Consider the following 72,089-nt stretch of genomic DNA (forward strand, 5'->3'; position numbering starts at 1 on the left):
ATGGGACTTTGCATGCTTCCAAGGTAAATGGATACAGGCTGAAGAAGTATTATGCACGTTTGATGGTGATTGTGTAGGATGCAGTATCTGAAGATGTGATTTCAGATGAAGGGCAGTTTTTGGATATGGATTTAGGTCTCGAAATGTTTTTTACTGCTGATCATGAATGATTCAGCAGGCTGGGGGTTGGGCAAAGTATGTCAGGCAAAATTCTGTAAAGATGTTTTGAGTCCGTGTACATATGGGATGCATGGTGTGCAATAAAACTTTGCCCTGAATGCCCTGGCAAATGTACAGACTGAATGGCTTTGGAGTGAGTTAGTGCATGCATTTTTCTTTGGAGCAGCTGCTGGAGACTTGAAGTTTTTATTGTATGAGCTTTCTATTTGTCAAGAGGGTGTTTTGGATGTGTGCAAATAAGAGGTGGAAGAGCATGAGGATGTCAATGATAGGGTTTTGATGAACCTCTGGTGGAAGTAAATGTACATATGCTGGTTTATGTGGAGAGAGCCCAATTCAGACTGTAAATATTGAAATCTACAAGGGACGCCAGCAAAATATTAATTGCTCTTATGCTTGAGTTTGGAGGGTCTTTCAGGTTTGGAATGGCTGTGTCTTGGTAATGATAATGCTGATGATTATGACCGTAGGTAGCTCTTGTGGTTTTGGAAGGTTATGGGCGCGGCATGTTCACCCGGAAAGCAAGGTAATAAAGAAGATAAATGTGGCCATTCTTAAGGCTTTGAAGCTTTAAGAAATAAATAAAAAATATATAATACACGTGGCCAATAAAAAAATGACCACATGGAAGTCTCTTTGGGCCGCCAGCTCGACGTCTAGAAGATTGGAGAGAGGGAGAAGGGTGGCCGCTGGTGAGAAGAGACAAAAAAAAGAGAAAGCAGTTGGCGAGGAGGTGTGAGGAGAGGACGGAGCCGCCTTGTGAAAAAGGAAGAGCCTGACTGGGGGGACTCTAAAGACCACGGTGTGGGAAAACGAGAGAAGACAGTGTGGCGACTGGAGACATCGATGCCAGGTTTGGCTCAAGCGGGTAGCTGCTCTGCAGGCGTGCAGAGAAGGGAGCCAGGGGTGCAGCTGCAAGCATATGTGAGGAGGCCGCCTTGTGGTGGTAACACGAAGAAGGCAAGGGGAGCCGTCTGGGTACAAGGGCTAGTCGTTAGCAACAGTGGAAGTGGAGAGCGAGGGGAAGCGTGGAGCACGGTCGCTTAGACAGAGAGATGGGGGGAGAAAAAGCCTGGGTGAGAGCTTTGGGTGGCTAGTGATAGCTACCGCGAGTAGCAAAAGGTGGCGGCCTCGTTAAAGAATAGGCTTGGGGTTGTGTGACTGGCGACTTGCAGAGGAGTCAGAGGAGTAACTTTGTGATTTTTTTTGCTTGGGCCGACCTAAGGTGGCTGCCATCTAAGAGAGGAGAGCTGGCAAAGTAGGTTGGAGAGGAAGCTGGCTAATTGCTGCAGCCAAGGGAATTGTGAAAAGGTGGCCGTCTTGTTTCAAGGCCTCTGGTGTGAGACCAAGAGAAGCTTTGGGCAGTGTGTGTGAGTTGTTTGCTGTGAGTGTGTGATAAAAGGAGAGTGCGAGGAAGAGTGGGTTGAAGCTTGTCAATTGATAAAATCTATGATGATGGATGACCCCTTGTAAATGGACAAATAGGGTTTGTGTTGATGATATGTGAGTGGCTTAGCCTTGCTAACAGATAAAAGGTCTTGATAATGAGATATGTGAGCCTTTGAAGCTGTCTTTTCTTTGAATCCGTGTGGTGTTTTGAGAAATTTCTGTTTCCAGCATTGTGCTGGTGGTGTCCCTTATGTTTGTTGTCTTCCGAAGCTGCTGGGTAGGTAGCTATAGAGGCATTTCTTCTTTTTCCAGCCTCCCGACAACTACGTTAGAGTACAAATATCTTGGTGGACTCGCCCGTGCTTTCCGGTAGGGGGAAGTTTTTTCGGGTTCGGTTTTTTAAGAACCAAGAGATTAGTCTCTTGTCCGGATATCCGTGGGCGAGGCCCTGAGTGAGGGATCCTGCACCGTGCAAGAAGTGCTACTTCTGGTGCTAGCACCCCCGAATCCGTTGCACGGAGGGGGCACGGATCTTTCAGCTGGTATCAGAGCGAATTGGCTAAAGTGGATCAACCGAGAAGCCAGAAATGTCAAAAAATTTATGAAGTACCAATAAAAGGTTGTAATTGTGTGATAAAATTCATACAAATTGATATTCAGAATGAAAATTCATAAAATTGAAAGTGGGTCTCCATATGAAGTACTACAATTGTATGGAAATCCTTGACTTGATTGAGGCCTAGACATGATGGTATTTACCTTATAATTCAAAGGACCGTGACTACCCGTATATACTGAGGGTATAACTACAGCTCCTTACTGCTGGTAGTATATACGAGTAAATCTAAGACCTTGAAATTATAAGCAAAAATGCTATCCAGATGATGAATTCGAATTTGGTTGATATGATTTTAAAATTCTGGTTGAGAACTGATGAGTTGATTTGAATTCTGATTGAAAAAAGATGATTCCTGAATTTTGGTTGAAAAGTGATCAGTTAAACAAAGCCATAATGAGGATGAATGGGACCAGTCCGTGTGATGATGTTCGTAATTGGAATGATGATAATGACTTCAGCAAATCACTACAAGATTAGTGGATTGTGCTGAGAGATTGCTACTGTTAACACTTGACCTAGTGGATCCAGTTAAGGGATGACAAATTAAAAACTTGCATAACTAAAACTTCCATGGAGGAATGTTCAGATGAAATTTTTGGTCTGATGGATCATTATTGTGTTAAGAATATGAATGATATGTTCAGAATGAATTGTAATCTGATAATGAGTTCTATATAAGGGATCTTTATCCCCCATGATTCTGTGGAGAGCTGACCAATCTAAAGAACCCCAGAATCAGTTGGATCTAAAGTCGGATTTGAATTGTAAATAAAAGGATGTAACAAGAATTTTTGTATTGATATGATCATGGATCGAGGTCGTCGTGGTAGGAATGATAACCCCCCAACTCGATGAGGAAGAGCTCGACTTGGATGTTCGTAAAACTCTTCATAGATCGTAGCCTAGACCTTTCAAGGGTGAAGGGGAAAACTTGGGCGAGACTGTGGAGAAGTGGATCAAAGCAATGGAAGCGTACGTCGATGTCACCGGGTACAATGAGAAGAGAAAAATGGCTCTTGCAAGGATGAAGATAGTAGAAATAGCCAGAGTAGCATGGAGAAACCACTCCGAGACAAATCATGTGGATCAAAACACCCAGACATGGAATGATCTCAAAATTTACCTAAGTAAGAGATTATGTCCTCCCGGCTTTTTGGAAACAAAGATGAACGAATTCTTAGAGTTAACCCAGGGGAGCAGAACTATTGAAGTATATCACCAAGCGTTCGCTCTCCTCCTCAAATACTCGCCACCGTTGGATGAAGAACAGCTGATGGCCAGGTTCATTTGGGGACTAAACGAACCTTTGAATATCCTAGTGAAGAATTCCAAGCCAGTTTCCATGGCCGAAGCAGTGCGAATAGTGAAGGATTTCGCCAGGGCCTTTGATGTCAAGGTCCCACGCCGAAGCGAGCACCATCACCTTTCAAAATGTTTTTAGCTCCAGAAGGTGATTCCAACCTTCCATCGTCTAAGAGATATAAGGGTCAAGCCCAGGATATGGGAAGTTCTAGAATGGAAGAAATGTCCTTTTCTCGGAACTCAATCCCTTGGAATTCAACTTCAGAAGTTTCACCCTTGAACAAGGGAGTGAAATGTTATAACTGTCAAGGATTTGGACATCGCAGTATGGATTGCCCAACTCCTTTTGGAATAAGGTTTTCAGGATGGGAAAATCAGGGATCAAGGTTCCAGACTCCAGCTCCTTCGTTCCAAAGAAATCAGGTTTCTTTCTGCCAAAATCAGAGAAATCCCAGCTGAACAAGTCCTAGCCTTATCAGAATCATGGCTAAGGAAATATTTTGCCTGAGCCTCTAACGCTGACTGGTACTGTGGGGAGGCATGTGGAGTTCCCTACAACATTGTTTTCGCTTCAAAACACTCTCGCAACCTGTTTTGTGTTTTGATGCAAAAACAAAGTTGTAGGGAGGCTCGACATGCCTCCCCACCATGAATAGCCAACCATAGAAATCACCACAAAAATAAATATTCATGCCTCCCCACCATGAATAGACAATCATAGAAATCACCACAAAAATAAACCCTAATTAGACTAAGCCTAGCAAAATTCAACTCATACTTATCACTTGGGCAAGTCCACTTAACTATCCTAAAATTATACATGAAGAATTGCCAATACTTTAGGAAAATTCATGGGGGGATTTATCCCCATATGTTTTGTACAATTCTTGCCAATTAAAATAAATCATACTCCATTCACCACACAAACAAATGGATAATTTCATAAAGCATGTAAGATAAAATTATCATCACCTATATAACCTACTTAATTTAGGATTATTAATTCCTAATTACCACATCTTAATTTATATTATACAATCAACATAATCAATAGCAAGTCATTATAAAAGATCAACTCTAATAAAAAAATTACAATAAACAAATTTCATATAAGCAATCACCAATTGTAATAAATATCAAAGGTAAAAACTAATTACAACTAGGAGTACACAAACTCAAATATTCATATAGAGCTAGATTTCTCTTGCACGTATAATTCACAATCCGCTTTGAGGCTGGATGGTAGAGTCTATATCCCTTGCTTTCTAAACTGTACCCCACAGATATGCATTAAATTCCCTTATCATCAAGCTTACTACATTGTTGCTCAAGCACAAGAGCATAAGCAAGACAACCAAAAACACGCAAATGAGCCACAGAAGACTTAGCTTGCACCGCCGTTGCTGCACAGCCTAAATTTGCACTGTTCTGGCATAGCTTCCCCAGTCCTCCTGGAGCAATTCTGAAGCATTGGATGACAAACAATGTAATTTTACACATGATTAAAGCTATTTTTATCTTATAAACTATTGTTTCTCACAATTAGTGTACTCAACTTTATTATAAATGCATCAGAAATGATACTGAGTGGCTAGGGGAGTAGTGCCAGAACAGTGCGAATTTTGAGCCTGCATTGTCGCCCCGCAGAGCCTAAATTCGCACTAATTCTGGCATAGCTTCCCCAGTCCTCCCAGGAGCAATTCTGATGCATAGAATGATAAACATTGTATTTTTACACATGATTAAAGGTGTTTTTATCTTATAAACTACTGTTTCTCACAATTAGTGTGCTCAACTTCATTATAAATGCATTAGAAATTATCCTAAGTGGCTAGGAGAGAAGTGCTATAACAGTGCAAATTTTGAGCCTACATCACCGTTGTTGCAGAGGCCAAATTTGCATTGTTCTGGCACAATTTCCTCAGTCCTCTAGGAGCATTTCTGATGCCTTGGGTGACAAACTGGCACATGATAGACACTCCATGTTAAACAAACATGATGACACCGAGACATTGTAAGAGAAACTTTAAATTTTAATTATCAGAAGGTTACAAATGAAAGCCAGATAGGCTTGTTACAAAGGGGGGTTTGAAACAAAAAAGTTTCTTCAAAAAGAAGTTTAACATCTAAGATCTTAAGATCGTGTCTCGCTCACCTCGAATGCACTGAGCTAGTTGCATGTCCTTGGCAGATATGGTAATCCTCTTTGCATGTATTGCAAGGAGGTTGGTGTCTTCAAAAATCCCAACAAGGTAAGCCTCGGAGGCTTCTTGCAATGCTTCAAGGGCAATCCCCTGCACACCGAACTTTGTTCTATATCATTGGAGAATCTCCTTCACTGTGTGCGAGCGAAAGGGGCTCTTCTTATCACAGCAACTCAGTGTTCCTCTGATAAAACTTGATTTCTTGATTTATTGTGATGCTTGCAATTGAGATTGGAGAATATGGGTTTGCCAAGCTCCACTTGTAGTCAATCTTTTGCAGTATCCTAACAAGCCAAGCTCTCCTTCACCAACAAATTGCATAAAAGATGATAAATTACGGAAAGGAGGGTTTGTTCTTAATGGAGGGTCAATTGGATAGAGATGCCCATCAACCCAAAGATCTACATTTTTCTCCTTAGCTATCCTACAAGCTTGGACAGATTGTGCATCAGTAGGATGGGTTTTTTTAGAGCTGCCATACTCTTCGGGAATACGAATGTCAACCTTCCGTTTTCTAGCTTCACAAGGGGCTACACACACAGCTTGCAAAGGCTCCATAGCTAAGCAGAGGAAGAAGCTAAAGCAGAGAGATCCTCATGAGGGAGGGAGGGAGAGAGAGAGAGAGTGTGTGTGTGTGTGTGAGTGAGAGAGGCTGTTAAAACTTTGCTGTTGTTGGAAGTTTAACACAAATCCATTTTTCTAAGTAGAAAATGATATTTTTGATATACAAATATACTAACATGGAGTTTTTCATCACAATAAATTACATTTATGAGAAAAATTAAAAAATATTAATTTTTGGGATCCCACAATTTCGAGATCTCATGGATGTAGTGGTTCCTGACAGTTAGTTATGTTAATGGGGTTGTGGGGACCTGACAGTTAGTTATGGATGTACTGGCTCTTGACAGGCTTCTGACGTGACCCTTGAATTACAAGCTTTTTGGAGGGAAAAAATTATTTTCATCATACATATTTGTTGGGTGGTGTTTTTTCCACCTCAAAATGTAAAAAATAAAAAATAAAAAATATTCACTTTTTGGGGCGACCTAAATACGAGAATGTTTTGCCTGATGTGGAAGGGAGATATGGTGGGAGTTAATGAGAAAGGAGATTTCAAACTCACAAGAAAGTTTCAATTTGTAGAGAGTGAAGATAAAAAATTCATACATATTGGTTGGGTGGTGTTTTTTCCACCTCAAAATGTAAAAAAAATAAAAAAATAAAAATTTCACTTTTTGGGGCCCACCTAAATACGAGAATGTTTTGCTGATGTGGAAGGGAGATATGGTGGGAGTTAATGAGAAAGGAGATTTCAAACTGACAAGAAAGATTCAATTTGTAGAGAGTGAAGATAAAAAAATCAAAAAGTAAGAGAGAAAGTATGAGAAAAGTCAAAAAGTAAGAGAGAGAGTATGAGAATATTCCCTTTAAAAAGTGAAACTAGGGGGGTATGGCTGATGTGGCAAGGCAAAAAATAGGGGTCATCATAACCTTTGTCTCCCTTAAGCCCTGCTTTTTAAGCTCTAATCCCTTAAAATTAAGAATCCTTTAGGAGGCCCTTTTTGGGTCCAAAAAATTCCTAATGAATACTGAGTACTTGCAGTGTGTTGAAAGATTTTGCATTTAGTAGACAATCATGGCTGGCACAGTAGTGATGTATTCAACATGTTGTCTGAGGACAAACTTGATGGGACTAACTACCCATTGTGGTCCTATATGATGAGGCATGTACTGGTTGCTAAAGGCCTTTGGAGTGGTAGTGAAACTCATCGTGTTTCACAACTACCAGTGCAACCAGGTGCTGCAAGTACATCTGAAGTAGAATCTGATACAGATGTGGATCATCCACATGCACCACCAATACCTCCCACTGTTGCTCAAACGAGATGGGATGGAAGAGATGCACAAGCACATGCATTGCTTGCACTTTCTGTGAAGCGAAGCATTATTCCTCATATTATTTGGTCATGTAAGACTTCAAAACAGGCATGGGATACACTTGCTGCATTATACCAGGTGTGCAATGAAGCACGTGTTGCATATCTATACAAACAGTTGGAGTCTGAGCACATGAATGAGATAGACTCAATGAATAGCTTCTTGACCAAGATCAAAGATTTTAAGAAGCAGCTCACTAGTGTGGATGAGATATATCCTGATAGTACATTGGTGCCCATAGTTCTCAATGCATTGCCAAATTCTTATCAGCGTTTTGCCTCTACCCTTAGACTCATGATGAAGGGAAATCCAAATGCCCTTACATTTGATGAGCTAGTTTCAGTACTCTTGCAAGAAGAGCAGGCTAGGCAAAACAGATCTGTTATGCGAGTTGGTGACCAAGCTTTTGTTGCCAGTTAGAAAGGAAAAGGTAAAGCTTCTTCGCATGGTGGCTATAAGCCAAAATCAGAATCCTCAGGTAAGGATGCAGAGAAAGAAGGTGATAAGCCTAAAAAGAAGGGCAAGTGTCACTATTGGGAAAAAGAAAGAATCGAGCATGGCTATGGCTGATGCATTTGCACCAAGTGTAGAGAAGAAGGAATCTACAAGTTTTGCTCAAGATGATTGGACATGTGGTTTGTACATTGTAGTTATGACCCTTCTGTTCATGATGTATGCATGTCAGTCGGCAGAATCAAATGCTTGGTACATTACTTCTTCACAAAAAAATTTGTTCTCATCTTTGGAATCTATCATCCCAAAAGTGCAGGAACCGTCACATGTGCAAATGGTTCCTCATATCCTGTCAAAGGAGTTGGTAGAGTTGTGCTCATTGCTACAAATGGGGGCACACTTACTCTTTCTAAAGTTTTATATATGCGAGGCATCAGAAGAACTTGCCGTCAGTTTCAGCCTTAGCCTTGTCAGGCTTGATGGTGAAATTTGTGGATGATAGATGTACAGTTCAAGATAGAAATGATGGTTATTTTATCATTGCCTCAGGTACCTTGTTTCATGGCCTATACAAGATGGATATATTTGAAAAGTTACATCATGATGCTTGCCTAGTCTCTCTACGACTCGTGCTATGAGTGATGTAGAATTATGGCATACACGATTTGGCCATCTGAATTATGGCAGTTTGTTACGCCTTCAAAGGCATGATATGGTGTCTGAGGAGTTGCCAACTCTTGAGAACCCTGGGTGTATTCTTGGTAAAATGCATCACGCATCATTTTCAAAGGATGGATCTGTGAGAGCTATTAAGAAATTACAGCTTATCCATAGTGACGTATGTGGTCCTATACCATCTATTAGGGGATATCTCTACTTCATCACTTTTATTGATGATTACTCCAGAGATATAGCTGGGTGTATCCATTAAAGCAGAAGTTAGAGGTTTTTATGTGCTTTAGGCACTTTGTATCCATCCCTGAAAATGCATGTGAATGTAAAGTTGGCACCCTTCATTCAGATCAAGGGGGGGAGTATATGTCCAAGGAATTTCATGCATATATGGCTGAAAAAGGCATAAGCCATCAATGTACAGTGCCATACACACCTCAACAAAATGGTGTGGCTGAGAGGAAGAACAGGTCTCTCATGGGGAGATGGCACGATGTATGGTGAAAGCCCAAGATTTACCTCATGGTTTTTTGTTAGAGGCAACTATGTGTTGAACAAATTCTCTACCAAGGCCTTGTAGTCTAAAACTCCTTATGAAGCTTGGCATAGCAGGAAGGCTCAAAATTCACACTGTTCTGGCACTGCTCCCCCAGCCACTCAGGATCATTTTTTAGTACATTTACAATGAAGTTGAGTACATTTATAATGAAGTTGAGTACATTAATTATAAAAAATAGTAATTTACAAGATAAAAATACCTTTAATCATGTGTAAAAGTACATTATTTATCATCCAATGCATCAGAATTGCTCCTAGAGAGCTGGGGAAGCTATGCCAGAAAAGTGTGAATTTGGGCTCTACAACAACAGCGGTGCAGGCTCAAAATTCGCACTGTTCTGGCACTGCACCACCCCAGCCACTCAGAATCATTTCTGATGCATTTATATTGAAGTTGAGTACATTGATTATGAAAAACAGTAATTTACAAGATAAAAATACCTTTAATCATGTGTAAAAATATATTATTTGCATCTAATGCATCAGAATTTCTCCTGAAGGATTGAGGAAGCTGTGCCAAAACAGTGCGAATTTGGGCTCTACATCAGCGGTGCAGGCTCAAAATTCACACTGTTCTGGCACTACTCCCCTAGGCTCCCAGGGTCATTTCTAATGCATTCACAAAAACATTGATAGTACAGACTAGAAAAAACAATGATATACTTGATGAAAATAAGTTTGCAAAAACTGTATTGTATTCATAATAAGAAGTGATACATCATCTTTACAAAAGCTTTCTTACAATATTGAGCTTTCTTCTCTTGTTATTGGGCAAAGTGTGCTCAAGGAGTGATTGGGCTATTTCTTGAGGATCCTCTATGCCTATGCTTTTGGCTATACCTATACGAGCAAGAAGCTTACCCCTAAATCCAGAACCAAAAACATCGAAGGCAAGGGATTTTTTTGATCAGAACTATACATTTGGTGCTCTATGCCATCATAGAGGCTACACATAGCACCTTAGAGAGGGCTTTCAAAAAGAAGAGAGGTCATTAACCTCCCAACCCTCTCCTAGGAATCCTTGAATGAGGTCAGACCGTACCTCCTTACAAATATACATTGTTTTTGTTTGGTGCATTGGCATGGAATTGAACATGTGCACAAAAACATATAAAGGACAAAACCAAAACATAATTAGAGGGAAAAATATCTACAGAGAGAGACATAAGAAAATGGAGGATCATAAGAAAATTTGAAACAAAAAATCCAATATTAGCATGTTGTTAAAGCTGTGTTTATGTTACACTGACAATTTGAAGGAAACCTTGGTCGTTAGCCTTGAATGTACAGGTCTCCAAGGGTATACACATGTTGCACTATGGCAATCAGTCCTTCCTTCTTAGTATGCTTGAAGCCTTGTAGTCGCCCCTTCCAATGATGTAGCATATTCCCCAATTGACCCACTCGATGTGGTCCCTTAGAGCTTGGTTGCATATAGACCCAAGCCCCAACCCTGAATCTTGTTGGAGCCCAAACTCCATTCTCATCTCTTGTGTTATGCAGCACAAGCTCTTCCACCTTCTCCCTAGGTCTTCTCACATTACTGGAAGAGGCCATGGTAGTAAGAAAAGAGAATAACGGAAAAGAAAAGCTTGTTTTACAACAGAGGAGAGAAAGTTCAGGGTTTTCAGTGCAGCAATGAGAGTTTGAGAATAGGCTTCCTGAACCTAGAGTAAACTAAAGAGGGATAGAGTTTCTGCAGCAATGGAGAGGGAGGGAGCTTGAGAGAGAGAGAGAGGGAGATTGAGAGGGAGGGAGCTTGAGAAAGGAGGGAGAGCTTGAGAGGGATGGAGTTTCTGCACAGCAATGGAGAGCTTAGAAAAGGAAGAAAGAGGGAGAGGGAGCTTGAGACTGAGGGAGCTTGACAAGGAGGGAGAGCTTGAGAGGTATGGAGTTTCTACAGTAATGGAGAGCTTAGAAGAGGAAGAAAGAGGTTCAAAATGAGCTTTCCAAACCTAGAGTATGTTGGGGGGAAGTTTGAGAGGGAAAACACACTTTTGGAAAAAAATTAAAAAAAATTAAATTTTTAGGGTTTTTAATCTACGCGATTCTAGGTGGGGGGACCTCTAAGTTTAGGCCCACGAGAGGTAGGGGGACAAGAGTAGTAATTAGGCCCCATTAGCAAACCAAAGCCTAGGCTCCCTAGGGTCAAAGAAGTAAAAAATGTGCACCCAGCTCTCTTCCTATTGGTCCATTCCTAATCAAAAGTTAATCCAAGAGGCCCTCTTTGGGTCCAAAAAATTCCTAATGTCATTGAATGTAACCCTGGATGGCTGCCAAACTGACTGAATCACTTGCAAAGTGTATGAAAAAAAACACACAGTAGAATATAGAGTGTTACTCGCGAAAGTATTGTGGTCGATGTTGTTGAAGACACTATAGATGCTGCTGCACACCAAATCTTTACCATTGCACAGCCCAAACACCCAAAATCGAGCAGCACCAATCCAAAATGACACCTCTCCAAAACGTCTGCAGAAACCTTACGGTGCCCAAAACATGCTCGAATCGCGTTGTGCGGACCCCGAAAATTTTCGTATACAACATAGTACATTATATACCTTCTTCTCCTAAGAGGGTATCTCAACTGGAGATAAAAAAATAGGGTCATTGAGGAGGGAGGCAGACTACTAGATCAAGTGTCAAGGAAGCTAGCTCTAATATCAATGGTTAAAATTAGGGTTAGGGTTGCAACAATGCACACACACAAGATAGAGAAGCTTGAGAGCACACAAACTCACTAGATTAGAATTAACAAATGTATGCCAGATACAAAAGATAAGTACACACCCCAAAATGAGTAGATAAGAGGGTGTACATACACATAGGGAAAAAAACCTCCTAGTGAGGGAAAAAGTGTCCCGGTGGTCCTAAGTGTGTTCACACACATCACTACCATATAATGCTACATGGATGAGCCATGGTTTTTCTCTTTCTCTCTCTCGTCATAAATGTAACCACATGAGGAGTGAGAGAGATTAGGTGCAATGAATGGAAGATCACAACTTTTTTAAGTGGCACCCTAGGTGTATTACTTTTAAATTTCTACGTCATCTTTAGTACAACTTCAATCATTAAGATAGCTCTAATGAGATGCAGCAATTTCTATAAATTTTATGATAAAAAGATTTGTGATCGCATAATTTTTAACATAATTAAAACATCAATATATATAAGTTGCTTTTATGGTTTATCCAAGAGGAGTTCAAGTGTTTGTGTGAACTATGGGTGTGTATGTGCATGCAAACGTGCATGCATATGTGCTTTTGTGCGCATGCACCCACACATGCATGTGTATATACATATCTACATGCATGCATGCATACATGCATGCATGCATGCATACATACATATGCGTACACATATGTAAAGCATGTGCACATTCAATTCAAGTTGTTGAAAATATAAAGAATTGGGAGGGACTATGTAAAATGCATTCATATAGTAATTAAAAAAGTTACACACATGGAGCATGTGCACGTATATAAGTAAAATGTAGCATGTGCACATATATATGTAAAATGCATTCATAGAGCAATAAAAAAAGTTGCGCACGAATATGTACATAGTGCATGTGTACATATATATGTAAAATGCACATGAATACGTACATACATAGTGCATGTGCACATTCAATTCTTGTTATTGTAAATAACTGGTAATTGTAAATAAACAAGTGAGACTTACAAAAAAGTACTTAGATGGAAATTAAAAAATGCACTTACATAGCAATTAAAAAATGCACTTACATAGCAATCAAACAAGTATTTTAAGAACAAAAGTGGACATTGCGGTGTAATGACACTAATGTGATAGTTATGGATATTCTTCCAAGACATCAACAAGCAAAAGTGTATGTACTTTTACATCTCAGTAAATGAGTTAGTTCTATTCAATATTTTATTGAATTCAAAATACATTTACCCAAAAAAAGTCAAATTTTAAATTTCAAAATGGATGATAACAGTTCAAAAAATAAACTAATATCATCTCACTAGTTTGGGATTCAAAATTTACATTAAAATTCTTACAAGTGAGGAGTTAAGTATTTTACTTCTAGCAAGATTGAATTTTTTATAGCATGTCTATAACTTAACTAGAGCCTTAGCATGGTCATTTACCAAGAACAATCAAGCAGATGATCTTTCCTATCCACCTCCGTGCTAGTCTCTAAGGTAATTGGAATAGGTATCTGTTTACTCATGTCAACAAAAAGACATTAATATCAAGTGTTTCTCTTGTTTGCCACCTACTCATATTCCTCTCATCCACTGGCTCTACTTATTCCACTCAAATCTTTAGAATAGTCAATATGATGTAAGCCATAAAGTTATGTCCTTTGCCAACTTGTGAGCACATCAATAAAATATCTAAACCTCGTTTTATTAATTTAAGACACAATTTTTTTATCAATTCTAGGTCCTTTTTCACATCTACACTGCTTGAGAAGCCCAATTGCCCAAAATGTAAATCTATGGGGGTTGAAATTCGGCATTGACTTTAAGTTCAATAGGCAAAAAAAAACTTACATTTTTGTTAGAAACTTGGTATTTGTACTATTTTTTTAGTCCATGTATTTTCTCCTTTTTTGGTACTAAATCTTAATTGCCTTTTAGCATTACCTTTTTTTTTTAAAGTTTGGTGAGAATCACCGGTTTTACATACACTAGTCACACACCCAACTCCGGTTACACGGACGCACAACCCGTAGCCTGAGAACGGATCGAACCCGCACCAATGATTGGGACTTGGTCTGCTTTAACCGCTCCATTCGCAGCATGAACTCTTTTTTTTTAGTACGAAATCTTGATTTCGTTTTAGCATTACCTTTATTTTGGGTAGTTAGAGGGGGGGGGGGGGGGGAAACCTCTTTTTTTTTTTGGAGCAGTGGGATAGCTATATGTAAACGGATGCCTTTTATGATGTCTAGTAGTGGACAAGAAGCAACTGGTCCCATGGACAAAAGAGGCGCGAAGGCGACAAGGGGGGTGCATTGACTGGAGTGCCAGCTGCTGGCATCCATTGATATGCGCTGATCTGGCAGGCATCCCGTTGCACGACGTCGTCGTGATTCCTATCAAGGCCTTGGGGGCGGTACATACGGGTGGGTCATGGTACAGCACGGCTCCGGCCTCTTTTGTAGGCAATTAGATTTTCCCCATACACTCCACGATGTAGTCGTTCATATTCACACGGTTGCCAAATTTTAATACTTTAAAGAAAGTCATATGACCCCCCATGTGAGGATCATGCCTCTTTTTTTTTTGGGTGCTCATCCAAAAATAAAGGTAAATTGTGAAAAAACCGGCATTATTTCTACTAAACGGTTGCCTTTCATATTACCCCCCACGGTTGCCTTTCCACCACCAGGATCATGCCCGTTTTCGCGTAAAAAAAAATAAAGGTAAGTTGTGAAAAAAAGGGCATTATTTCTACTAAATGCATCACTTTGAAGGGTGACGTAGCCCGTCAAAAATCAGTACTTGTGACCCCCTCATAGCTAGCTTTGTGGCTCTAAGGGCCACCCTTGGGAAATTTATATGACCCTTAGAGCCATCTCTTTGGCCTTTCCATATGTTCTTATCCTTGGTGCCACGTCCAATGGGAGCTAATGAAGGTGGATGCAATATGGCCATCACAAAAATCACATGTTCTTGCACTAATATCGATGTTGGCAGCTCACTTGCAATGAAAGTGACCATGTCTCTAGAAATCAGTCAATGATGCAATCAAAGCCTTCAATGTTCTATATGATGTCACTTCAATGAAAGCCACACTCATGAATCCATTGCCTTCAATCAACAAAAAGGCAAGCTAAGTGACCATACTCCACATGCTCTCAAAGATATCATTTCATATCAAAACATCCCACATTTCACACTTTTTCTCGGAGGTGACATAATCACAAACATGCCTCATAAAGTAACTTTATGCCCCAAAAAAAAAGGCTTCATTATAAGATGAATCTTAGAAATTGACATATAAACTTCTCCCCAATCACCAAATTGTGAAAGTGATGCCAATTGCAAAGTAGTTTAAAGAATAAATCTATGCCTACAAAGGTAAGCTATGTCACCATTCTATTTTAAAGATTGTCTCTTCTTTATCACATAAGGTAAATTGGAATAATAATACCTCGAAGTCCTTCACATGTGATACTTAGCTAGGAAGGAGTGTCAAGCCTAAAGTACTAGGGTGGCTATGAATTGAAGGCTTTAAATTTTTGGACTTTCTAAAGCCTTTGTAAGATTGAGGACATGGCATGGATTGAGCTATTGGTGGTAAGAAATAAATAAAAAGGAATTTTAAAAATCATATGTTACCTCTTACATGATTTTGAAAGATGTTTTATCTTAAAACCGATATGACTCTAAATTATTTACAGCTCAATGCAGTTATTCAGTGAAGTTAAATCTCTCTCTCTCTCTCTCTCTCTCTCTCTCTCTCTCTCTCTCTCTCTCTCTCTCTCTCTCTCTCTCTCTCCAATTTTAGCAATAGTTCACCAAAAATTTTCATTTTTATTTATGTGCATACTATGTTAGTTTACTTATGTTTCATTTTTCAATTTTAGCAATAGTTAGTTTGCACATCAAAGTGTTTTTGAGTGGGTATGGCATGATATAATATGTTTCATGAACAATCATAAATACAAATCGAGTACATGGACTAAGGAAGCACAGGCTAGTACGGTAGGCTTTCATTTCAAACATAACACTACTAATGATTAAATAACTCCCTAAGTATTAATGAAAGAGAGTAAAACTTAAAAGAAAAGCTTGTCCTTCTGTTTTTTGTGGACTTTGAAAATACTTGATAGTCTATGAAATAGAATGACAAGACTCTGGGTCCTTTTGCTTAAACATATAAGAGAGTAACTTGGCAAATGCAAATGGGATATGGAAATTTGAAGATGCTTGGCAGTCTTGTTGAGGTATAACAAGTGCTTCCTCTATCTTGTCCCTTGAATTTTTGACTTACATTGATAAAATTACACACCAAGATACACAAGGATATTGTGCTAGGGTGAAACCTTATTCACACCCTATCAATAACACTTATATGGCTTACATTATAAACCACACACCCTCAATCTCATCCAAATAAATCCTATGAGGTCCACTCTAGAGTGCCATTGTTAGCTTCTAAATTTATAACATCTAAAGCATAGTATATCTTTCTAATAATTTTCATGATACCACTAAATTTATAACATCTAAAGCATAGTATATCTTTCTAATAATTTTCATGATACCACTATATATCTTTCTAATAATTTTCATGATACCACTATATATCTTCACTTGGCTTGAAAGAAATTTACTCAAGTATCATAGTTCATCCATCATCTACTAAGAAAATCAATTCTCTCAGTGGTTTGTGTCATTGTGAGATTTTTGTCATGAGAAAGTAAGATGTTTTCTTTAGATATGTTCCATACTATTCCCACATCTTTTTATATAGCTAAGTGTAATATGTGATCTTCTATTTTGTTACTAGGCCTTGTGTCCTATCCATCTAAACTTTTCCATTTCCAATTTGTGGACTTCACTATGTTGAAACTTGTAGAACCTTCTTCTCCTTCAATTACATATGCCATATTAATACAGTACTTGCAATACTTTCCCTTGTAATTTCACTACATATCTTTAGAGTCTCTTCAAATATTAAGACAAGACAATACTTGCAAGACTTGCTACCCTCAAAATTTTATAGCTGTTGTCACGTAGGCTGTAACGCCTGTGTGACCGACGGGCAGACCGGATAGCCATGTCCGAGGTTCAGTGGGAGAGGACGCCCATGCGGAGTCATGGGCGGCCAGGCTAGTGTGGACGGCAAGTCACACACTATATAGCCTGGGGGATGAGGGGCAATCCTCATTCTTCCTCTATGGCTGGGTGGTGAGCCAGAGGTCGTCCCCTCCTGTGGTAGCGTCCGTAGCGGCGTTACAAGTATCTAACACTGGTATGAGAGCGTGGTTCGATGGGGTCGTCAGGGTCTGCGCGTGACCGGGGGATTGGAGCCCACTCAATGGTTTTCAACCATTCATCTCCTCATCCTTATCTCCACAATGGAGTGTGTGGAGGGAGGCAGCCAAGACATTTTGAAGGGAAGAACTCTCTCTCTCTCTCTCTCCCCGTCACACACAACAAGCGAAAAGCAGGCATTTTTTTTCTCTCGGATCGGAGCATCCCGGAGTAGCGTCCTTGTAGAGGCTCGCAGCGCAACACAAATCGACTGGCGACCGTAAAGGGGGCTGACTATTCTCTCTCCACCACTGCTCATTTTATTAGCGTTTTTTTTAAGTAATTTTTGAGTTCTCGCATTGTTTTTTGCAAGAATTAAAGATGTCCTGCTAGGCGTAGTGTGTTCCCACCGCCTTCTACTTCTCTAGGTTTTTTCGGTCTCTTGTCCTCGGTCACGGGTTTGACCCCGATCGAATTGTCAGGCCGTACGCGCCCCCGACCGTTGTCCGGTCCGGAGTGCGCTCGTCGATCACACGTGATCTGCCAGCACCCTCCTCATCTATTGACCCCGCCTTAGGACCCAGCGAGCCCGCAGCAGCCGCATTAGCAGATGACCCCTTTCTGGCCGATGAGCCAGAGGACATGAACATTGACGTCGCCGAGGGGACCGAGGAGGACCTCTTGGAGTACGACGATGATGATTATGACCTATTGGCCGACGTCTTGACAGAGACGGAGCTCTCTAGTGGACTGTTTAAATATCTTAATGCCAAACTAAACAATATGGGTAAAGTCCATGCTAATTTAGTCACGATGCTATAGAGTATCTCCACACGGTTAGATGCACTGACAGCCGCCTCGGCTAGTACTCCGACTCTCGTGGTAGCCGAGCTCCTGTGGCACGGGTGAGCTTAGCCTCGCCAGTGGTGGTTGCAGGAGTACAGGCCGATGCGCCTGCGGGGCCGTCCGTAGCAACAGCTTCGTCATTATTAAAAGACTTAAAGCCGCCTAGTTTTGGTGGCGAGGAGAAGGAAAGAAACAAGGACTCGGTCAATATGTTTCTAGCGTCGTTATTAAAAGACTTAAAGCCGCCTAGTTTTGGTGGCGAGGAGAAGGAAAGAAACAAGGACTCGGTTAATATGTTTCTAGCGAAGTGGTCAGATTTTCACGCGCTGCGATAGCAGCCTAGCTGTATACAGCCCGTAGGCTAGCCTCTCATTAACCGGCAAAGCATACAAGTGGTGGATGAGTTTGACAACTCGTCCTGCCACTTGGACGAAGTTTGAAACGATGTTTCGAAAAGAATTTTTGCCTGTTAATGAGGCAGAGAGAAGCTGGGAGTTATGGGACAAGTACTCGATGGAGAACAAATCCCTAACTCAGTACATCTCAGACTATAGGGAGATAGTACTCAAGCTAAAGGGAATCGATGCATTCCAGACATTGCGAGGCTTTAAGAGAGGCCTCAAAGATGATTACCTTGAGTACGTAGAGCCCTTACAGCCATTGCGAGGCTTTAAGAGAGGCTTTAAGAGAGGCTTTTTAAGAGAGGCCTCAAAGATGATTACCTTGAGTACGTAGAGCCCTTATAGCCTAAAGACTTAGCAGAGGCAATTAAATATGTGCAGATATTTGATGACATCAAGCGCCGTAGTGCGCGTGGTGGTTCTAGCAGGGCCGAGGGTAGTGAAAAGAGGAGGTCAAGCCTTAAAAGAAAAGGGTTCCGCAGTGATAAACAAGGGGATAGGACGGACCAGGAAGGACAGGGTGGTCATTGGTCTAAAAAACGGCGACCATCCAGGAAGAAAAGAGACAACGAAATCCAAAAGAAAGAGCAGTATATTAAAGTGCGAAAGGAAAATCGCTGCTTTAATTGCAATGATATAGGGCACACGAAGGCTGAGTGTCCAAAGCCTAAAGCCAGCACGAGTGACAACGAGCCCAAAAAAGATGGTAAATCTTCTAAGCAGTTGCATACAGTGCAAAGACTCCCTCTCAGTTCTGCAAAGTTCAGAGAGGTGACAGTGTGTCATTGTGATGAGCATCACGCTTGTTCAGTGACACCAGCGATGTGGCAGCCTACTGTAGGTCCGCATGACATGGTGCACATGTATGGCACCATAGGTGGCGGTAGAGTCAGTTTTTATTGATGATGGAGCTAGCCACAACTTCTTGACTACTCATTAGTCAAGAAATTGGGGTTGACTGAGACCCGGAGTGATCATGAGTATACTATTAGCCTAGCCAACGGATATGACAAAACGGTATGGAATACCGTAGTATTGGGGGTCCCATTATCTATGCAGGACTACGAGGCTCCGCTTGACTTTCAGGTCATGCACTTAGCCAGAGCAGACGTATATCTAGGCAGGGACTGGCTGTATGGCTTGGGCCCTAGTCTAGCTCGGAATTACTTACATAATGCACTATGTTTTTAGCACGGAGGTAGAGTCATTACCCTGCAGGGCGACCGTATTGTGCCTGCCACACCACATATTTCCTCCATGGAGCTGTGTACAGTAGCCCGCAGAGACCAGAAAGCAGAGGTATATACTTGTTACCCTCTTTTGAATTCTGTTTCCGTAGATGAAACGATAAATGATGTTTACGTAGACAAACAAGGAAAACAAAATAACCTTGGACGAGACCCACTGTTTGAAAACCCTGTTTGGCATGCATGTCATTCAAACAAGAAAAAATCCAAGGTGAATGAGACATTAAAGAAAAAGTACGTAGATACGTTAATGAATTTATTAGAGAAATTTCAGGATGTTTTTCCTGATGATTTACCAGATGGTTTACCACCATCTAGAGAAGTAGACCATGGCATCGAAGTTATGCCAGGATCAAAACCTATAAGCAAACCTACTTATAGATTAAGCCACTCCGAGGCATAGGAGGTGGAAAAATAATTGACAGAATATTTGAACAAAGGCTTCATTCGGCCTAGTTCAAGTCCGTGGGCATCGCCTATTCTTCAGGTAAAGAAGAAAGACGGATCTATGCGGATGTGCATAGACTCTTAATCAGATAACGATTAAGAACAAGTATCCAATGCCATGCATGGATGAGTTGTTTGATCAACTCTATGGATCGAGATACTTCACAAAAATAGACCTGAGATCAGGATATCATCAGGTTAGAATTAAACAAGAAGATGTTGCGAAGACAGCATTTAGGACCCGTTTCGAGCATTTTGAGTTTTTGGTTATGCCATTTGGGCTAACCAATGCTCCAGCGACGTTTATGACGCTGATGGATAGTATTTTACGTCTATATCTGGGAAAATTCGTAGTAGTTTTCCTAGATGATATTCTTGTGTGCAGTAAGACACAGAAAGAACACATAGAGCATTTGCGTCTAGTGTTCGAGTTGTTTTGCGAGAGCACAAATTATTTGCAAAGAAAAGCAAATGTGAATTTTTTGAAACAAAAATTCACTACCTTGGCCATATTATATCCACCGATGGTACGCGGATGGAGCCAGAAAAAGTAGAGGCTATTCTTAAATGGCCAGCACCGAAGAATCTCGAGGAACTACTGATTTTTCTTGGCATGTCGGGGTTCTACCGACAGTATGTGAAGGACTACGCGAAGATCGGAGTCCCGTTGTGACTGACCAGTTATTACGGACAAAAACAAAAAACATTAGTTGGGGGGAAGCCCAATAGAACATCTTTGATAAGCTCAAGGTGACCGTAGTAGTTACACCTGTTTTGACTATTGTCGATCCAAATGAGCCGTTTGTTTTGGAAACAGACGTTAGTAATGAGGCCATTGGGGCCGTACTTATGCAAAGGGGACACCCAATTGCATTTGAGAGTAAAAAGTTAGATCGTGCGTAGCGTAACTACTCGGCTTACGAGCAAGAGTTACTAGCGATAGTTCATGCACTGAAAAAGTGGAGACACTATTTATATGGTGCTACTTTTGAGGTCCGGACGGACCATGAAAGTCTGAAATGGCTTTCAAGTCAAAATGAACGGAAGGGTAGAAAAGCTCGGTGGGCGGAGATTCTACAGGAGTTTGACCTTCAGATACGTTACCAGAAAGGTAAGTAAACGTGGTGGCAGATGCACTTAGTCACATGCCACAAATTAATGAACTTAATTTCACAGTCTTCAAGAATGATTTCTTGGAGTCACTACGTGATTTATGTGAGCATGATCCATCTTTTACAGAGGTCTGGCATGCTGTATGCGTACGCACTTCTTCATAGACGCGACCACCTCCCTCGTTGGCACGGATTGCTAGTCCGGAGAGAGACTGGCCGAAGGTGCAACGGGAAGGGAAGCGAGAGTTAGTCCGGAGAGACTAGCCATGTCTTTTGGGTATAGTTTGGAGCCGGAGAGCTTTGACGTAGGCCCTTCATCACCTTTGACTCCCACAGCTTCAAAGGGAAGTTATAAACTTCGTCGGGGGGAGAAATATGCTAATTACTCCATTGACGACGGGTACTTACTCTACAAGGGTAGAATATGTGTACCAACTATTGGTGACTTTCGGGCCCACATTCTTAAAGAAAGTCATGATAGTCTAAGTGCAGGTCATCCTAGGATTCAGAAGACCTATGCACTAGTAAAAAGACAGTTTTATTGGCCTAGTTTGTTTAAGGACATCCAAACTTATGTGCTGAAATGCAGTAAGTGCCAAGTCAATAAACATGAACGTCTTAAGGTTGGAGGACTACTCCATCCGCTGAAGATTCCTCAAGGGAAATGGGAAAGCATTTTCATGGATTTCATTACCAGTTTACCCAAGATGAGTTGAGGGAATGACTCGGTGTGGGTGGTAGTGGACAGGTTAACTAAAATGGCAAAGTTTATTGCCACGAAGAAAACTATTAAAATGCCAGAGTTGGTAAAACTCTTTATTGAACATCTCTACAAGCTATATGGCCTGCCCGCCTACTGTGCTGTGCAGATATAGTGTCGGATAGAGATAGAAAGTTCAACAGTCATTTTTGGAGGGAAGTCTTCAAAAAGTTGGATACTACTCTAAGTATAAGTACGACAGATCATCCGGAGTCTGATGGTCAAACTGAAAGAGTTAACCAAATTCTAGAGGATATGTTGCGTTCTAATGTTAGTAAGAAGCAATCTAATTGGGAAGAGTACTTGCTCTTATTGGATTTTGCCTATAACAGCTCCAAACATTCAGTGCGCGACTGGATTTACACCATTCATGTTAATGTATGGATTCCAGCCGAGATCTCCGATGGCTGTAGGCCTAGAAAAGGAGAAGATTCAATCTGTCAAGGATTTCCTTGAATATATGAATGACATGCTCAGAGCCACATGTGAGAGCATTCGTAGCGCTCAGGATCGCGCTAAAACTTATGCGGATAAAGGACGTAGAAAGGTGACCTTTGCAGAAGGTGACTTTGTATTCCTCAAGGTTCCTGTGCAGTCAGAAACCATGAAAACGGAAAAGTATGATAAGCTTTCTCCGAGATATTGTGGTCCTTTTAAAATCCTGAAGAAAATTGGGGACGTAGCATATAAACTTGAGTTACCGGAGAGTTCTCAAGTCCATCCTGTCTTCCATGTCAGTAAACTGAAGAAATCAGTTCACGAGTTAGAGAACGCAGTTTCTCCAAAGATTTTGGTGGACTTGATAGAGCCACCAAAGATACCACATGAACCTGAAAAGATTCTACAGTATCGTGACAGACAAACCCGACATAAAGTGTACCAGGAGGTACTGGTTAAATGGACAGATAGGGATGAGGAGGTAGCTACCTGGGAACGCCATAGTGCAATTTCCAAAAGGTTTCCCCAGTTTGTTTTCGAGGACGAAAACTCTTTTTAAGGGGGGGTAATGTCACGTAGGCTGTAACGCATGTGATGACCGACGACAGACCGGATGGCCATGTCCGGGGTTCAGTGGGAGAGGATGCCCATGCGGAGTCATGGGCGGCCAGGCTAGTGTGGACGGCAGGCCACACACTATATAGCCTGGGGGATGAGGGGCAATCCTCATTCTTCCTCTATGGCTAGGTGGTGAGCCAGAGGCCATCCCCTCCTGTGGTAGCGCCCGTAGAGCGGCGTTACAAGTATCTAACAGCTGTTGTTCAAAACTCTCCTTCTTTCTCTTTTTTTCTTGTACATTTAGTGTTAATCTATACAATGCATGCTCCATTTCTATGTTTTTTATTTGCATCCATTATGAATCTAAATATGGCTTCCCTTTAAATTTATAGTTTCCCTTCTACCCATATTTCCTCAATGCCTTGCTTTATACTTAACTACTGGAGTTTCCTAACTCTTCTAGGGTGTATAATGTGGTTTTTAAAACAATGTCGAAATCTCTAAACACTACTAGATTTGTGAGTCATGTGTAAGGACCAATCTTTGATATCTTGATCAAATTATGTAGTTGAACATTGTTATTCCTTCAATGTTTTCTTGATCCATGGCCTACCTCAAAATACATAAAAGATGGTGGAAATTTGGACTAAGGCAAGTCAATCATTGAGAATACATAACATCTCTTTTCGAACTCAAGAGATTTAGCCTTTCTTGATTTGGTAATTTGATTATAGATTAGGTTTTGTTCAATGGACTTTACTTCCATTTTTTATATACGCTTGTATGACAACATTGATACTTAATACACCATCAAGGATGCTGGTTACACTACATTGGTGTAGTTTCATTACAAAAAGTGCTAGAATTCCAAGGTCTTTAATTTTCTTGAAGAATTTTTTCACATACCCATAGCATCTCACCAATCTAATGTCTTTTTATAACGAGAATCTATTCTAATACATCTAGTCTTTTAAAATTAACCTCTTTTTACAATGAGAATCTATTCCAATACATCGAGTGTTTTTATAATGAGAATCTATTCCAATACATCTAGTCTTTCAAACATCACCGCAATTCTAGGAAATAGGTCAAATGACACATCTAGGAAAAATTCATTGGAAAAAATACGAAAGATGTAGAAAGGTTATACTTTTCTCTCCAATTCTTATCCTTCCCAAGGGGTTTATATTTATATATCTAGAAACTAACTACTATGCTAACTCATGGAAGAAATCACTAGGAATGACTATTTTAATCCATCCCAAGGTGTGTCTATCGCCATATTTAGAAAGCACTATGTCAACTCATGGAAGAAATCACATGGAATGACTATGTTGGGCAATATTCTTTATCTTTAAGTGTTCTTTCCATGAGGAATTTTTTGGACCAAAAGAGGGCCTCTTAGATTAACTTTTGATTAGGAATGTACCAATAGGAAGAGGGCTGGGTGCACATTTTTTACTTCTTTGACCCTAGGGGGCCTAGGCTTTGGTTTGCTAATGGGGCCTAATTACTACTCTTGTCCCCCTACCTCCTGGGTCCAAACTTAGAGGTCCCCCCACCTAGAATCTCGCACGGATTAAAAAAGCCTAAAAATTAAACAAATTTAATTTTTTTCCCAGAAGTGTGTTTTCCCTCTCAAACTTCCCCCCAATATACTCTAGGTTTAGAAAGCTCATTTTGAACCTGTTTCTTCCTCTTCTAAGCTCTCCATTGCTACAGAAACTCCATACCTCTCAAGCTCTCCCTCCTTCTCAAGCTCCCTCTCCCTCTTTCTTAAGCTCTCCATTGCTGCAGAATCTCCATCCCTCTCAAGCTCTCCCTCCTTCTCAAGCTCCCTTGTTGCATGTTATTTTTGCACCCATACGCATTGTTCACATCATTATTGCATGTTTAAATGATGTACGTGTCTTCTACTATCATTATTATCTATACCACATGTGAACTTAAGTGTATAGCACTTTATTTGCATATTTTTAAAAGCTCTCACACTTGGCTAGCTCCGATAAAGTTGTTTCGATGTTTTGCAGCATATAAAGATGGCCAAGCTCGAAGGCAGAACAACATGGACGTCTATATGCCGGAAGGTCCAAGCCCGAAATGATGTGAGGCCTACCCAGATGGAACTTTGCAAAGGCCATGTGAAAGGGACCTTAGCCCATAAGTCTAATGAAAATAATAAAAACCTTTGAAAATCAAAAGTGGTATCTTGAGAAAAATGAAGAGGCGCCAACTCTGCAGCAGTGAACAGCCATGCACACTCGTGTGTGTAGAAGAGAGAAGGGTTGCGCCATTTCAAAATGCCGGCCTTGAAGCTGTGAGCACCATAGCAGAAGAAAGGGGCGGTCTTGCTGTTCCTTGCCGCCATACACAAAGATGAGCTATCCCTATTGTACCTCATCATCATCGACAAAAGCCTCGGCATCTAACGACATCAGCAGCGTTGGCATGTCAAAAGATAAGGCTTTCTTTCTTTGTCTATTGCTAAGAACATTTTGAGCTTTGCTAGTATTTGAAATAAAGTGCTACACACCTAATTTTCACATTATCCATTTTGAGCTTTGCTAGTATTTGAAATAAAGTGCTACACACCTAATTTTCACATTATCCATTACCTTGCTCATCTATCTAAGCTATGATATACACATTATCGATATATGCTTTAGTAACAAATCTCGTCTCTGCAACATAACACATTTTAAAATTGTGATTTTGTGATACATATATAAATGATTCGTCATTTTATTATACATCATTGTAGGAGGGATTTGTGCATGCTTTTTGATACCGGTGACTCCTTGTCCTCTACTTGGTCTCTATACTTTGATGGTAAAAAAGGCTCATGTGGCATTGTGATTTATCCTCCTACTGGCTCTCCTATACTTTTGGGTATCCTTTTGGGTGAAAATGTTAGTAATAATGTTGCAGAATATTAGCCTTTGTTGATTGAGTTGAGGGCTCTTATCTTGTTGAGGGCTCTTATCTTGTTGGAGGCATCACATATTGACGTTTATGGTGATTCACAGCTTGTTGTTCATCAGCACAATGGCCAGGCTTGCACACTTCACCCTTTGATGCACTATTATAGCCTATTAGTTTGTGACCTCTTCAGCCATTTTTCCTCTTATACCCTTACCTTTTTGCCTCGTTCATGAGAACACTGTAGCCGACTCTCTTGCCTTGATGGCCCTCTCTGGTTCTTTTACCCAACACTTTGACCTTTCATTGATTGATGATTCCTCTTCTTTAGACCCATGGGAGCTTGTACAAAATTATAAATGTTTAGGAGTGGAGGAACTTACTAGGCACCTTAGGGAGTTACACACTTCTGATCCTTTTGCCTATCATCAGCTTATTTTAGCTATGACTCGCCGACTTATTCATTTATTAGATGTTCTATTTCTTGCCATTGATCCTAGTCATTTGCTTATGATCTTGTAGCCCAATGGATAAGGCACCAGTCTTAACTAGAGATTCTAGGTTCCCACTAGCAGGCTAGTTTTCCCCGCAAACAGAAAACCACTGTTGCATGTTTTTTTTGCACCCATACGCATTGTTCACATCATTATTGCATGTTTGAATGATGTACGTGTCTTCTACTATCATTATTATCTATACCACATGTGAACTTAAGTGTATAGCACTTTATTTGCATATTTTTAAAAGCTCTCACACTTGGCTAGCTTTGAGAAAGATGTTTCGATGTTTTGCAACATATAAAGCTGGCCAAGCTCGAAGGCGGAACAACATGGACGTCAATATGCCGGAAGGTCCAAGCCCGAAATGATGTGAAGCCTACCAAGATGGAACTTTGCAAAGACTGTGTGAAAGGGACCTTAGCCCATAAGTTTAATGAAAATAATAAAAACCTTTGAAAATCAAAAGTGGTATCTTGAGAGAAACGAAGAGGCGCCAACTCTGCACAGCAGCAGCGACGAACAACCATGCACATTCGTGTGTGTAGAAGAGAGAAGGGTTACGCCATTTCAAAATGCCGGCCTTGAAGCTCTGAGCACCATATACACAAGAAGAAGAAGAAAGGGGCGATATTGTTGTTCCTTGCCGCCATACACAAAGATTAGCTATCCTTATTGTACCTCGTCATCGCCAAAAGCCTCGGCATCTACGTGCATCTACGACATCAGCAGCGTTGGCATCTATCAGGAGATAAGGCTTTCTTTCTCTGTCTATTGCTAAGAACATTTTGAGCTTTGCCAGTATTTGAAATAAAGTGCTACACACCTAATTTTCACATTATCCATTGTCTTGCTCATCTATCTAAGCTCTGATATACACATTGTCGATATATGCTTTAATAACAAATCTCGTCTCTGCAACATAACACATTTTAAAACTGTGATTTTGTGATACATATATAAGTGATTCGTCATTTCATTATACATCATTGTAGGAGGGACTTGTGCACACACCCAACATATTCCATTGCTCTCAGTGACTTAGCCGCACTATATTATCACTCCCTAGCATTTTTCCTTTGGGGTTCCTTGTTCTTTCCTTCTTCTAGAGGTGTTTGGCTATGGGGTTTCCCTTTTTCCTTACTCCCAAATATTTCTGAGACATCCCTCCCTCTCAAGCTCCCTCTCTCTCCCTCTCAAGCTCCCTCCCTCTCCATTGCTATGTAGAAACTGTATCCCTCTTTAGTCTACTCTAGGTTTAGGAAGCCTATTCTCAAACTCTAACCCTCTTTAGTCTACTCTAGGTTTAGGAAGCCTATTCTCAAACTCTAACCCTCTTTTAAGCTTTCCATTACTGCACTGAAAACCCTGAACTTTCTCTCCTCTCCACTCCTCTGTATTGTAATAAGCTTTTCTTTTCCCTTCTTCTCTTTTCTTACCACCTTGGCCTCTTCCAATAATTTAAGAAGACCTAGGGAGAAGGTGGAAGAGCTTGAGCTGCATAACACAAGAGATGAGCATGGAGTTTGGGCTCCAACAAGATTCAAGGTTGGGGCTTGTGTCTACATGCAGCCAAGCTCTAAGGGACCACATCGAGTGCGTCAAGTAGGGAATATGCTACATCATTGGAAGGGGTGGCTACAAGGCTTCAAGCATAATAAGAAGGAAGGACTGGTTGCCATAGTGCAACATGCGTATACCCTTGGAGACCTTTACATTCAAGGCCAACGACCAAGGTTTCCTTCAAATTGTCAGTGTAATATAAACACAACTTTAACGCTAATATTAGATTTTTTGTTTCAAATTTTCTTGTGATTCTCCATTTTCTTATGTCTCTATCTGCAGATATTTTCCCCTCTAATTATGTTGAGGAACAACCACTCCAAAGCCTCACTTGGAGTTTTCTATGCTATGCATGAATCCATTGGAGAGGCAATGTTTGTATCTCAAAGCCCAAGTGAGCTTGTACAAAACAATATCTTTTTCTTTTCTCACTCATATTTTGTAGATAAAGAACCAAGTTTATTTGGCAAGCTAGAAGAGATCCCCAACCCCCATCTTAACAATCCCGAATGGCCCAAACCTGATGCTTGGACCATCTTATGCTTAAAGTTTAAGATGGTAAGTGATATCAAGAAATCACTCAAGTTTTCAAAGGCATCTAGGTCAGTAGGGCTAAATTAGTTTTATCCTTTACATGTTTTTGTGCACGTGTTCAATTCCATGCCAATGCACCAAACAAAAATAATGTATATTTGTAAGGAGGTACGGTCTGACCTCATTGAAGCATTACTAGGAGAGTGTTGGGAGGTTAATGAGGGATCACATCAAGGTGATGTGTACAAGTGCAATGTAGTAGATTCTACAGTGTCTTTTAGGTTCTTGAAGGCACGCTCTATTTTGTACATGCGTCTGCACTACCAAAGATGGATGCAAAAGCACGGGACATGGCTCCCACTTCAAGCCTCAAAAGAAGAAATTGTGCCTATTTGAGGTAGCTGTGATGATTGATGCAAAATGGATGGATTGAGAGAGTGGCAGCAAGCAAGCGTTGGAGCCTAGCAGACCTGCGTCAACACTTTAGCATCATGGGCTTTGATAATGTGGAAGAGTCAAGTTTCAAGTTGATGAGACGAAGGTATATCTGATTCCACTACATGTCTAGAATTAACCCTTACACTTTCTGGTTATTGTGCCACTTTCTATATTTTTACAGATTGGGAAGCATGAGGGGACAACCATGGTCTCAGAATCATGGCAAATGGGGAACCTTGAATTTTCAGCAGCAAGGTGCATAGCTACCAACACATAGTAGGCATGTGGAAGAGCTTGAAGGTGAACTAGGTATATGGGAAAATAGCCTCTATTCTGATGCACGTGAGGGGCAAGAGTTTCAGGATCGAGGTGAAGGCAATGACGAGCTTTCAAGTCAACAAGGAGATGGAGATCAACATGAAGTAAATGTCACAAGAGGCAAAAAATGAAGACATTATAACAATTTTAGATTAGATGACATGCTTGTAATTTTGTAGCAGGCTCTTTTTTAACCCCCCTTTATTTAGTTGAAATGTTAATATTTTTGCAACCTGTGATTTTTTTATCTAGTGGTCTAGTGTGAGAAGGCCAAACTTTATCTAGCGGTCTAGTGTGAGAAGGCCAAACTTTAAATTTTAACTATAAATAGGCCAAAGGTGCCTCCTTTCTCATTTTCACGTGATAGAAACCAAGTACGAGCTCACACTATCTCTTCGCATTCACACATGGCTACCCACTTTGACGACTTCTGTGAGTTCCTCTCCACCACCCCATGGGCACGGGCAAGAGTGAGCTCTTTGCCATGTTCTGTCATGAAGTCAACTTTGAAAAGTCGCTCGCCATTGCGTCCCAACAATATGAGACGCAGATTGCAAACATGGAGCAATACTTGGCTCCCCACTCTATCTCCTTTCCCCGTTGCCCCAATGATCGATGGGTGCCTATTAAGCTACTTAAGAACATTCAACAATATGCCCGCCCCTACATCCAGTGCCTTGAATGCTTCATCGACATCTGCATCCCCGCAAGCAAGAGGTGAATAGGTTAGGGAGGGGAAATTTAGGAACTAGGTTCCTCTCGTGGCTCGCCACTTTTGCATTCCTCATCACAGCAAGGGTAGAGATGCCTGCATTGTAGATAGAGATGCCTGCAAGCAACAGCATTGCAATTGGTAGGGTATTTAAGGGATGACAAGGAAGTGAAGGCACTAGGTACGAGTGCTGATGTGGATGATCAGCTTGCATGAGAGCACTTTCCAGAGGGTGCACAATCTGCAGCTGAACAACCTGCTATAGTGGAAGATGCAAGGCCATCTTCCCCACACGAGGAGAGCAAGGTACTGCCAGAGCTTGAGATCAATCTCTTGAGCACCATTGTGGTGGAAGGTGAAGAATATTTATTTCTTCATGACCTTGACAAGGTAGTTGGCTTGAGAATGGATGAATGCTTGGGCATTATATGCACACAATGTGAGGTGGACCTTGATACTTCCAACCTCGGTCCTCACCTAGATAGTGTCATATTACCCCTTGGAGAATCTATCACCAGAGACAGTTGCTTTGATCAAGGTACTTAACTTCATTATAAATGCATCAGAAATGATCCTGAGTAGCTAGGGAAGCACTGCGAGAACAATGCAAATTTTGAGCCTGCACCGCCCCGCTGGTAGAATCCAAAATCGCATTGTTTTGGCACAGCTTCCCCAGCCCTCCAGGAGCAATTCTGATGCATTGGATGACAAACAATGTATTTTTACATATGATTAAAGGTGTTTTTATCTTGTAAACTATTGTTTCTCACAATCAGTGTGCTCTTCATTATAAATGCATCAATGTACTCAACTTCATTATAAATGCATCAGAAATGATCCTAAGGGGCTAGGGGAGAAGTGCTAGAACAGTGCGAATTTTCAGCCTACATCGCCCGCCCCTACAGAGGCCAAATTCGCACTGTTCTGGCACAACTTCCTCAGCCCTCCAGGAGCATTTCTGATGCCTTGAGGGACAAACTGGCCATTGATAGACACTCCATGTTAAACAAACATGATGACACCGAGACATTGTAAGCGAAACTTAAAATTTAAATTATCAGAAGGTTACAAATGAAAGCCAGATAGACTACAAAGGGGGGTTTGAAACAAAAGAGTTGCTTCAAGAAGCAAGTTAACATCTAAGACCTCTAGATCACATCGCGCTCGCCTCAAATACACCGAGCTACTTGCTTGGTAGACATGGTAATGCTCTTTGCATGTATTGCAAGAAGGTTGGTGTCTTCAAAAAGCCCAACAAGGTAAGCCTTGGGCGGCTTCTTGCAATGCGTCAAGGGCAATCCCGTGCACACGGAACTCTGTTCTATATCATTGGAGAATCTCCTTGACTGTGCAAGCGAAAGGGGCTCTTCTTATCTCAGCAACTCGGTGTTCCTCTAATAAAACCTGATTTCTTGTAGAGCCCTATGCCCTTGGTGCATCCTTCTCCTTAGAGCTCTCTTTGTTGTGTTGGTGCATTGGCGAGGTTGGGACTTCCTTGGCTTGAAGAGCTTGACCTTTTTTGCGCTTGCACGCACTTGTAGTAATCTCCCCTTAATCTCTCTCATAGTCTGAATCCTCCTCCTCCTGCTGCTGCTGTGGTACCTATGTATCAAGTTCCTCCCGGGTAGGTAGGGGACCCTGTCCTGGTAGTAGGGTCTTGCCACCTGTGGTGGTGCGCAATGTAGGAATGTTTTTACAAACCCAATTGAACTGCTCGGAGTCTCTGTCTTGATCTCTGGGGTGGCTGCATCATGGGGTCTCCTTCATGGGCTTGCTCCCACTAGAAGGGCCTGCATGTGTGTGCGTTGGTGTTGCTATGGGAGGACGGCTAGACTTTGGTGATCCCATTAGGCGTGTCCTAGAATCCCAGGGGTCACTCTCTTCCGTGGTGTCGCCGATATGTGGTTGTTGGGTGCCTTGCACTGTGTTTTGTGAAGGCATGGTAACACGTGCGGTGTTCTTAGTGCGTGCCATATCCATGTACGATTATGCCTACTGTGCTAACGTGGTGAAGTGATGGTGTCCTTACGTGGGTGCCTACGTAGATCTTGAGCTCAAGCTCTCTAAAAAAGTGATGAAAATAAATTGAGTGAAGGAACTATTAATAGTTTTTTTTTAGGGCCAAAAAAACTACTAAACTTATTTTCTTAGCCTTATTACATCTAGATTTGTGCTAGTGCATGCACAACCCAACGCCTCCCTTGTCTCCTCATTCGTGCATGCCAAGCACCATGACTATGGGGAGCATTGGTCTGCAACCCTTCAACCTGAGCATGACTTTTTGCAACTTTGCGTGCCTCTTACGCAAGCTTTGATTGTTGGGCCCACTCCCTAACCAATATCCTTCCAAAGATTGTGCAATAAAACCAATTGAACATCTCTTGTAGATAGTTTGTACGTGTTCCTCTTGCACAAGCTTCACCTCCATGTCTTGTATTTTTTAAATAAACCCCTCTTGCTTTATAATGTGATTTCTCCATCCCTTGGGTACTCCACATGTCAAGCGATCCATACTTGTTCATGAAATATGCACCAAGTGCATAAACTATGTGTTGTACACATGACAATAGAATTTAATTAGAAAAAGTCTAGGTTAAAATACCATTTTATTTTTTTATTGTATAACTTACCATATAGTGTGTTACTTTACTCTCTCCCCAAGCACCTAGCACACTTTTGGTGAATTCTACGATATGTTGTTGGAATGATGCTCGTTCTTGGACTTTGATTCATAATGTGAACCATGTTATTGAAATTTATCCAAAGCTGTTTGCGCATATTTACAAGAGCTGGAATTGGACAATCTACATTTGTGGTGATTGCACACAGGTCTCTCCAGAGTCCCCAAGTCTTCTTTGAATTTTCTATGTTTGCTGGCTTCTCCAAAAATCTCCTTGCCTTGCATATTGCATTTGGTTGTTCCTCATCTTCATCATCAGTTGACTCGGTTGGATCTACTGCATCTTCTTGTTGCTTCTTCCCTTTCTTGGGACCTTTCGAGGCATCCTTCCCAACAGAACCAACCTTCTGAATACTTTTACCTTTCGAGGCATCCTTCCCAATAGAACCAACCTTCTGCATACCTTTTCCATTTGTCTTTTTCTGCCTAGGAATATTAATCTGAGCATTGCAGCATCATGGACAAGGCCATCTTGATGTCGCACCTTGAGCACAACCCATCATGCATTTAATTGTCTTCAGATCTCCCCCAAGATGCCAATCCACCTTGAACTTTCTTATATTTTCTACATCTAAAAGTTGACCATCAATTTGCTTTTTGATTACATCTGTTATCCAGGGAGTCCTTTCAAACATCCATGTCAATACCTCATGTATCTCCTTCGGTACCTCGAATGCACCAAGCCACCATACCTCTTTCTCAGATTACACACTAAAACTTGGTTTGATAATCTTTTCCCATAAACATATCATGGCCTCGTTTTTTAGCTTTCAACCTTTCACAATTTGGCACTCATCTAGCTTGAGCACAAATGAAAGTGTGCTCCCCAAAATTGTAAATAAACGGTAATTAACAATATTTAAAATAAAATAATCGTCTTCTTTTTATACTGAAAAACATGAATAGTAACAATTGCAAGTTCTCACCTTCTGGTGAAAGACCATAGAACTTCACCATAGCTTGTTGTAGTCTCTCAATATGAACAAATATGTTATTGTAAACATCATATAGTGAAATTCTATACTTGTTGTCTTGCTTTTCTTTCTGCTCAACCCTGTGTCTAATGTTAGTATGCTCTCAATGTGATAAAATTGTCCTATAGCTCGCTGCACATCATCATTATTGATATGCTTGACATTGTGAATCACCTTGAGTGTAGGAAATAAAGTGCCAGTGATCCCTTGTCTTAGAAATGCATCTTTTACAACCTGACACCACATTGCTGTGACAACAGCTTGGCGTATTTTAGGATGATGAGGGTCAGTAATAATTGAGAGAATATCCTTGGTATTCAGAATGGCTTTGACCAAATCCTTCCATCCCTCTTCGTTGTTAGAAACACACACCTCTTTGCAGAAAATTCTTGGCAGAACACAAATCATGACTATTTTGTTTAAATCACTGAGTGCATAATGAAAGTTTATGTTACTTACTTTGTTGTACGAATCCTTTTCTTCCATGCTCCACCTTTAAACACGAGATTCTATACCACCCATTTTCTTTTTGTGTTCATGAGCACCATTTGGCGTTGCTTTAAGTCGTTTAATAAGTTCCTCTAACCTTTGAATCTTTGCATCCTTCTCCACATTCTCTGCGAGAATCTCTTTCATTTTATCTAATGATGTTTTAAGTCCTTCTTGACATTGTAAAAGGGTAAATTGTGATGCTTGCAATTGAGAGTAGAGAATATGGGTTTGCCAAGCTCCACTTGTAGTCAATCTTCTGCAGTATCCTAACAAGCCAAGCTCTCCTTCACCAACAAATTGCATAAAAGATGATAAATAACTGAAAGGAGGGTTTGCTCTTAATGGAGGGTCAATTGGATAGAGACGCCCATCAACCCAAAGATCTACATTTTTCTCCTTAGCTATCCTACGAGCTTGGATAGACTATCCATCAGTAGGATGGGTTTTTTTAGAGCTGCCATACTCTTCAAGAATACGAATGTGTAAATCAACCTTTCGTTTTCTAGCTTCACAAGGGGCTACACACAGCTTGCAAAGGCTCCATAGCTAAGCAGAGGAAGAAGCTAAAGCACAGAGATCCTGAGAGAGAGAGAGAGAGTGTGTGTGTGTATGTGAGAGAGACTGTTAAAACTTTGCTGTTGGAGGTTTAACACAAATCCATTTTTCTGAGTAGAAAATGATATTTTGATATACAAATATACTAACATGGAGTTTTTCATCGATAAATCGCATTTATGAGAAAAAAAGTTTTAAAAAATTTTGGGGTCTCTACAATTTTGGGGTCTCTACAATTTCGAGATCTCACGGATGTAGTGATTCTTGACAATTAGTTATGTTTATGGGGTTATGGGGACCTGACAGTTAGTTATGGATGTACTAGCTCCTGACAGATTTCTGATGTGACCCTTGAATTACAAGCTTTTTGGAGGGAAAAAAATATTTTCATCATACATATTGGGTTGATGGTGTTTTTTCCACCTCAAAATGTAAAAAAATGGAAAATTAAAAATTTTCGCTTTTTTGGGACCTACCTAAACACGAGAATGTTTTGCTGATACTGAAGGGAGATATGGTGGGAGTTAATGAGGAAAGAGATTTTAAACTAACAAGAAAGATTCAATTTGTAGAGAGTGAAGATAAAAAAATTCAAAAAGTAAGAGAAAGTATGAGAAAAGTCAAAAAGTAAGAGAGAGAGTATGAGAAATTCCCTTTAAAAAGTGAAACTAGGGGGGTATGGCTGATGTGGCAAGGCAAAAAATAAGGGTCATCATAGCCTTTCTCCCTTAAGCGCAGCTTTTTAAGCTCTAATCCCTTAAAATTAGGAATCGTTAGGAGGCCCTTTTTGGGTCCAAAAATTTCCTAATGTTCCATTGGTTACAATCGTTGATACTCCAAATCATTGATGATTTGATGCTTGCCTTCAAGCACCTCTGTTTCTGGATTGTTCTTTAGGATGCTCCTCATAGATTTTCTTTTTCTTTTTCTTTTTCTTTTTGAAATTCCACTCTTTTGAGAACCATAATTGATTAATCATTTGGTCTTGATTCATTAGCTTCCTTCCTTCAGGCTTCTTGTTGCTAATGCTTCTTTTTTGTCACCTCAAGAGCAACTTCTTTGTCTTGTCACTGAAAGAGTAACCCTTGTCTTTCTCTTCACTAGAGCTACTTCACATGTCATTACCCATGTTTTATCCCCATTACACAATTCTTTTACAATGCCCTATAGCAATATCTCTGCATACTGATTAAACATACCCCCTCTAGCTGGCACCACAACACTAGCATTCTATAGGCCTCCCTAGAGTGAGTGTAGTGGGGAGCTCTATACACTACAATGTGGTTCTCATGGGGCGCTTTTCTTCTTTATCCTCATTATGGTGTAGTAAATTGTTATCCCATAAATTTTCTTCAAATGTGCCACTATTGCATTCATCCTTGTTCTCGCCAACCTTGTGGGATACTTTATTGTTGTTGAGGTAGTATTAGTGGTCAAATGATTGTTATTTGGTGAATTTTGGTGTATGTCTCTTGAAGGTACTTATCATTAGCCCTTGGAAGTAAATTTGGAATTACATTATCGGCCTTTACATCCTTGGTGGATAGGTCCTATAATTTGGCTTCCTTCTTGCCCCGTACAAGTAATTTTGCATATAACAATTTCCAACTTGATTGCAAACTTGGCAATAATATCTTTAAATCTCACTTTAGGGAATTCATTGGTACTATGATCCTTTGTGTTGATTGAACACCAAAAATAATCACATTGGGGTTTAGAACCATGGTGTGACCAGTACCATTATTCATCCTTTTGAAAAAAGATGAAAACAAAATAAAAGGCCATCATGCACAAGGTGGTAGTTTTGGGTTAAAAGTCATGGCAAAGGTCTTAACACTCTTATAATGATCACATCAATCCTTGGTATATCATACATGGTTGAAATGCATGGAATAGATTATGATATTTGATTATGTGTTATTCACCATTGGATAGCACATAAAAGGTAGGAAACTAATGCCTACCCATACCTATTATTTGATTATCAACAAGGATTTTTTATTATTTTTATTGTGAGTGTAGAAATAGCGCATACTTTTAAAAATATTATTCTTTTCATATTATTAACCACCATTAGGTTCAATCTATGGTGAAGACTAAATCTATGGTCGCACTTTTATTATGTATAGTAAGATCCGATTGATTCAATGTTGTGAGTGAAAGAGTTACCTTAAAAGACTTTTGGCAACACTGTGCACCACTTAGTTAGTGGTGTTGGTACAAACCATGGGTCCTCAAACTATTTTTTGGATTAACCCAATACATTTATCAAAAGAGGCTTGATGGAAAAGATAGATGTGATACTTTAAACTTTTTATCAAAATATCTAGATGGAAAAGATAAATGATACTTTAATTATTTTATCAAAATATCTAAATGGAATGAAATACTTTGATTTGACAACTTGGTGCAATAGTCTAGAACCTTGTACCCCTATAGTAACAGGAGAGTCAAGGATAGGTCCCCCGCTTTATCGCCCCACGAAGGGCGGGAAGTCAAGAAAAGGCGGGTACCAATTCCTTATGACTCTCACATTGTCATGTATAATGGGCAAGGTGGATTGGGAACGTTCTGTGTATCTCTATGGAATTCATGAGATAACCCACATCAAAAGCCAAATGATCTTGAAAAATTGAAATGTGTATATTATTTAAAGAGAGAGGGTATGTGTACCACATCATAAAACCATACACAAATTTCTTGTTAAGTCATGCACAACATGTGCTTCAAAACGGTAAATTATCAATCATTCAAGACACCTAGAGAGGATCAAAGGATAAAAGCCAACCTACTCTGAAAGAAGAAATAGGGACCATTTGAACCCCATGGGCTAATTTTTATAAGGTCCTCTCACAAGTTATGAGCTAATTTAAAGAGTACTTATTTAGCTAGATTCAATTCCAACCACTCAAGTCACTAGTTTTTTGGCCATAGACAAGATCACCAAAAATTCTTTAAATGTGAATACATAAGGCAAACACGTTAAAAGTTTCTCCACAATTTTTGAGAATTCATGTTCATACAAGAAATTTATCTACAATGAAAGCAACTAAAGTGCAAACATTTTACAAAAATTGCTTAAAATAGGGCTAGAAATTGTGTGAAACCGATTGGACGATGGACCACTCGGGTCGAAAACATTTATACATGTGCATCCTAGAGGGTTCTGACAATCTAGACTTGGAAGCTTTGTTATAGACCATCATGTGAAGTAAACAAACCCAAATGATCTAATATTTCAATGTTGAGGTATATGAGTTGGGGAAATGAGGTGGTGAAAATTCTTCCTCCCTTGAATTTTAAATGCATCATGGAGAGCTTGGATTGGTTTCCCTTGAAGAAATTTGTTGGGAGTCAACTTTTCCTTTCATAGAGGTGCTTGACATCCAATGAAAAAGTGTTTAAAAGATGAGAACTAAAATAAAACTATTACAACAAGTGGAAGTATCAAAGAGAGCATCGAACGGACTAGAAGTCACAATAATTTGAAATTTTGAAACCTTTGTCAATCAATAGGTTTTGAACAACTTAAGTAAGGTGAGACTATGGGCATTCCTTTGGGACCAAGGTAACCATTGAACTTTTCTGGCTTCTTTTTGCTCATAAAATGTGGATAAAACTTACATTCAAAAGAATTCCAAAACAGCTTATAGCTATGGCACAATGAAGTCTTTGATAGAATGGATACCTCCTGCTGCCCTTGAGGATCTCATTTCTGTACAATGGCCCATTGTGGCCATTAGGGCACTAATGAAAATGGGATTTACAAACTACACCCTCCTATTGTTATACATGATGAGTAGGCTACATTTTAGTGGGAAGATAGTAGCACATGCACCACAACATCCATATGTGCGAGCGTGTAAACTCGTGTTATTTGTCGATGAGATCGCACTACCTTTTCATTGGATTGTAGACACCCACCTTGGCATTTAGTAGAGCCACTAAGCATGTAATAGAACAAGAAGTCGGAACTTATTAGTAAGGCTTGTAACCCTTGAGCATGTCCCCATGGCCTGCACCCTCCTTGTAATAGGACTTGTACCATTTCACAAATATTTGCAAGCCGGTGTTCAAATCTGTGGTTGGGTTATACCTGCAGAGTGTCAAACAGATTCGACTCATAAGCGTCGTAATATAAAAGGCATACACACTCCGTTAAAATGCCAAAAAGTCTCTCTCTCTCTCTCTCTCTCTCTCTCTCTCTCTCTCTCTCTCTCTCTCTCTCTCACACACACACACACACACACACACACACATCAAATTCTAAAGGGAACAAGAGATAAGAAAAAGGATTATTACCCCAAGACAGCTTTAGCCCTAGTCACATTTGCATGTGTGAACATAACATCACCGGTGCTAGGCATGGGAATGATTCTACAAAACAAACACAGATAAGGATTATTTGGCTAGCAGTATATTACAATGGAGTATGGAGAGTGTGAGGGGGTTTGTGTGTGTGTGTGGGTATGCGGGGGTGTGTGTGTGTGTGTGTGTGTGAGAGAGAGAGAGAGAGAGAGAGAGAAAGAGAGAGAGAGATTAAATACTACCACTGTGATAAAAAAAATGCTGTTTTGCAATGATAAAAAGAGACTGTAAAGGTGAAATTGGTGGTAATCATAATTATGAGGAGGATAGGCAAGCTTACTTGCGGATGGCTTTCTTCTTGAGGTGCTTCTCAAGGATGCTGACGAAGTCGCCCACCTTGACAGGCTGGGTGTTGCCCAGGTTGAAGATGCGGAACTGCGCCTTCCTGCGCTTCTTGCCCCCGCTGCCGGTGCTGGGCAATGCCGTGTCCAGCGATGCCACGCATCCTTTAACAATGTCGTCAATGAATGTGAAGTCCCTTGCCAACTCCTCCCCATGTGGACCTTGGAAGATGGTTATGGGCTGCACACATCCACACATCCCACATTACAGTACGTCCATCCTATCAATGCAACATCGACTACCTTAACTCTACCAACTTAACTCCTGGTCGTTATCCGTAGTTATTGATTAGTTAATGACCCTCTAATTGATAATTTTGGCTCCTGGGGTCGCCGCCAGTAGTTCAAACCCTGCTAGCAGCATTGTGTTGACACATCCTTGTACATCATGATAATATATGGTGGAGTGTGTGGGCAAGCCTTGGCAAAACACAAGCCTAATAAGGCTGAAGAGAGTGTTTTACTCATCTACCAATTCAAGTATGTAGCATTTTGAGAGTGCTTAAACCATTACTAAGTCTACAAAAGCACAATCTTAATTCCACTAAATCTCTTCACAACCCAAGCCTAATCAAAGCCTCTCTTGAACAACCTTATTAATGGCCCTCTTGTGATTAAGTGAATGATTATGTTTACTGCCAAATAAATCAAGCCTAATCAAAGCCCCTCTTGATGTTTGTTATTTCAGAAGCCAAATTAATTAATTGATGGCCCTCCTGTGATTGAGTGAGTGATTATCTTTACTGCACATTTATGATTTGATAAATGGCTACCTTGCCCTCCACAATATTCCTCGTAAAAGAGAAGTAAGCCATGTCTGGCCTCCCCCATGGACCATACACGGTAAAAAATCTGCCAAAAAAAAGGAGAAAATTTCGAGATTAATGATTATTACAAATGCTAGAACTATATCACTTCAAAAATTCCAATTACTTAAATATATAAAGTACAGATTTTCTTTATTTTTTAGCAATTTACCTTAATGCTGTAATCGACAAGCCGTAGATATGGTTGTACGTGTGAGCCAGGACTTCATCTGCTTTCTGGTTTATTTTAATTTCAGGAAAAAGGAAAATCAGAAAAGCTTGCGCTTAGTACTGAAAATCTTATTAACTCGATGCAAGAAAAAAAAATGGTTGACATTTTTTATTTTTATTTTATAAAACATAAACCAAAAAAATTCACCTTTGTTGCTGCATACAAGCTGGCTGGATGGTCAGTTCTGTCATCCTCAGAAAATGGTACCTTAGCACATAATATTTTAATGAAAATAAGAAAATCGGGGGGGAAAAAAAAGAGACACTACTTTTAATGATTCTATTTTTCCAGCCCCAATTTAAAAAAATGCTTGACTATTTATTTTAAAATCCATAAAACCAACCTTAGAATTCAGGCCGTAAACACTGCTGGATGATGCATAGACAATGGCAGGCTGTGGATCGGTGTTCTGAACATTTATTTTTTCCAGAGAAAAACAACTAATATGCATTAATTTATATAAACAAACCATATTAGCTAATAAACAATCCTTAGTAAAAACTATTGCATTAGAAACAGAAAAAAGAAAAAAAAACAATCTAGAAAACCGAAAAAGAAACCAGGAGCAACAAAAACATTAGGTTTTCTAAGGCCTCGAATAATTTATTCAATGGCCGAAAAATTGGACTTTTTAATAGGCAAACAACACATTAATCTAACAACTCTCAATAATAATATCTATTAATAATAGTTTTCTTTTAGCATTTTTTTAATATGCCTTGCATTTTTTTTAAATACCTTGCATTGTTCCAGCAAGGTGACAAAGCCACCAACGTTGCTGTGAACGTAGGCGAGGGGTTTTTTCACCGCATACCGCACTCCAGCCTGCACGAATTTAATCCCTTAATCAAATTTAGTATCTATCATTATTATTATTATTTGAACAAGCCAGAAATTTTGATTAAAAAATTTAAAAAAAAATTATTCCACAAACGATACGGGTACAAGTGGCGATTCCGAGAGAAAACCTCTTTTTTTTTTAATATATTTTAAAATTCGATTTCTTTCACCTGTGCCGCCAAGTGGAGCACATGCGAGAAATGAACCAAATCAAACAGCTTGGCTAACAAATGCTGGTCATTCAAATCCCCCTCGGCTATAAATCTGCAAAAAAATTAATTTGGAAATTAAAAACTAAAATACTAAAAAATATCACATTAGTTAACTTAATCACAATTCGAAACTAATTTAACTAGCAATCTATCTACTCTAATCCAACTCCACCTTGATAATTTATGGAAATTATCATTAATTCAATCATTACTCTCAACTCAATTAGCTTAATCCACTTCCACCGCCGTAATATATGGCACTAACCATTCATTTAATCAACACTCTAAACTCAACTAGCTAATCTTAATTACGACTTAATTAATCAGCACTCTAAGTTCAAAGGAATATCAATCTATTCCTTAAATCTAATTCTACCATTACAATGGTGGCAATAACATAAGCTTAAATAGCACTTTAAACTCAATTAGCCAGCAATCTAACCTCTTAAGTCATTAAACAAGACAATTTATGGCCAAAACAAGGGATCAATCAACAAGCACTCTAAACCGAATAATCTAGCAAGCAAGCAACAGTGAAATCCTAACAATTTGATTAGCATGAGATCTGACTAATAGAATGATTTAAAAATCAGTTTGATCTCCCTAAGACGTGCATTTTCTGTCACTCACATTCCAGCTTTGTCCAAATTAGCAGCCCTGGCCCTCTTTAATGCAACAGGGTAATAATCATTAAAGTTGTCTAATCCCACCACTCCATCGCCTCTTTTCTTCAAAGCTAGAGCAACGTGAGACCCAACAAAGCCAGCTGCTCCTGTTACCAAAACTGTAAGCTGGCCACCGTCCTGTATTATTACACAACAAACCCAAAAGAAAAAAAACCATTATCATAAGCTTAAGCTTTTCGATGCCAATTTCCTTATTGGTCTGATTTAATATCCAAATTAAGCATTTGATTTTTTTCCTAATGAAGTAACATTTTTACATTATGTAAGGTTTCTCACATACATGCAAACCCGGCTATTTTGATATCGAAAAAAACAATTAATTTTATAAAACTTTGGCTATCTAATAAGGCATCTCGTCCTTGCCTGTCTTTGTGCTGATTGCAGCACAGCCTTCTCCCAAGCAGCACCCGAGTTGGAAGGATTCTGGAAAAAAAATCCCCATGCTCTGGCCAGATCCACATTATATTCAGTGCATTATTCTTCTCGGAAAACGGGGAAAAAAGTTGCCATAATTAAGCAAGATTTGGTCAAAATATTAAGACAACCACGAAAATAAAAGCCAGGATACTGTCTCCCATTCCCTAATCTAATCCCGAATTGGGCAATCATAGAGGCATTAATCCATCCCACTATATGCCCTCAATCTATCTACACACAAAATGGGCTATAATTGGTCGGATTAATAAAGTGCAAGCCTCGTATAATGAGTGACACATGCTCTAAAGCCAGCCCAACAACAATACTGAAAATGTAATTACCCTAGCTGTCTACTCGAATTGCAATGCTAATTACCACTCATATGGGACCAAAGGGATAGAATTGGCCCTAAACCACCCCAATTACCACTAATATGGAACTAATTCTCACCAAATGAGATAAGGGGGCATACATGATGAAGAGGAAGGAGAAGAAGCAGATGCTTTTGAGCCATCCAAGTTGTCTGAAGGCAGCCCGGGTGAAGAAGAAGTAGTAGGTGTTGGGCCGGCCCTTGTAGTGTGCATCTGCATCTAGGAGCTTAACAAGCTGAGGGGGGAGGCCAGGAGGCACCTTGGTGGCAGCCATGAAATATGGTGTAGGATCTACAGAGGTGGTAGGTGGGATTATTGGTCAATTCTCTCTCTCTCTCTCTCTCTCTCTCTCTTTCAAGCGCCAAGCAGAAGCCCAGAGCTGATGCAAATTAAGCTCATGAGAGGAGACTTTCCCTGTCTCTGTCTCTGTCTCTGTCTCCCTCTCTACGTTGGAAGGGGTGGGAGAGCAGTGGAGTGGAGGAGGAGAAGAGTGGTGGAGGGGGGGAGGGGTGGGAAGGCCTCACTTCCTTTCCTCAACTGGGAGCCCTTGTGTGATGCACAACTTTTATACCAATCACCCATCACCACTATTATTTCAAGGCATCTACATTTACTCTGATTTTAAAAAATACCAAATTAATGGATTTTATTAAAAAAATGGGGGGCATATATTTAATAGAGATCAATCATAACTTTGCCTACTTTAGTAGAATAGCAATAGCAATGACCCCCTGAAGGTCATTTTTAGGCCTCCTAGGTCTTACCAAGGCATTTGACCTCCATTTGAGCCTTGAGATTTCAATCCTCTTTCAGGTTTCTGGAGAGTCCAGTCTCAGACTCTCAAGCTTGTGTTTTTATTAAAGATTATGTATTTTTATAAAAATTGAGTCTTTTTTTTAACAGTGCATTTTTACAACAACCAATTGAGTTCCTTACTTGTATTGATGTTTCTTTTTTTCTTTTCTTTTTTTTTGAGTTGGTGTAAAGGCATGTGTTCCAGTGTGTTCGTATAGAAAATAAAAACTAAATGTTCTGGATTCCTTTTTTTATTTAGTTTAAATTTCTTCTAAAAAGAACCGAGTCGGTGTAAAGGGATTTGCCAAAAAAGACCGATCTAATCCTTGCTGACAGCCTTTACTTTCATGGGCCTCGCATTGAATGAGCCCTTGCGTCCCCTTGCCAATTTTTCTAGATTTTATTTAATTCGTGTTCTTCTTCTTACTTTTATTTTTATTTGCCAGCTCATTTCCACCTACTAGTTAGTACTACGGCCCTACATTGTGTATATTTTTTTTTCACCCCAAAGCTGCGTGCTTTATTTGAATTCAACTAGAGCGGGAAATCCTATTGTAAAGGATCCCAAAATTCCTCTCATATAATTAAAAGGATTTCTTCTGGCTTTTTGTTATTTCTTAAAACATGTTTTAGTGCCTCCAAACCATCCTTAAGGTTTAAACATGTTTTAGTGTCCCTAATGGCAACTCATAATGCTTGTTTTGAATCTTGTTTCCACATCAACAGCTTCAAGACTTCTACGTAGGATGTCTCTGTTGTTTTTTATGGTTTTTTACTCTCATTTCAATCACTTCACACCAAGTGTGGCAACAACAACAACAACAACAACCACCTCATCATCAAGAAGAATCACACGTCTCTTGAGTTTCTTCTTCACTTTCCCACCTCTTTCCCCCCTTGTACACCCACCTAACAAAGAACAACCCATTTTCAAGATGCCAGTGCCAACAAACTATCCATATTCTATAGCCCTGGCCATTTCTTCATGTACAACAACCTTTTCTAGCAAAAGCTTTAGTTCTTTTTTTTTTTGCAATTCCAAAGTTACCATGCCTCTCCCAAATGAAGTAATCAACAACTCTCCAGTTTCCAATACAAAACACAAAGTAGGTTTAGTTAAACTATCTAGAAACCTTTGGAGTTCAAATTGCAGCTTATGAACACTTAAGTGTCCATGAACTCTTACAATTTCGGGAGGTAATTTTTTTGAAAAAGCCTATGACTTCATAGTTATCAACAATAAGTGGAGATGAAAACACTTCCTATCACTATGAGACAACCAACACTTCTTGGAGTTTTTGTGACTATGTATTGTGCAATTGTCAACAATTTTTATAGTACTTGGAGTTGAAAAAATATGTGAAGACTCAGGAGTTGAGAAAACATGATGTGTGACTGTGTACTTGTCAAAAAGATTGTTACACTTTTTTGTGAAGTCAAATTGGAAATTATCCATAATTGTTTTGGAGTTATATAAGAATCGGGTCACTTAAACTTGCTATGCAAAAGAGGTTTTGCACTGTGGGGAGAGAGAGAGAGAGAGAGAGAGAGAGAGAGAGAGAACAAATAGAAGAACTAGTTTTCCCCTCTCCTTGCACCTAGAATGGTATTCCAAATTGCCTCTTTGACTACACAAGCTTATACACAAAACCATACACAATGCAAACCTAGAAATATATGTGACTTCACTATAAGAGACAATAATATATACTTAAAAATAGTATTCCCAATTGCCTCTTTGACTACACAAGCTTATACACAAAACCATACACAATGCAAAACTACAATGGCATGCCAAAAAGACAATATATGTGACTTCACTGTAAGAGGCACCAACTTGATTACATCCTTGCCTTTACTTCCAAGTTCCAAACTTGATTACATTCTTGCCTCTACTTCCAAGTTCCAAGTGAGTTATGTAGTTATCCCATGTTAGGCACAACGCACAAGCATATCCCACATACAATCTCTTTCCATGATACTCAGGACATGGACTTGTTGTATACAAATTTCTCTCATAGGCCAATTTGGCCTTCCGTAGACGTTAATATATCTTTTCTCTTCTCTTCTCTCTCTCTCTCTCCCCAATCTACAAGTTCACTACAACCCTTCTCTTGTCATGAGCTAAATAAAGCAAAAACAAAAAAGAGTGGAGAAAAACAAACGCTCCTAAGGTAGGAAGTGCACAACAGTGACCTAATTAGAGGTAGGCTTAATGAAAAAAATTCATCACAATCTCCACTTGGCACTTCCTAAAGTTCCAATTCATCATTGCCATGTCCTTCCCTTGTGTGTTGGACATTGGAATGTGTCCCCCTTTCTAGCAGTCTAGGAATGTTGTTTGCTAGCTCATTGGTGTTGTCTCTAACAAGGACGAGTTTAACATTCAAGCTAGCGTTTGGACTCTAGAGCCTACTTACACTTGAAAGTATTAATTATTCTAAATCATTTTAGAATGCTTATTCAATTATTATTTTTATGCTACAAAACACTTGGTAAGAATGTTTATTAGTGCCACATTTATTTATGTGACATTTATTTGGAATTTGCTTAGATGGAAACTTAGAGGATTAGTCAAATTTGAGGGTTTTGTAAAAAGGTCACACATTGTGTAGATAATGTTTATAATTTCTCTTAGATAATTTCCAAAATTAGTTAAACCCTTGGGCTATATGAATTCACTTTGCAAAATTAGATAAATCTTTTAAGATGCATGTAGATGTAAGAGTTGAGTGCCTACTATAAATCACTTGGTGGTCCTTGTCTTCTTCTTCTTCTTCTTCTTCTTCTTCTTCTTCTCTCTCTCTCTCTCTCTCTCTCTATATATATATATATATATATATATATATATATATATATATATATATATATATATATATATATATATAGGGACTAGGTACTTAAAACAATGAGGAGATATTTAAAGAGCATAAATCACTTGGTGGTCCTTATCTCCTCATTGTTTTAAGTACCTAGTCCCTATATATATATATATATATGGAGAGAGAGAGAGAGAGAGAGAGAGAGAGAGAGAGAGAGAGAAGAAGAAGAAGAAGAAGAAGAAGAAGAAGAAGAAGATAAAAGTAGGGTATTTAAAGAGCTATGAGAGGTACCCCATCTTGCACCTCTTTACATAGATATAAAAATAGTAGTTAAAGCCTAGTCTTTCACTATAGATGCTTATGCACAAAATCATGCTCACAACAACTGGCATGACATGCTAAAAATATAAACTATATGGCTCCACTATGAGAGGCATCACTTGATTACATCCTTGCTTGTGCTTCCAAGATCCATACTTGATTGTATCCTTGCCTCTACTTTCAAATCCCAAGTGAGTTGTATTGCCCCATGCCATGCATGACCCACCAAAAATCTCTCTCTCTCTCTCTCTCTCTCTCTCTCTCTCTCTCTCTCTCTCTCTCTCTCTCTCTCTATGTGTACTATAGTGTGTCTCACTCACTCACCGCCCTTCTCTTGTCATAAGCTAAATAAAAGAGAGGAGAAAAATGATTCCCGTAGGTTAGGAAGCACGCAATGTTGTACATTATAGAGCTAGGCTCAATGAGATTATTTCATCACAATCTCCACTTAGCACTTCCTCTTTATGTGTCTCTTTTTTCGTGTTTTCCTTCCCTCTTCAAGTTTCATTTCGTCATTGCTGTCCTTCCTTCCCTTTTGTGTTGGAAGTTGGAACTTTGAAGAGCTCTTCTTCTCATTTGCTAGTTCATTAGTGTTGTGTCCAATAAAGACATGTTCAACCTTCAAGCTAGACTCTGACCTATTTACATATGAAAGTTTTATATATTCTAGTATATTTTAAAATGTTTTAATTTTTTAATCTATTCTAGTATATTTTGAAATGTTTTGAAATTGATTTGTATATGCTACAAAATAACTTGGTATCGAATTTTCTTTATTTGTTACACTTTTTGGGGGGTCTAATGTAGGTGAAAGCTTTTATGAGGAAGCCCAGAATGTTCTTGTGCAATGTGTGCATAGGATTTGTTAAATTTGGGTTTATAATTGCTCTTGGACAATTTGCCAAGGTATTTAAATCTTTTGGGATGCATGAATTGAATTTATAAAATTAGTTAATCTTTTTTTTTGAAATGGGCGCTTTATATTAGATTAAGAAAGATTAACTAATATATATATTTACCATGTTTCCCCTTTTGGTGTACCTGGCTTTCTAGCTAAAATATATATTTACTATTGTCAAAAAAAAAAGATTAACACTTACATCCTTGTAAGGATGTAGTCAGGTGAAGGTCCTATTGTGAAGACTTTTTGGAATATATATATATATAATTATTATTAAAAAAAGGATTAACACTTACATTCTTTACAAGGATGAAAGTGTTAAGTGAAGTGACTACTATAAATCATTTGAGGCCCTTGTGCCCATTGTTTTCAAGCACCGACTCCTTGTTCCCTTCTTAGTCTCAAGGTCCCACTCTCTCTTGTTGCCCCAACTCTACGTTCAACGAAATGCGTTAACAAATCAACTCAATCCCTTTCAAGACTTCTCAGGTTCATTTCATTTCCTAAAATTTCCCCATTTTTCCCCAATATATATATATATATTCATTACTAAAACACCATTATATTCTTTTGACCGATCCAATTTGCGTTGACTTTTTTTCATTCCAGCGTTGCGTTTTTGGAGAATTGAATAAATTTCGCATTATGCTCTTAATATTTGAAAGAAGGAAAAAGGCACAACTCCATTTATGTATTTTTTTCCCTTTTAATTTTAGTTTCATCCTTTACACAAAAAAAAAGAGGCAATGGCCTAATGTTGTAAACAGTGCTTGAAAAAAAACCTATTTCTTAAAAATTGAAAACCTTCATATATATATAAAATTAAAAAATTATCGATAGAAAGTTTTTTTTTAAATTTTAAGGTATTTGTACCACCTTCAAGCTATAAATTTGCAGGTATTTTTAAAAATTTGAAGGTAAAAAATTACACGAAACCCTGGTTTTTTTCGAGCACTAACTTGTAAACAATAAAATCAGGCTATAAACTATGCGAGATTTTATTAGTATTTTTTCCTCCGCATTCCGACAAGGCACACACGTCATGCTGTAGGTGTGCGTTGCGGGCCAGCCATATGTGTGCACGTTGTTGTTGTTGTTGCTGCTGTTGCTAGCAGCTTACTTACACTATCTACCACCCTTGTACTCTTGTGTTATCGTATCGTATTGTAGCTAATACAAGCACAACCATTCTACGATATGAGATCTTTTCTTCTTTTAAAATCATTCCCCCATTCTCTCCAAACATATTGATTAAAGTCACCCACCTCCAACAAAGCAAATTTATAAGCTCCATAATTACACATCTTTAAATCACGACCACACAAATCATTAAACTCACAATCACTCTCTCTCTCTGTCTCTCACACACGCACCCCCACCCACAACAAGGTAAATCAATGTTCATTGTTCATGATTCTTGTAGCATGAATGATGACTCATTGCTAATAGGGGCCCTATTATCAAGTTCCAACACCATTGAACATTCTTGTATTATCCATGGATGATGACTTGTAGGGATAGAATACCAATTCCATTCATGTATTCTCAATGGTGAATCATAGGTGTTGGTGGCTTGGTCACATATAGCAAAACTGCAAGCAGTTGGCTTGCAGTTTTGGTGGCTTGGTCACATATAGCAAAACTGCAAGCAGTTGGCTTCTTAGGAGAAAAAAACATAGTTGCATTGTTTCCACCTTTGCATCATTATTGTTTTGAATAAAGGCTGTTACTAACCATGATAAAACAACTACGTGTTTATACTAGCTATTATGGTTGCAACCAATTATCATCGATAGAAGAGGTCAAAATTAGTGCGTTGGGCTATCATACACGATCGTATCCAAAGAGCCTATAGCAAGGCCCGATTTCCGCACAGGATAAAACTCATAACAAGTGTTGTAGTTTAGGAGATAATTGCTAGCATAGCCTTGCAAACATGGTGGAAAACACATGCTCTTAAACACATAGCCATGGAGTACACATGTACACATGAGCATGGAGTAAGAGACATGGATCAAGAACAAGATAAAGATACAAGCAAGACATCATAGTGTATTTCATTTCATGTCCAATTTTCCTACCGTAGAGAGGCTTTATATAGCCATCCAACCATGTGACTCTTGGGATACTCATGTGACTATTGGGCTCCCATAACCTCCACAAGATCCTAACTCCCCACTAGCCCTCTTGTAACCACTTCTTAATATGACATCTTTAATGATCAAAACTCCCATAACTCATCATTAGCCTAAGCTAATGCTAGTAATGCTAGGGGGTGTTCACACCAGTCACAACACCTCTCTTTCCCTTTGTTTAATTGGGAGTGTACTATCTCCTATCAATGCCAAGTACATCATAAAAATCTGTGAATAAGTGGCTGCTCAAGCCATTTTAAGTTATATAATATAATCATATAGAACCACATAAACCTGATGGTAGACCAAGGAGATGGTGGGAAGATGATTTCCTTCAATTCATTGAAGAATCCACAAGCATATGCCGATGAAGAATCTCGTCCATGGGTACTCAAGTGTGTTACCATCTGTGTTGGTAAAGCTTCATCTCTAGAAGTCCATCTCCGAGAGTTCGAAAAGTTTGCTTCCGCTTCGGGTGTCCACAAAGTGAGTCCTCCCTTGGGTCCCAAAATTGCAACACCCAACAAGTAACTGCATTCTAGAAATCATTACATCATTTTCTTATGCTTTCAACATTTTCATTTTGGTTTAAATTTTGTTTTTCTTGGACTTACAGGCGACTCGGTAGAGACCTCATGGGCCTCTCCTCTGGCCCTCATGCCTCATTCTTGGACTTACAGGTGACTCGGTAAGGACCTCGTTGGGCCTCTCCTTTAGCCCTCATGCCTCATTCTTGGACTTACATGTGCGACTCGATAGGGACCTTGTTGGGCTTCTCCTCTGGTTCTCATGCCTCATTCTTGGACTTACAAGTGACACGGTAGAGACCTCTCTAGGCCTCTCCTCTGGCCCTCATGCCACCTTCTTTTTAATGTTTTTATTCATACAATATTTCAAGGCAACGTACAACAATTGATGTATTTGCAATTGGCAAATCACTCACACCATCTATGTCCATTAGGTCGCCCACCCCGAGTTTCCCACCACGAGGTGGAGGATGCGTTCTATTTAGATGAGCTGGATCATCAAAGCCAGCAGGTCGTATGCCATACGTGTGCTTCTTTTAATGTGCTCATGAAATCCTTTAGACTTTTAATTACATTCTTAACTTGCTTATGTGATTTGGATTTGTGCAAGGCATGCAAAACTCCCTTGAACTCATTCTCCAAGTGATAGTGCACAATACGAATTTTGGTGATCCCTTGCATTACAGGGCTTACACAAATAGAATTGATAATATTTAGTGTGGTGATCCTTGTTGTGACACAACTTACACTTTTTTCCCATTTTTAGTGTTTGATTTGATTTAATCCCCCACAACTAGTGCAAGACCAAGCGTGCTCCCAACAAGTAGAGATTAGTGTAATACCAAGGTTCTTGCTGTTCACACGCAAGGCTGTTTGATCTTTAACTTTTAGTATTCATCTTGTAAGTAAACCTCTTGCTTATGTGACTCTCATTTAACCTCCATTGATTCTTCAAATAATCGAGGAACGATAGACTTCAGTAAGATCTCCAAAAGAACCTTGAAGAACATACATACACTACAACTTACACATCACTCGTTAATTTTGTAGCACATTGATTTATGTTTGTAATTTTTGAGGCTCTTTGATCTTAGAGCATATGCCCTAAATTTCATAGCAAGAAGGACCTATCAAAAGGTAGCTACATCTGCTTCTCATTGTATTGTATTTGATGAAGGAGACCTTGGGCGGCATAAGTTAGCCAAGTAGGTAATGGAACCAGAACTAGTCTACAAAGGGTAGGATGAGCTTGCCCTTCTAGTAGAGGTAGCACGTGTGGCGATGGTAGTAGTCCCTGGTGGGAATGTACTCCATGAATTGGCCCCTCTTCAGCGTTGTCTGGGTGCGCTTGTAGAACCAGGGCTTGTACTCGTTGATCTTGTTGCCCTTCTTCTTGGCCTCCACCGTGGAAGCGTACTGGCCTGTCATGTATATGGCCTTCGATGGCTTTATCCTCAAAATTTAGCATAAGCACTAATTATGAGCTACATTAGTTGTAATTAGGCTTATCATTATCTTTAATTAAGCTTATCCTCTGCACATAATGAGTGGTTGCCAAGGGATGCATTGGTTCTCTCCTATGTCTCTCAACCATTTCACAAATCCTCTTAGAGAAAGAAAGCTAGAGGACTTCAAGGCATCGAAGGACACTAGCGGAATTGAATATACACGCAGAGTGGGCAAAATCAACGTTGTAACTGACACTTTGAAATTTGGGGAAAAATCAGAATACATCCAGCTCGGGTAAAATTTCTCAAATCCTAGTTGTCCTTGGGGGTTTTTTAAGGTGTTGAACATGCTGGTGGTCTTGATTTTTCGATTGGTAGCGTGAAGAGGGAGATCTAGGCCTTTACCCTTCTCTCCATTGAGGTTTTCCTAACTCTGTTAATCCTTGATTAAAAGTGTGTTAATCCAAGTACTAATAGCTTAACCTCTCCTTCATTCATTGCTATTCCACTTTCTCAAAGCATTTGGATCAAGTGTGAGTACACCTATCCCAATTGACTACTCAAAGTTGCCTACATTTTTTCTTGGGATTAGTGAGTGATTAGAGATCTTAATCTTGATTAGCATCCAAATCTCTGCCAAATCTTGTCTAAATCATTGTAAGGGAGTAGACACTCCTGAGATACGACTATAAATCTTAGTAAAACCCTCCTCATTGAGCCATGGCTACCCAAAATCTTAGTTAATAGATTTAGTGGTGAAGGATTTCATTCATGGCAAACAAAAGTCATGTATCTACTCATGAAAAAGGAGCTTTGGGGGGTAGTGAATGGAGATGAACTCAATGAAGGGAGTAAGGCTGAGGTCAAAGCATGGATAAAGAAAGATAGAAAAGCCATAGCTATCACTGGGTTAAGTCTTGGGGATAATATCATTTATCACATCAGTAAACAAAGAGCATGTCAAAGAAGCCTGGGAGGAGCTAGAGAAAGTGTTTGGAGCTAGGGGAAAAAAGAGGGAAATTTTTGAGAAATAAATCTAAAAATTTACTTCTATGGGACTGATATAAAGTTCAAAGACTCATTTGTGGAGCATGTAGGCAAGATGTAGGCAAGATGAAGAATATTATGATGCAACTTGCACGTATCAAGGCACCCATGCATGAGAAAGCGGTCTTAATCAAAAGCATGCCTCAAAAGTTTTCTTCAGTGGTAACAACTCTTACTAATCTTCCAAATCTTACTCTTAAAGGTGTTGAATCCTCCTTGTTTTGAAGAGGATAAGAAACTAAAAGGTACACAACAAAGCTCAACGAGACTGCTTCCTTTACCAAATCCAATGTCAAATGTATCCATTATGTAAGGATGGGGCATGTAATGGCCCAATGTCATCGTCAAAACAAGCCAAGCTCGTATGTGAGATCCATGTGGCAAGGTAGGTCAGAAGACTGTTGGTGGTCAAAGGAAAAGAACAATCCCATGTAATGGTGGAAGCAACTCTTGATGATGCTCTAAAAGAACATCTTTTCTAGATATGATGATTTCTATGATTATGTTCTATGTCTATGATCATATTATGTCCCATGTCATGTTGATGTAATCACCTCTAGCCCATCGATGATGTAGGCTAAGTGAATGCATATGTGTCTCCATCAAATGGGGGGCAAAGAATGCCATGTGATGTCATGTTATGTATGTGCATCATAATCTTGGAATGAGACCCATTTGGACACCAAGGGGGGTGTTGAAATGCGGTGCCCCATCATGTCTTGTATGGGTCACATGTATGTAGGAGTAAGGTAGATGGAACCTAGGATGTTATGGGGCACATGTTTTATATGGGGCACATGTATGTAGAAGTAAGGTAGATGGAACCTAGGATGTTATGAAATTGGAATAGATGCAAGATAAGGTTATTTGGGCATGTGAATGGATGCATGTAAAAGGTGGTCAATGGTCAAAAAGTAGGCACATGGAAAGTGTAAGGGTACACAAGGAATGCGAGCATTTATGAACACATGGATGGCACAAGTGTGCATAGAACATGTGTATGTGAGCTCTATGAGAGTTACATACATACATGGATGGCACAAGTGTGCATAGAACATGTGCATGTGAGCTCTATGAGAGTTACATACATACATACTATGCATAGAACATGTGCATGTGAGCTCTATGAGAGTTACATACATACAGTATGTATGTATGTAACTCTCATAGAGCTCACATGCACATGTTCTATGCACAGTTGTGCCATCCATGTGTTCATAAATGCGTGCAAGTATGTATGTATGCAACTCTCATAGAGCTCACATGCACATGTTCTATGCACACTTGTGCCATCCATGTGTTCATAAATGCTCGCATTCCTTGTGTACCCTTATACTTTCCATGTGCCTACTTTTTTACCATTGAACCACCTTTTACATGCATCCATTCACATGCCCAAATAACCTTATCTTGCATCCATTCCAATTTCATAACATCCTAGGTTCCATCCACCTTACTTTTACATACATGTGCCCCATAACATCCTAGGTTCCATCTACCTTACTCCTACATACATGTGCCCCATAAAAGACATGACGGGGCACCACATTTCAACACCCCCCTTGGTGTCCAAATGGGTCTCATTCCAAGATTATGATGCACATACATAACATGACATCACATGGCATTCTTTGCCCCCCATTTTGGAGACACATATACATTCACTTTTAGCCTACATCATCAATGGCTAGAGGTGATTACATCAACATGACATGGGACATAATATGATCATAGACATAGAACATATCTAGAAATCATCATTTCTAACACTCAAACATCACTTCATTTTTAACACTAAGTACTTTGCTGATATATGGTGGTGTTACACTAGTGAAGTAGAGGACCACCAAGGAAGCCACATTGGAGTAGGAGATGCGAGCTCTTCCAACTACAATATACCTACATGTACATCACAAGTTTCAACAGTACTAAATATTTATAATTAGTACTTAAACTTATCTTGTTTTTGTTTCACATGTCATAAACCATTATAAAATAAATCAGTCTCAGAGAAGGCCACATTGGCACGGCCTCCTTTGTGAGGCAATTGTTAAAAAGAAAATGAAGGTGTTAGTGTTGGTGGTGATGAGTTGATGATAATGGTGCAATAATGCCAATTATTTGTAAAGAAAAATGGTCGTAGGGAGGCCGCATCGACGCAGCCTCTCCACGGCCATTTTTCATCAGGAAAAATATGGACTCACAAAAAGGCCCTCTAAGAAAATATTAAAAAAAGAATGGGCTAGCCAATGAGAGAGTTGGGATTCCAGATCCATATAATATGAATCTTTTTGAATCTTCTACCACCAAATCTTATAAAATTAAGCTAGTGGAATATAATATTGGGACCAAATATTAAAGAAACTAAAGAAATGTCAAATGTGCCTTGTTGTGCTCACAATAAAATATTATAGTGTTAGAGTAGTGAATGTTCCTTCTCAATCACGAATTTTATTCCCTCTTTCACTTTTCATGCTTTGATTTTTCCTTTTTCAATTTCCCTCCTTTTCTTCTCTACGAAATTCGATTTTATCATATTTCATGCTTCCTTGCTTTGTTTCTCATAAAAATTTATTGTAAGCATCCTCTCTAATATATCTATCTTATGGTGAACTTTTATCTCATTTGGACATAATCTCTTTGAGATATTGCCAATTTCTCATTGCATTCTTGAAGGTGGTTTTTCTTCTTTGTTATTTAAGGAAAAAATTTAGAGATAGGTTTCTCTTTAGTATGTTCATGTTCTGGTTCCTTTAAATAGAAGCTCAATAAGATAATGCTAATTTATCATGGTATTCATTTAAGTTAGTCCTTCTTCTTTTGTTTTTTTTGAAAAAAAATTTATAGGTTTCATCCTCTCTTGTATGTTGTTCTTGTCCTATGGAGACTAATTCAAAATCTTTGTTGTGCAATTTTTGAAGCTTTAGTGTTGGTCTGCAATTTTTTAAGTTTGGGAAAGGAAAAGGTAATAAGCAAGTTTCCTTCTCTTTTTTTTAAATTAAATTTTGTTAATATTTAAATGGTAAGTTTTTGATTTTGTGTTTTATTGGTAATCTTGATAATGTAATATATTGAATTTTTTCTCTTCGCTCTTTGCAAGTTTTGAATCTCTGAGTTTTGTTAGTTTGGAGACTGCTTAGGACTCTGGGAAAAAGGTAATAATCATATTTCATGCGTCCTTGGTTTATCTCTCATAAAAGTTTATTGTAAGCATCCTCTCTAATATATGTCTATCGTATCGTAAACTTTTATCTCATTTGGACATAATATCTTTGAGATATTGTTGATTTCTCATTGCGTTCTTGAAGGTAGTCTTTCTTCTTTGTTCTTTAAGGAAAAAAATTACAGATAGGTTTCTCTTTAGTATGTTCATATTCAGGTAAAACATTTTCTCCTTTGAATAGAAGCTCAATGAGATAATGCTAATTTATCATGGTATTCATTTAAGTTAGTCCTTCTTCTCTTGTTTCTTTGGGAAAAAATTCACAAGTTGCATCCTCTACTATTGCCTCCTCTCCATTGTCTTCAACATCCTTGTTCTTCTCTTCAGCATCTTGTGCCATCTCAACCTCCTCTCCAGCCCACTATATGATAGGTTCCCTTTTCATCTATTGCCTCATTTTCCTCAACCACCACTAAATTATCTTCACCTCTATTATTCTTCTCTTTAGCATCTTGTGCCATCTCAGTCTCCTCTCTAGCCCCACCACTATATGACAAGTTCCCTTTTCCTTTATTGCATCTTTTTCCTCTCTTCAGCATCTTGTGCCATATCAGCCTCCTCTCAAGAAACCATTGTATGACAGGTTCCCTTTTCCTTTGTTGCCTCCTCTCAAGCAACCACCATATGACAGGTTCCCTTTTCCTTTGTTGCCTCCTCTCAAGCAACCACTATATGACAGGTTCCTTTTTCCTTTGTTGCATTAGAAATATACTCTCTAGAGTCCCAAAGTGTCCTTCACAAATAGATAGCTTCAAAGCATAGTCTTAAAACCTCTCAGAACTAAGTAGCCGCTCTCAACTGACCATTGGCTAACAATAAACTCTCTTGGCTTCTCCAGATAAGTCAGATTCTCACTGTTACCTGCTTCTGAATTCTCTTGGCTTATTCTAGTCCAAAATTGATCCTCCAATGTCCTCTACAATCCTCCAGCATCCGTGGATCTCATAGCTTAACTCCCTTGACTTTCTTGATTATTTTGTCAACCCTCTTTCGACCCTTCTTAATCTTCCTCTTGTAGAGTTCTGCCTGCAAAGGTTTATCTAACATAGAAACTTCTCCAAAAGTCCTCAGACTTCTACAATCCCTCAAGCACTTCTAAGCCCAAACAAGAGATCCCCTTATAGGCTCTTTACCGAGACTACTGCAAGCCCAAACAAGAGATCCCCTTATAGGCTCTTTACCGAGACTACTGCAAGCCCACAGCTCCCTCTAAATGGATTGTTTCCACCCAACTAGCCAAACTGACTTGGCTGACACAGATTCTCTCTCCTTTGAGTCAGATTGCACCACAAGAACCTCCAAACACTTAAACAAAACCAAAACCCAGCCTTAGAATCAATCTGCTGACCACTAATGTCAGAATCCTACCACACAGAATCCCTGTACGACAACAAGCATTTTGACAGCTAATAGATGTCCTCAAACAACTGTCAGCAGGCAGCTGTGCCCTAGAAACCCTGTAAGACAACAAGTCTTCTAACAATTATCCTAAAACAGACCTTAAACCATCAGTTGTGCCCTAGAATCACTTACTATCAACTCAAATTGGTCAGCACAAGATCTCTACACAACTTGTTGCTGACTATTCTGATATCTTGTTGACAATGGTTGATCCCTACATAGGTTAACTATCCCAGCACAGACTCAACCAGACTTCAATAGAATTCCATCCAGGTAATACTGATTGGCCCAAACAAATTAAAGACTTTTCAATTCCACACAACTTGATTCTCTGTGTTTTTTTAAGAAGATTGTACAACACGCAACAAACGCTAAGACTTGAGCAGATGAGAGAAGAAAAACAACAATAGACTAAAAGAGCTCTCACACAAATGACCACAAAAGAAACCAAATATATATTCTCAATTCCAACAAGATCATCAACAACTATATAATCTATAGCAACTATAAGCATGTAACAATTGCTTATAGGCTTCAAATGGCTAATACAATCGAGAGATGCTTGTGAGAGCAATCCTTAAATCTGGTCCAAGTTCCAATAGTATTGCACTATGTGAGGTTCTGGGACACAATCTCCCACACAGAACCCTCAACCACTCCTACAATCCCTTGCTCTGGACAGATCTAAGTCTTATCAACAATCATTCGTTGCCTTCTACTTAAAACAAGCCCACAAATAGCTAACCAGCTACACAACAATCTTCACAACCACAAACTTGCTCTCTTTCCCGTCTCTTTGTTAGCACCAAGCTCTCACAATGCTCTCTCTTGCAAAAACACGCTTACCACTAGACCTTTTGTGCAACTAGGCTCTATCTCCATGCAGCCCATTACACTGTGGATAGTAAGGGGTTGAAAACCTGTGTGTGATATGCAACTTTTGCATAAGCTCTCATAGAATCTGGCCCTCTGAAACTAGGTCCTTGATTTGTCAACAAATCCAAGGGCATACCAAATCTTACACAGATATCCTCAAAGACAAACCTGGCCACTTCTTTAGGAGTAATATTTTTCACACATCTAGCCTTAGCCCATCTGGTTAAGTAGTCCACACCACTTAAGATGTAGGTCTTACCCCTAGCAATTGTGGATAAAGGACCAATTTTATCTAAACCCCACTTCTAAAAATATCCATAAGAAACAATGGTTTTCCTTAACTTATGATGCAACACCCTCCTTCCTTGCTTTTGACATGGTTCACAGCCTCTACACCAATGGTAAACATCCTTTCTCAAACGGGGCCACACATATTAACCTATAGTTAAGATCTTTCTCAAAGTTAACTTCAAGGCAAAGTGCCCTCCACCACAGACCCCTTCATGACATGAAGCCATTACGGCAAAGATATTTTCTTTGGTTGGAAACCTTCTCAGAATCAAATCCTTTCCCTTCATGTAAAGTTAATCATTTACGACACTGTACTGTAGAGCCCTTCTTATGAAACCATATCTTTGTTTTCTAGATACGCTTGAAGGCACTAGACTTGTGTGCAAAAACTCTTCAACTTCTTGAAGGCACTAGACCTGTGTGCAAAAACTCTTCAACTTCTTGTAAACTCTCCCTTCCAACATAACTAGAATGGGTTACAATCATAGCACATGCATCCAAATCCTTTCATAACCCCCCTTTTGCTAATGTATTTGCAGCTTGGTTTTGTTCCCTCCACATGTTGAATATATACCTCTTGAAATCTTTGCAGAATCTTATTTGAAAGCACTACTCCTTTAACTTGGGATTCTTGGCCTTCTAGTAGACAGTTTGAAGTTATCTAATTACCAGTAAGCTGTCTCCTTTGATAACAAGCCTGCTAATTCCTCTCTTAAGATAATGTTAAAGCCCATATTCTAAAGTGGCATACTCAGCTTCATTGCTCGTTTGCACTTGCAGCTTAATCCCTTCTTTTGACATACTACTGTACCTTTTGGATCCAACAAACTACCCCTCCACCACTGGCTACCCCTGAGCTTCTCTTAAAAGATCCATAAAAAAATAGAGTAAAAGCATTGGATAGATCTGCTTCAAGGTCTTTCTACCTGGGTACCTTCTTCTTCATTCACTGACTCTTCCCTCAATACCAAAGGATTCTGTCTATATGTTAGAATATCTACCACCAATGTGGCTCTTGTGCTATCCTCCACTATACACGTGAACTGAAACTCTTGCAGCTCAACCAACCATTTAGACAATCTCTTGGATGGAAGATCTAAATCAAATGAGGAACTAAAGTCCTCAAAACGATCTACAAATCTATCAAATACATCCGATAGACTATGCTTCAATTTCTATATATTCTCCCAAATAGCATCTGAGGATTCACCTTTCTTGAAATGCTACACCAGAGCTCCTTTAACATCTTCACATGCTTGCCCCTGATGTGGCTGACCCCTCCAAGTCTGGAGACACCTTTTTGCATCCCCTTTGAACAACATGGACATCAGTATCAATTTGTCCTCATCTATGTCCTTTCCAAATGTGAAATCTGCTAGCTCCATCCCAGCTAAAAAGTCCTATGGATCATCATTAGTATGTCCACAGAACATGAGATAAGACATCATTGTAGCCATCTCAACAGCTGACACTTCCTAGCTTCTACCAACAATAGTTTGAAAGGTGCCTTGAAATCCCTTCTCAGTGGGGGCACCAAAACAATGATGGCTTTGGGAGATATTGCTTCTATAGATCCATCCAAAGCACACCACTATGAGAGGAGACTATCACAAACACTTCAGCTGAGCAAAAACAACACTAGAGGGCATCAGCACACCTAGCTGTGGTCGTTAGCTTTCCCAATTGAATACTTCAGTACCCTCCCAACTTCCTAAGCGATCCAGCTACTTACTCAAGTTGTCCTCTAAGGTCAGCGCCCACTACCAATACCTCTGATATTTTACCTAACAACTTCTCCTAACCACATCGGATGTCCAGCTGACTGCAGAATTGCTGAGATTTTACCTTCGAAGTCCTCTCTTTGTTTCTTATCAAAATCTACTCTCTAGAGTCTCAACGTGTCCTCCATAGTCAAATAGCTTCAAATCCTAGTCTTAAAGCCTCTCAAAACTAAGTAGCTACTCTAAGATGACCACTGGCTACCCTAGACAAGTCAAATTCTCATTGTTACTTGTCTAGCTACCCCAAATAAGTTAGATTCTCACTTTTCCTGTTTCTGAATTCTGATGGCTTACTTGAGTCCAAAATTGATCCTCTAATGTCCTCTATAATCCTCTAGCGTCCGCGGACCTCGTAGAGCGACACTCTCTTCACCTTCTTGATTGTCCTGCCAACCCTCTTCTAACCCTTTCTTGATCTTCCTCCTGCAGAGTACTGTCTCCGAAGGCTTATTTGACACAAAAACTTCTCCAAACGTCCTCAGACTTCTACATTCCCTCAAGCACTTCTAATCCCGAGATACAATTTTTTTTACCTTTTATGGGCTACCACACCTCCAAGAAGGAACTCAATGCATTCACCTTTGGAAAGAGCAATAGAACACAACTATCGTAGGGCACTTACCAATGCTTTGAGCTCATGTCCCTTGAGGTCTCCAAGCTCACTTGAGAAGCTCCAATCCTCCAAGCTCCACCTCCACGCTATCACCGTACAGTCGCTCACACCACCACACAAGGCAATCACTCTCTCTCACTCCTCCACACAAGCATACAAACATACAAGTATAGAGAAGGCACATGTGCTAGAGTACTCTCTCTCAAGATAAAAGCAAGAACTCTCATAGCACAAAGGGGGATTGTGCCCATTCATTATGGGAAAATGTTTTATATACAATTGGCCCTTATTCACACTTGGACACACAAAACTTACTTAACTAAGGCCTTGGATGGCCAATATCTCATAATGCACAACTTTTATAGTGCCTTTGCATGACACTTATTAATGTCCTCAAATGGAGGAGAATGTGATGAGATGTGAATGGATGTGATGTGATGTAAATGGATGAGAATAAGATGTGATGTAAATGGATGAGAATAAGATGTGATGATATGTGAATGGGTGTGATGAGATGTGAATGAATGGATGGATGTGCATGAATGTGATGAGATGTGAATGGATGAGATGTGATGTGATAGATGTGAATGTGAATGTGAATGAATGGATGGATGTGGATGAATGTGATGAGATGTGATATGGATAGATGTGGATGTGATGTAATGTGGATGGAATGAATGTGATGTGATGTGGATAGATGAATGCATGTGATGTGATATGGATAGATGTGGATGTGATGTAATGTGGATGGAATGAATGTGATGATGTGATGTGGATGTGATGTAATGTGGATGGAATGAATGTGATGTGATGTGGATAGATGTGGATGTGATGTAATGTGGATGGAATGAATGTGATGTGATGTGGATGGAATGAATGTGATGTGATGTGGATGTGATGTAATGTGGATGGAATGAATGTGATGTGATGTGGATGAATGTGAACGAGATGTGATAAGATGAGGATGGATGTGACGAGATGTGAATGAATGTGATGTGATGTAAATGGATGTGAATGGGAGCGATGAGATGTCAATGGGAGCGATGAGATGTGAATGGATGTGAATGTGATGTGATAATATATGAATGGATGTGGTGAGATGTGGTGAGATGTGAATGTGATGTGATGAGATGTGATGTGGATCTGGTTAGATATGAATGGATGAGATATGATGTGGATAGATGAGATGTGATGTGATGTGGACCTGGATAGATGTGAATGGATGTGAAGTGATGTGGACCTGGATAGATGAGATGTGATGTGATGTGGACCTGGATAGATGTGATGTGATGTGGACCTAGATAGATGTGAATGGATGAGATGTGATGTGGATTTGGTTAGATATGAATGGATGAGATATGATGTGGATAGATGAGATGTGATGTGATGTGGATCTAGGTAGATGTGAATGGATGTGAAGTAATGTAAATAGATGTGAACGTGATATGATGATATGTGGATATGATGTGGATCTGAATGAATGTAGATGGATGTGATGTGATATGAATGGATGAGATATGATGTGGATATGAATGTAGATGGATGTGATGTGATATGAATGTAGATGGATGTGATGTGATATGAATGGATGAGATGTGATGTGGATCTGGTTAGATATGAATGGATGAGATATGATGTGGATAGATGAGATGTGGATAGATGAGATAAGATGTGGATAGATGAGATGTGATGTGATGTGGATCTGGGTAGATGTGAATGGATGTGAAGTGACGTAAATAGATGTGAACGTAATGTGATGATATATGGATGTGATGTGGATCTAAATGAATGTAGATGGATGTAATGTGATATGAATGGATGAGATGTGATGGGGATATGTTGTGACATGGATAGATGTGATGTGGTCCTGGATAGATGTGAAAGGATGAGATTTGATGTGGATAGATATGACATGGTGTGATGAGGATAGATGTGATGCGATGTAATATGATGTGATTGGAATAAGCAATGTGAATTGATGTAGAAGAATGTGGAATAACGAGAAATGATGTGGAACAATGTGGAAATGTAACGCCTCCGCTACGGCTGCGTCTTCCTCAAGCCGCCATAGCCTAGGCGTGGAGAAGAAGAGAGGGTGGAAGTCGGTTCACCTCCCAACCATATAATGACGAGTTAGGGTTTCTCGTTGGGTTTTATACCAAAACCCTGGCCTGTGTCCACACCTCCTAGCCCGGCCGCCCATCTTACTTAAGAGCCGTGCTAACTTAGATGTGTACACACATGGACCAAACCCTAACGCCCATTAACCCCTGAACCCCGCTAGCACTAATAATACTCTCGAGACTCCGAAAGCTATTAACTTATGCTAGGGTTCGACTTCCGTAGGACCATAGTCCTGACATTACTCCCCCCTTCGAAAAGAGTTTTCGTCCTCGAAAACAAAAGTGGGGAAACGTTTCCTCATCACACTAATGTTTTCCCAAGTGGAGCCTTCCTCTGGACGGTCCTTCCACTTGATAAGAGCTTGTTTCCGAACTTGGTGGCGAGTACGTAACATGTGATAATCCAATACTCTTTCTGGTTCATGAGGCAGTATTGGGGGTTCCACATATTCTACCAAGAAAGAATCATCCACCGGCCTTTCATGACCCATAAGGCGTTTCCTCAAACGGCTTACGTGAAAGATGGGATGAACCTTGGAATGTGCTGGTAACTCAAGTTTATAGGCTACTGGGCCCACCTTCTTGAGTATCTTAAACGGTCCACAAAATCGGGGCGACAATTTTGGTACGGGACCCGTTTTTAAACTGATGGAGTTTTCTGGTACCTTCAGAAACACCCAATCACCTTCTTGAAAGTGAAGTGGCCTACGTTTCTGGTCCGCAAACTTCTTGTAACGATCTTGCGCTTGACGAACATTTAATCGTGCAAGGCGCAACATATCCATATGGTCTTGGATAAAATCCTTAACCTGACTGATTTTCTCATTCGCCAGTCCCACCGACACTGGTGAACGTGGCTGAAAACCATACATCAACATGAAAGGGCTAAAGCCTGTCGAGACATGCTTTGCACTATTGTAAGCAAACTCAAGAATAGGCAAATAAGACTCCCAATCAGATTGTTTTTTGCTGACATATGCCCGAAGCATATCTTCCAGCACTTGATTAACCCGTTCAGTCTGACCATCTGTCTGCGGATGATCAGCTGTACTAAGGTTCAACATAGTACCCAACTTACTGAATACTGCTCGCCAAAAATGGCTGTTAAACTTGCGATCGCGATCACTGACAATATTGGATGGTAAGCCATAAAGTCGGTAAACATTCTCCACGAAAAGGCGTCCCAATTCTGGAGTTGTAACTGTTTTCTTAGTAGGCACAAACCGACAAAGCTTGGTTAATCGATCCACGATTACCCAAATGGCATCATGTCCACGATTCGTTGTGGGCAAGCCCGTTATAAAATCCATAGAGATACTTTCCCACTTTCCGTCAGGAATCTCTAATGGATGCAGTAACCCGCCAGCTTTAAGACGTTCTGCTTTGTTCACTTGACACTTCTGACACTGCAGAACATAGTCAGTAACATCCTTGTGAAGTCCAGGCCAATAGAAATGCTTTCTTACGAGAGCATACGTTTTGCGAATGCCCGCATGACCTGCACTTGGACTATTATGACACTCAAAAAGAATTTGGCGCCTAGTGTCTAAGTCCAATGGAACACAAACTCTCCCCTTGTGGAGTAAGTATCCATCATCGATGGAAAAGTTTTTCCATCGCTGTAGTTCATCTTGTGATAAAGAAGAACCATGTGTGGAAGAACTGGAAACACTACCGTTTGAGTGAGAGGGACCCCTCATTTGAACATGATTCCACACCTTTGAGTATGTTGAATCCTGCTTGCATTTGCCTCGTAAAGATTCTAACAATTCGCTTTTCAACTCTGTGAATAGCAGCGAATTAATCTCCGGCATACGACTCAAAGCATCAGCTACAATATTGTAACGTCCTTTGCGATAGCGTAGCTTGCAATCATACTCCTGAAGGATCTCAGCCCATCTGGCCTTTCGACCCTGCAAATCTGTTTGGTTCATAAACCACTTTATGCTTTCGTGATCAAAAACAAGCTCGAATTGCGCACCATATAAGTAATGTCGCCATTTTCGTAAGGCATATATGATGGCAAAGAGCTCACGCTCATAAGCTGAGTAGTTTTGTTGAGCACGATTGAGCTTCTTGCTCTCATAGGCAACAGGATGACCACCTTGAATGAGAACCGCACCCACTGCCTTAGCACTGGCATCCGTTTCAATCACAAATGGTTTTTGAGGATCCACAATTGCCAAGATGGGAGCTGTAGCCAAAGCAACTTTAAGCTTATCAAAGCTACGTTGTTGCTCCTCACGCCATTGAAAGGTAATTGCCGCACCTTTCAATTGATCAGTCATGGGAGCGGCAATCTTTGCATAACCGTTCACATATTTGCGATAAAATCCTGCCATTCCCAAGAAGATTTGAAGTGAAGTGGCTACCACTGTAACGCCTCCGCTACGGCTGCGTCTTCCTCAAGCCGCCATAGCCTAGGCGTGGAGAAGAAGAGAGGGTGGAAGTCGGTTCACCTCCCAACCATATAAAGACGAGTTAGGGTTTCTCGTTGGGTTTTATACCAAAACCCTGGCCTGTGTCCACACCTCCTAGCCCGGCCGCCCATCTTACTTAAGAGCCGTGCTAACTTAGATGTGTACACACATGGACCAAACCCTAACGCCCATTAACCCCTGAACCCCGCTAGCACTAATAATACTCTCGAGACTCCGAAAGCTATTAACTTATGCTAGGGTTCGACTTCCGTAGGACCATAGTCCTGACATTACTCCCCCCTTCGAAAAGAGTTTTCGTCCACCAAGTTCTTTTCACCAAGAAGTTTGCGGACCAGAAACGTAGGCCACTTCACTTTCAAGAAGGTGATTGGGTGTTTCTGAAGGTACCAGAAAACTCCATCAGTTTAAAAACGGGTCCCGTACCAAAATTGTCGCCCCGATTTTGTGGACCGTTTAAGATACTCAAGAAGGTGGGCCCAGTAGCCTATAAACTTGAGTTACCAGCACATTCCAAGGTTCATCCCATCTTTCACGTAAGCCGTTTGAGGAAACGCCTTATGGGTCATGAAAGGCCGGTGGATGATTCTTTCTTGGTAGAATATGTGGAACCCCCAATACTGCCTCATGAACCAGAAAGAGTATTGGATTATCACATGTTACGTACTCGCCACCAAGTTCGGAAACAAGCTCTTATCAAGTGGAAGGACCGTCCAGAGGAAGGCTCCACTTGGGAAAACATTAGTGTGATGAGGAAACGTTTCCCCACTTTTGTTTTCGAGGACGAAAACTCTTTTCGAAGGGGGGAGTAATGTCAGGACTATGGTCCTACGGAAGTCGAACCCTAGCATAAGTTAATAGCTTTCGGAGTCTTGAGAGTATTATTAGTGCTAGCGGGGTTCAGGGGTTAATGGGCGTTAGGGTTTGGTCCATGTGTGTACACATCTAAGTTAGCACGGCTCTTAAGTAAGATGGGCGGCCGGGCTAGGAGGTGTGGACACAGGCCAGGGTTTTGGTATAAAACCCAACGAGAAACCCTAACTCGTCATTATATGGTTGGGAGGTGAACCGACTTCCACCCTCTCTTCTTCTCCACGCCTAGGCTATGTAACGCCTCCGCTACGGCTGCGTCTTCCTCAAGCCGCCATAGCCTAGGCGTGGAGAAGAAGAGAGGGTGGAAGTCGGTTCACCTCCCAACCATATAATGACGAGTTAGGGTTTCTCGTTGGGTTTTATACCAAAACCCTGGCCTGTGTCCACACCTCCTAGCCCGGCCGCCCATCTTACTTAAGAGCCGTGCTAACTTAGATGTGTACACACATGGACCAAACCCTAACGCCCATTAACCCCTGAACCCCGCTAGCACTAATAATACTCTCGAGACTCCGAAAGCTATTAACTTATGCTAGGGTTCGACTTCCGTAGGACCATAGTCCTGACATTACTCCCCCCTTCGAAAAGAGTTTTCGTCCTCGAAAACAAAAGTGGGGAAACGTTTCCTCATCACACTAATGTTTTCCCAAGTGGAGCCTTCCTCTGGACGGTCCTTCCACTTGATAAGAGCTTGTTTCCGAACTTGGTGGCGAGTACGTAACATGTGATAATCCAATACTCTTTCTGGTTCATGAGGCAGTATTGGGGGTTCCACATATTCTACCAAGAAAGAATCATCCACCGGCCTTTCATGACCCATAAGGCGTTTCCTCAAACGGCTTACGTGAAAGATGGGATGAACCTTGGAATGTGCTGGTAACGCCTCCGCTACGGCTGCGTCTTCCTCAAGCCGCCATAGCCTAGGCGTGGAGAAGAAGAGAGGGTGGAAGTCGGTTCACCTCCCAACCATATAATGACGAGTTAGGGTTTCTCGTTGGGTTTTATACCAAAACCCTGGCCTGTGTCCACACCTCCTAGCCCGGCCGCCCATCTTACTTAAGAGCCGTGCTAACTTAGATGTGTACACACATGGACCAAACCCTAACGCCCATTAACCCCTGAACCCCGCTAGCACTAATAATACTCTCGAGACTCCGAAAGCTATTAACTTATGCTAGGGTTCGACTTCCGTAGGACCATAGTCCTGACATTAGTGTAACGCCTCCGCTACGGCTGCGTCTTCCTCAAGCCGCCATAGCCTAGGCGTGGAGAAGAAGAGAGGGTGGAAGTCGGTTCACCTCCCAACCATATATTGACGAGTTAGGGTTTCTCGTTGGGTTTTATACCAAAACCCTGGCCTGTGTCCACACCTCCTAGCCCGGCCGCCCATCTTACTTAAGAGCCGTGCTAACTTAGATGTGTACACACATGGACCAAACCCTAACGCCCATTAACCCCTGAACCCCGGTAGCACTAATAATACTCTCGAGACTCCGAAAGCTATTAACTTATGCTAGGGTTCGACTTCCGTAGGACCATAGTCCTGACATTACTCCCCCCTTCGAAAAGAGTTTTCGTCCTCGAAAACAAAAGTGGGGAAACGTTTCCTCATCACACTAATGTTTTCCCAAGTGGAGCCTTCCTCTGGACGGTCCTTCCACTTGATAAGAGCTTGTTTCCGAACTTGGTGGCGAGTACGTAACATGTGATAATCCAATACTCTTTCTGGTTCATGAGGCAGTATTGGGGGTTCCACATATTCGACCAAGAAAGAATCATCCACCGGCCTTTCATGACCCATAAGGCGTTTCCTCAAACGGCTTACGTGAAAGATAGGATGAACCTTGGAATGTGCTGGTAACTCAAGTTTATAGGCTACTGGGCCCACCTTCTTGAGTATCTTAAACGGTCCACAAAATCGGGGCGACAATTTTGGTACGGGACCCGTTTTTAAACTGATGGAGTTTTCTGGTACCTTCAGAAACACCCAATCACCTTCTTGAAAGTGAAGTGGCCTACGTTTCTGGTCCGCAAACTTCTTGTAACGATCTTGCGCTTGACGAACATTTAATCGTGCAAGGCGCAACATATCCATATGGTCTTGGATAAAATCCTTAACCTGACTGATTTTCTCATTCGCCAGTCCCACCGACACTGGTGAACGTGGCTGAAAACCATACATCAACATGAAAGGGCTAAAGCCTGTCGAGACATGCTTTGCACTATTGTAAGCAAACTCAAGAATAGGCAAATAAGACTCCCAATCAGATTGTTTTTTGCTGACATATGCCCGAAGCATATCTTCCAGCACTTGATTAACCCGTTCAGTCTGACCATCTGTCTGCGGATGATCAGCTGTACTAAGGTTCAACATAGTACCCAACTTACTGAATACTGCTCGCCAAAAATGGCTGTTAAACTTGCGATCGCGATCACTGACAATATTGGATGGTAAGCCATAAAGTCGGTAAACATTCTCCACGAAAAGGCGTCCCAATTCTGGAGTTGTAACTGTTTTCTTAGTAGGCACAAACCGACAAAGCTTGGTTAATCGATCCACGATTACCCAAATGGCATCATGTCCACGATTCGTTGTGGGCAAGCCCGTTATAAAATCCATAGAGATACTTTCCCACTTTCCGTCAGGAATCTCTAATGGATGCAGTAACCCGCCAGCTTTAAGACGTTCTGCTTTGTTCACTTGACACTGCAGAACATAGTCAGTAACATCCTTGTGAAGTCCAGGCCAATAGAAATGCTTTCTTACGAGAGCATACGTTTTGCGAATGCCCGCATGACCTGCACTTGGACTATCATGACACTCAAAAAGAATTTGGCGCCTAGTGTCTAAGTCCAATGGAACACAAACTCTCCCCTTGTGGAGTAAGTATCCATCATCGATGGAAAAGTTTTTCCATCGCTGTAGTTCATCTTGTGATAAAGAAGAACCATGTGTGGAAGAACTGGAAACACTACCGTTTGAGTGAGAGGGACCCCTCATTTGAACATGATTCCACACCTTTGAGTATGTTGAATCCTGCTTGCATTTGCCTCGTAAAGATTCTAACAATTCGCTTTTCAACTCTGTGAATAGCAGCGAATTAATCTCCGGCATACGACTCAAGGCATCAGCTACAATATTGTAACGTCCTTTGCGATAGCGTAGTTTGCAATCATACTCCTGAAGGATCTCAGCCCATCTGGCCTTTCGACCCTGCAAATCTGTTTGGTTCATAAACCACTTTATGCTTTCGTGATCAAAAACAAGCTCGAATTGTGCACCATATAAGTAATGTCGCCATTTTCGTAAGGCATATATGATGGCAAAGAGCTCACGCTCGTAAGCTGAGTAGTTTTGTTGAGCACGATTGAGCTTCTTGCTCTCATAGGCAACAGGATGACCATCTTGAATGAGAACCGCACCCACTGCCTTAGCACTGGCATCCGTTTCAATCACAAATGGTTTTTGAGGATCCACAATTGCCAAGATGGGAGCTGTAGCCAAAGCAACTTTAAGCTTATCAAAGCTACGTTGTTGCTCCTCACGCCATTGAAAGGTAATTGCTGCACCTTTCAATTGATCAGTCATGGGAGCGGCAATCTTTGCATAACCGTTCACATATTTGCGATAAAATCCTGCCATTCCCAAGAAGATTTGAAGTTCTTCCTTACTTCGAGGTGTTGGCCATCGCATAATAGCATCAACCTTACTAGCATCCATAGCAATTCCGTCTGCAGAAATTACATGACCTAGGTATTGTATGCTATCCTTGAGAAATTCACACTTACTTTCTTTCGCGTAAAGTGCATTCTCGCGTAATAACTGAAAAACTTTTCGTAAGTGTTCCAAATGCTCTTCTAAAGTCGAACTATAGACCAAAATGTCATCAAGAAAGACAATGACAAATTTGCCTAAGTACGGCCTTAGTACGCTATCCATAAGCGTCATAAACGTTGCCGGGGCATTAGTAAGCCCAAACGGCATAACCAAAAACTCATAGTGTCCAAAGCGAGTTCGGAACGCAGTCTTGGTTATATCATCAGCGTTAATACGCACTTGATGATATCCTGAACGTAAATCAATTTTAGAAAAATACTTCGCACCGTTGAGTTGATCAAACAACTCATCTATCTTAGGTAGCGGGTATTTGTTCTTAATGGTTACCGCATTCAAGGAGCGATAATCCACACACATGCGCATGGATCCATCCTTTTTCTTCACCAAAAGAATGGGCGATGCCCATGGTGAAGCACTATGGCGAATGAAGCCCTTACTAAGGTAGTCAGCAAGCTGACGTTCCACCTCAGCTGCTTCAGTCGCACTAAGCCTGTACGACGGCTTACTAATTGGTTTGGTGCCCGGAACGACATCAATGCGATGAGGCAAAGCTCGTTCGGGTGGCAAACCCTTTGGTAATTCATTAGGAAAAATATCTTTAAATTCTTGTAACAGTTGTTGCAAAGACAAAGCGTTAACTGGTTGCTTAAGATTATTTAAAGAGATTTTAGAAGAAGGTAAAGAGAAAGAAGGCATCGCTGAGGAAGATTCATTTGAAGAAGAAACATCATGCACATCAAACCCACTAGTTTGAGACACACAATAACAAAAATAGACTTCTTCTATTTGATTACTATGCTCCAAAAAAGAGAGTTCGGCATTACATATGAGTGGTGTTGGGGGTACATCACGTTCCCCAATAAGTAAAACATGCTTACCATTGGCCTCAAACGTAAACGTATTATGTTCATAACTCCTTTTGAGGGATGACCCTAACCCATACAACCACTCCCGTCCTAAGATGACATCCGCACGAGACATATTCATCACTTGGAAGTCAAGAACCATAGTGTGTCCTTGCACAAACACAGGCACTTGCCGTACTAGAGTATCCCACACATCGTGATCATCCCCGTGAATGGTGGACACCACATAACGATGAGAACTCTTTGTCTCCGGCAACTTTAATTTCTTAACTAATGCATAGTTCAAGAAATTGTGCGTGGCACCATCATCAATGAGAATACGTACTCGATGACCATAAATGGAGCCATGCATACGGACCAAATCATGTGGTCCAACTGTCTCTTGCCACATAGATGCAGTGAGATTACACTCATGCATCTCGGCAGTGTGCGAAACCTCTACCGCAGAATACTTAGGATCAGCATCCAAGGGAAGTGTTTGCACCATGTGTACAGCCTTCTCCTTGACCTTCTCCTTATCCTTATTCTTGCGAGGCAACTGTGGACAATTTTTCTTCTCATGATCACTACCTAAGCAATGATAACATAGTTTCTCCTTCTTGGCCCGTTCAAAGTCTTGTGAAGACAACGGACCACTTGACCCTTTAGACTTCTTTGTGTTTTCAGTAGAATTGCTGGCAAGTTTACGCTTATTAGCATTAAATTGCAAGCCATTGAATTTGGC

General features: G+C 40.2%; 1 protein-coding gene across 1 annotated transcript; it reads right to left on the reverse strand.

Moving 5' to 3' along the window:
• Positions 1-38,342: 38,342 nt before the first annotated feature.
• On the reverse strand, positions 38,343-43,587 carry LOC147618488 (UDP-glucuronate 4-epimerase 1-like). Its single transcript, XM_086774918.1, has 12 exons — positions 43,148-43,587; positions 42,622-42,703; positions 42,203-42,375; positions 41,531-41,624; positions 41,259-41,345; positions 40,864-40,929; positions 40,668-40,727; positions 40,461-40,525; positions 40,256-40,334; positions 39,422-39,663; positions 39,076-39,150; positions 38,343-38,869 (listed from the first exon to the last, which is right to left on the reverse strand). The coding sequence occupies exons 1-12, from the start codon at positions 43,318-43,320 to the stop codon at positions 38,752-38,754; spliced, it is 1,314 nt and encodes a 437-aa protein (XP_086631044.1). The 5' UTR covers positions 43,321-43,587; the 3' UTR covers positions 38,343-38,751.
• Between the last annotated feature and the right edge of the window lie 28,502 nt (positions 43,588-72,089).

This window comes from Cibotium barometz, chromosome 35, assembly GCF_041138505.1.
Source record: "Cibotium barometz isolate CiBa-2024 chromosome 35, ASM4113850v1, whole genome shotgun sequence".
Classification (NCBI taxonomy): Eukaryota; Viridiplantae; Streptophyta; class Polypodiopsida; order Cyatheales; family Cibotiaceae; genus Cibotium; species Cibotium barometz.

Bases quoted from the DNA above. Each gene is read 5' to 3' on its own strand.
- LOC147618488 (XM_086774918.1), bottom strand. From the start codon at position 43,320: ATGGCTGCCACCAAGGTGCCTCCTGGCCTCCCCCCTCAGCTTGTTAAG. The intron at 42,704-43,147 runs GTATGCCCCCTT...GGATCTGGCCAG, and splicing joins TTCTCCTTCCTCTTCATCAT to AGCATGGGGATTTTTTTTCC. The intron at 41,346-41,530 runs GTGAAAGAAATC...AAATTCGTGCAG, and splicing joins TGCTCCACTTGGCGGCACAG to GCTGGAGTGCGGTATGCGGT.